Raw genomic sequence first — 60,948 nt, 5'->3', positions numbered from 1 at the left:
CTAAATTTACTGGAACCAGGAGAGTATTTATATATCAACAGCTCATTATAGAAATACAGAGAGACTTATTCATGCCATGGGATCCAGTGCTTTAATTCCCGACTGTTTCTCAGTTATTCTTTATTTATAGTGCCGCCTCTATAGCCTGACAAGCCAGACCCACATCAAGATGTTTGGTCTGGAAACTCACCATTAACAGGGCGCAATCCGAGGGGCGGGATAAATGGTTGTCTTTCAAACTCCCTCTGCACGTGATAGAGCTACCAATGCTACAACCAACCAGAGCAATGAAGGTGAAACAGAGCTTGTTGACAGATTAAACATTCGCCGTATCCGGTCGGCAAAACTCAGAACACATCTTCCCTTTTTAAGAATGACTTCAGTGCCGTTCTTTGTTCTTTTCTCAGAGAAAAGCTTAACTCCAAGTCTTCCAGAGTTGTGGTCAAAGCTGATTCGAAAGACCGCCGCCGTTCGCCAGTTTCTGTGTTTACTAGAAGCACGCAAACGCACCTCGGCCGTCGTCATTATGGCCCCGCCCACCGTCTGTATACATGATGTGATTGACTCGGCAAGAGTTTGGCGATTACAGCTCAGAATCGTATTGAGAGCTGCTAGACGACACTCGGGGGCAGATTAGATTTGCTGCCGCTAGGATGCGTCTAGATTTCTAGGCTTCCGCCTATGTAATCCTAAACCTTTATTTCTATGCAGTTGTTTAATGTTATATCCCAACTTGTTAAAATGTCAAGCTATGAGAAGTTACGTCCTGCCATCGATTACATTTATGTTTGTTAAAGGTGTCATGAACTGGCTTTCTTATTTTTTATACTGTTGTCTGAGGTCAACCAATGACGTCTGTGTGGATTTTACAGCCAAAAACATCATTACTAATAAGTAATAGGCTATTTTCTACAATGGTTTTGAGGCTCTCTTCTGAACGGGTTTTGATGTGTGTGCAGGACTGAATACTTTAAAGTAAACACCCACGGCTAGGATTGGATAAGATTTGCATATTTAATGAGCTTCTGCCCTTCTCAGTCCAGTTCATATGAGGGAAAGATTGAATTGAAAGCAGCAACCAGGAGGATTCTCTCACAGGGCTCGTAAACGTCTTCATCTAACAAACACAATGATTTATTTCTCATCCACCTGTGATTGATTGGGATATTATTTCTGTATTACATGTATTACGTACATACTGGTAGCCCATCTGGAAAGCACACAGCCCCAGGACTAATATTAGCCTACATATAAAAAAGACGTTTTACTCACATAAGTTTGTTGCAACATTCCTGTCGGATTCAATATAGAAGGCACAGCATTGTGTCTGCAAATCCACCGGAGACTTGTTTACAAACAATTCCGCAGTGAAATGAAGCAAACACTTCTTCCCCATGTGAGCTGGAACTTCATTAAAAATAAATTAGTATCACACATTCCTAATATTAAGATCCAAAGGAAGCTTATGCAGCGACTGTTCTTCCACAATATCTTGCTATCTTCTTCGACGTGTTTATTGCTGCTGGCTAGCGTGATCTGATGAGCCGGTGGGCGGGGCTACTAAATTACACGTGCTTATTATTCTCTAGAGGAGGTTTTTCGCCACTAGCTGACGTCAGGATGAAGCACGCGATCATTTTCTGAGCCTGGTGACTATAAAAGCTTTTCTTTGACTAACAATTAAAGTTTCAGCTCGGAAACTTACAGGATAATCGTATATTACCATGATCTTATATCAAAAGCTCAAGGGAAAGCTGATTTCTCAATTCATCACCCCTTAAATCCTTCATTTTAATTAGTTTAATTTACATGTTACCAACTTCTGGCTTGTGTAAAATGTCTGTATGTCATTTACATTACTTTGCTATCTACCAATCAATAAACTAGTGATGTAAAAAAAAAAAAAAATAGCATGATAATGGCACATTGAATAAAAACATAAAAATTTGCTTAGTTTGTGTATTACACAAACAGTAATTTAAACATTAACAAATTCTGTCTATTACAAAAGATTTAGATTAAATATATTTATTTAAAAATATCAGTGATCATCGCTTTCAATCTAATTTTCTTTCCTAAAGTTCTTCTCCCTCTCGTTTACCAAGCGCTCCACAAAACTAGAATCAGAAAACAAGCCAAATGTTCTCCTTCATTCAAAAGTGCATTCAACAGCTGCCAGCTTTTTTCAGCCAGAGAGAAACTTAACTATATCCTTTAAACACGATTTAGGATTTAAATTGCACAGTCTTGTGAATTTCCTGAGGCTCAGCAAGGGAGCCTTAAAAAAGTGAATGCTGAGGAAGAAAATGATACCCCGACACAGAGTGCAAAGCGAGTTCTAACTATTAAAGCGCTACCTCCTGCTGTGGTGTTTATTGAAGTGTATAGGGCTCTCGGCTGCACATGTGATGGTAAAATCGCTGACTCCAACAGTGAGGAAACTTAGCTGTTCCCACAGTACATGCCACAGGAGATGAAAGATTTCTGAAGAGAAAAATCTAGGGCAAACGTATCGAAACAACCTAAGACTGTCAGAAGAAATCTTCTTTAAGGGAAAAGACAAAAACAGAATAGAGAAAGTAAGAAAATATATAATTCTCTTTCCTGCTTGCACATGGTCCCTGACACAGACCTGAGAGGTGCCTCTGGTGTCTCTAGAGGAGGTTCATGTCTGAAAGCATCAATCACCTTCAGCTGACGGGATAGTGCCAACATTCTCTCTCAGCACAGAGAGCACAAACAACGGAACTTTTTTCATCTCACGTCAAGTCTAATAACAAGCGAGACGGCAATATTAATGTTGTTAATTAAGCGGAACAATCTTATGGTACATCAATAGCAGGTAATTGACTTGTTTTGCAGCAAAATAACAGACTGTGAAGGAAATACAGCTTGGAAACACATCACACAAACAGCATCAAAAGGTCTAATTTTACAATAAAAACGAACGGAAATTGTGAGAAAAAAAACATTTCAATTGTCTTGTATTGACTTATGTATAAAAGAGGAAAATACTACAAAGCTTTTTTAGAAATTATGTTTACACTTGCTTTATGTAGCACTGAGACGTGGATGCTGGTTTAAACACCATTTCACATACAACTCGAAATAGAGCTAGAATGAAACAAAAGCTCACTGGTGTAACCTATAACAAAAGACAAACACATAACATCCATTGTAACAGAACTATTTAATCGCAAACTGTTATGAATCGTGTCTGCAAAGTTCAAGGCCAGGTTAATGTGAAACAAGCAATTAAAGGCATGCATCCCTAAACAAACTGCATCGGATTATTACACACTGGCAAAATGAGCAGTACTGATTGAACAACTTCACTAGACAGACAAATTAGGCCAACGGACAAAGGCGAGTAACTCTTAACAAAAGCTGCATCATCTCTCAACCTGTTTTGCCCCCACACAAAAGGTCATGAACTCACTGGCAAACGGAAAATCCAGCACATTAACAAAATAATAAATATCAAGTTCAGAAGTTCACATTCAAAGCGCTGAAGTGTTGGAGGACGGGTTTGCGACCATCGCACAATGATGTGTTTGTGTAGTAGAGGGTGTGCCATTACTTCCCAATTCTCTCCCAGCAGAGCTTCTGTCTCGCCTGCTACCAGTCATTAGACAAAAATAACAACAACAAAAATATCTTAAGAAAGAATCCATAGACAAACAATTATAACTATTCAAGTACCAATTAGAGCCACATTAATTGTAGACAATGCTATTACGGATTGACCTAACCTACTCAAAATACCCGAACACACAACAAACTGCTTTTGTTGGTTTAAACCGTGTCAGAATGTTGTGATCCATCTGCGGTTCTAAAGAACTTTAGACCAACTCATTTTGGGAGTTTAGTTTAGCCCAATGCAAGAATCTCTATTTAAATCAAAATGAACAAAATTGAAATAATGAATTAGAACATCATCAATCCTAACAAATCAATGATAAAACATCATCAGTGTTAAAACATCAATCCTTCTTTTTTTTGTCTTACCGTAATTGCGTGATTTTAACTTGTAAAAAGCTTTCATGCCCTCATAGAGCTCATATTAGAACTTGAAGCTGGGAATTTTCTGAGAGCTAACTCAGTAAATACTTAGTGTTTTTGAACCATACTATAGTAAATACACTGCAGATACACTGCAGTGAATTATAGTAGCCTATATCATAGTAATTTATAGCATTTACTACACTTTGTTAATTTATACTGCAGCATACATTAGTATTAACTATAGTCAATTGTTAAACTATAGTAAATACACAGGGATACTACAATTTACTGTAGTATATGGTTCAAAAACACTATAGAATTTACTACAGTAATTGTACTTCATTTTAATTTTAATAATTTTAAAGGAGTACTTTGTGGGAATATGAATCTGTATTTAAACTGGGTCATTAATGAATGTGTAGAAATGTGAAATTATTTTTTTTAATTTAGTGTTTTCTAGACTGAGAAAAAAGAAAGAAAACTTATTTTTGTCTCATGGGGATGAAAGACAACAATTCCCAGAATGCTTCGCTGCCCTACGAGGCAAATCCCAAAGCCACTGCTACTAGATTACTGGATCACTTTCAATTTCCCACCGCGACCGCGTTCATTTTCATAAAAACAATTCAGTTAGAGAACAGACACTGAACGTGTCTGTTCAGTATGTGATTTAGCCGCTGAGGGAGTCTCACAGCCCAAAACGCTGCAGGAGATATATTGACAGTCATGGATAAGCTCGTGAGGAGGTAAAAGCGTCAGCGGCATAGATTCACAGCACGTTCTGTCTGCCACGTTTTCAGTTCATGCCTTTGAAAGCTTAACTTTCATAGGAATTAGTTTGAGAAGTTGAAAGACTAACTTTGCTCCGCTGGCCGCACGGTTTAAACATGAATGCCTGAGGCTGCTAGCCTAGAAATCTAGAAGAGCGTTATGCGCGCTGCTTATGCGCCCTGGGTGCCTCGCGTTTAAACCGCTTGCTGCGCCTCGCGTTTTTGAAGGAGCGCTCCGAGCGCATGAAGTTGAAAAAAAGTCAACTCTGAGCGGAACGGCGTGCAACATCATCGCGCTTATTTTCTGTTGTCCAATCGAATGAATGAGGCGGCAGGCCTTCCGTTGTGTTGACCGTTACATTGATTTGACTGACAGTACAGGTGATTCGGGGGTTGCAGAAACATTAAAGTGCACTGCTCATTTTTGAATGAGAAAACGCAGACCAAAAAAGGGAGTGCAGTGCGCCTCGCATTTTCGAACCTGAAAAATGCGCTCTGTGTGATCGGACCCTAAAGCTGTTTTCTATAAAGCAGTCTATTGTATAAAGTGCTATTTCAAGTAACGTTACTGAACTGCAGAGCTGGTGCATCCATATCCACATCGCAATTATCTTTCGTTCTCCTGCCACCGCTGTCAGTTTTGGAGTGTGTTTATTTTGTTACTGAGAGGAAAACGTGCAGTACATTCTAGCGAAAGGCTTCTCAGCAGCGCGGGTGACGTCAGGATGTTAAGCGAGCTCTCTGTTTCAATGTGTTTCCTGAGTATTAGATTATAACTTGGCCTATTTTGCAAACAAAATGATTCTTGTCGATTTCCTTAGTGGCTTCTTTTTAGCTGAAGCCAACATGAGTCCACACTTCAGCTCTGTATACTGCAAGAGCGGAATCATTCTATCGTCTTGAGAGCTGGGTTTGCTAATGTAAACACTAGTGATGCATGCACTTTTACCTTGTGCTTCTCCGGCTCCGCGTCAGTTATACGTTCTGAGATAACACTGCCATCTAGCGGTTGGGTGTTATACAGTCTGTGGTTTAAACCGAACACAAAGCCACGAATCTTGGATGTAAATAAATAAATATATAAATATCGATACAGCGTTTTTGAGAATCGATACAGTATCGCCAAACATAATATCGCGATATTCACGTGTATCGATATTTTCTTACACCCCTAATCGCGTGCAGAGGGAGTTTGAAAGACAACCGTTTATCCTGCCCCTCGGATTGCGCCCTGTCTATGGTGAGTTTCCAGACCAAACATCTTGATGTGGGTCTAGCTTGTCAGGCTATGAGGCTGCAGCTGCGAGCTGAGTTCTGTGAGTGCGATCTCCCATCCCCCATGCGCGAGTTGAAAACATGCAGAAATGGCTCCCTCTGCTGGCTGTAGTCTTTAGCCTCTGGCCAACAATTCCTCCGATGGCGCAAATTGACGATATTTGCGTCATGGGAGGGTTTTTTTCAGAAATAAAATGCTTTAATCTCTTGTCTCAGGGGGATATGATGGGGGGGGGGGGGGCACAATTATTCGAATATACTCCAGGGTTTCTACTGATACAAATCCATATGCTAAACGCTGAAGTAACCCTTTAATAAATTTTTACTTAATTTTATCAAAGTGGTTTTTCATGTGACCTCTGGAGATTTCTTTAGATGTTAAAAGGGATGCCATAAATACGCATAATTCCCAGTCTGAGGACGTAAACAGCTTAGAGTAGAATCTCGAAATTACGATAATTACGACATGGCATGAACACAGCATTTTAGTATCTCTCTCAGAGTTCATTGTAAAGCATTACATATTGTTAAAGGTCATTTCATTATGGTTGTTGAAGTCCTGAGCTTAAATTCATTTTTGTTGGTCAATGGCACAGTCATTTTCAGTTGCCTCAAAATAGCAACGCACCAACAATGCACACCTCGTTTTCAGACCAGCACACCCATGGGCGAATAAATGGGCACAAAAGCATTTTCTATGTAAACAACATGGCGCTGGACGTGAAAATGATGAAATTGAATCACAAAAACACTTGTGCCCTGCATGGCGTTACATTGCATCGTGTATGTGATAGGGCCCTATATATATCTTAAGCCTAGTGATGAATGTTTCATGAGCAGTGGGATAATCTCTCTTTTGTTGTTATGAGAATTAACCATTTTCATCTGCATCACGCAGAGGAAAGAAAAAAATTCTTCCACAAAATTAACTTAATATTTTATCTTCTTGGCTATTGCCAATGGCAAGTTGTTTTATTGGTAAAAAAAAAAAAAAACCTATTAAAGTGATAAATGCATTAAGATTAATCTATCTGGACATGTTAATGGCAAATAAAAAGCTGATTAGAACTACACTAAGCAACACTTCTGCAGTGATAATATATTGTGCATTAAGAAAGGACTAATCACTCATGGATTAATGTTGTGTTCTGCTTCATTACAAAGTGAAATGCATATTTGAAAGGGATTTTACCTCATGTAATTGCTCATTTGATAAAAAAATGAGCGTGTTTGCTCATAACTGCATAACACAGGCTCATCTATTCAAGTCAAGTCACCTATATATATAAAACGCTTTATACAATAATACAGATTGTTTCAAAGCAGCTATACAGTGATCAACAGGAAAATTATTAAAGCAGCTAAAATAAAATAGTGTCATGTTCAGCTAAAGTCAGTTCAAGTGTTGTTTCAGTTTCATTGTAAAGATCATCAATTATTGAATTAATTAATTGAATGTATAAAGCAGTTATGCAGACAAAAAGTGATGTCATCGTCCAGCTCAGTTCAGTGTAGAGTCAGTACATTCAAATCTATTGTTGAATATTAATGCCCAGTTATAGGAAATATACTCTCATTCCTGCTTGATAATCAAGCGATCTCTCTTGAAGCCAATACAGAAGTAATGTAAACTGCAATTCATCAACTCCAGAAGGGAGCAGAATCTCATTGAGCCCCATGTTAAAATTCTCAACTTTACAACAGAAAAAAAACATGTTTACTGGTACACATTGTGGTTTTGGTCTATACAGCTAATTTTGACCTACATGACAACTGTGAGGGGGGTGATTTTTTTTAATAACTCATTTGTGTAATATAAAGCCTTAAAGTTCTGCATAATTAAGGGCGTGGTTACAGGTGGATAGCCATTTATCCGCCGTCTATAGTCATTGCGTCACCTAAGCTCTGCCCACATCCCTCATTTTTCCCCATTTTCTGTTATCCGGGAGTGGCATGAGATAAAAATATTGCATGCCACTGTGGGCCAGTTCTCCACACTGTTATTATGATTCAGGTTGCATCACAAGTCAGAAATCAGATTATGAATTGGTAGCATTCAAATATTTCATCCAGTTCCTTTTGCTTAAAGATCGGAATCATCACGCCAGTATAGACAAGGTCTGTGCTGAGGATTTTATTTATTTTCATGCACATCCATCTGCATGCCCATTAAAGCAGTCTGATCCCCAACAGACATTTTTCCTGCCGTATATTTAAAACATTTAAGTAATTGTTTATGCTTGACTAAACTTTGTTTAGGGCAACATATTTTTGGTAGTCATATGTTAAATGCTGGACTGTGACATATTGTGGGCTGAGAAGGAAGCTCTGTCATGAAATTTATTGAATGTCTATAGTTGGTACATTGGTGGAAACTGGTGATGACACATCTGATCACTTATTTAAGTTTTCATATATTCATTTTATCAGCCACATTCGTGTTGAAGGGGTCAGGGGCATTACAAGACTATATCACAGCTTTCCCTTTGTGTTCTGCCATGCCCTCTCTCTTTTTAATGGAGGCAGACAGGCAGTCTGTGGTAAGTTTTTTTTTTTCATTATATGATGAATTGTTTGTGAGAGGTAGAGTACAAACAAAATAAATTGTACATAACAGGTCAGTAGTAACCAGAGCCTGAGGTCATACCTACCTAATGTGGAGCAGCTATGAGAAACCTGAGAGTGTGTTTCATTTCACACCCTGCCAGGATATATGAACACAAGGTCTTGCTACCCATGAGGACAATTGCCCTTCATGGCAAACAATTCTTATATAATCTGATATGTTGGTATGATATTCGACAGAATCATGACTGTAGAAAGAGCTAGTTTCTGCAAAACTTTAAGCATCTGCAAGCATAGTACTTTTTTAAATATCACTTTAAATATTCAGACAAATTATATGCAAAAGTCATACCCTGACTAATAATTTCATATTAATCTAGCAATTTAATAATAGATCAGCATGCTATGTGCATAAATCATATGTGCACGCGCGCGCGTGTGTGTGTGTGTGTGTGTGTGTGTGTGTGTGTGTGTGTGTGTGTGTGTGTGTGTGTGTGTGTGTTTGTGAAATATGAGCAAACAAATGTGTATAATGACATGGTTATGACACAGGTATTACAAGGAGAGGGTGAAAATTGGCCCCATGTCCCCATGTTTTTAGAAAGTAAAAATTCAGAATGTTTCCTGTGATGGGTAGGTTTAGGGGCAGGGGCAGGGTTGGGGCTTGGGGGATAGAAAATATGTTTTTTTTACAGTATAAAAAACATTACGCCTATGGAATGTCCCCATATGTCACAAAAACAAACGTGTGTGTGTGTGTGGATTTTAAATGCAAAAGCCTCTAAATCCGTATGATGTTTTTCTTTAAAATAAGCATTTTTGTCAGGCTTCTGGTACTTCTGAATGGGCTGAGGCTGGGATTTGAAAGTATAAGAAGTGAAAGTATTTTATGAATGTATATGTGCAGAGTATTCACTATATCGTTATCTCATTTTTGACCGAAGTGGCTTTTTAGAGGCTTTTGCATCTGAACTCTTCATGTATAATACCGTAGGTTAAAATATTGAAATGGTTAAAATATTAAAATGTGAATTTTGAATGTGGGTTTGAAAATCTGATTTTCTAGAGCCCATCTGTTAACATACAGTCTTGAGTCACCTCTGAATAATCCCATTCTCTATCATTTATGCATGCATGCTTCATCATCATTCTTTTAAAACTTTTAAAAGCTGCTAGTCAGATTATTCATCTTGGTTTTATGAATAAACTGGAGCTCCTACCCCTCAAATGCTGTACCCCTGGGACACAGAAACTTTTTTCTTTTTTTATGGGGAAGCATACTTTTCTGTCTTTGTTGTAGCAGATGTAATTGTGTCCCCTGTGTGCTGAGGCTGAGCTTTGGAGCAGTCATTCAGCATGATTGTCTCCTGTTGCAAATTAACTCAAATAGATCTTTATAAACAACTTGGCAATGTGTATTTGTACATGTCTTATGAAGGTCACCTTATTTGGAAAGTGGCCAATAACTAGATTAAAGCTAGGGTAGGTAAGAATTATCTAAAACATTTTTGCCCAAATTTGCTTTCTTTACATGTCAATACATAATTAAAATGTAAGTACTCTGAAAAAGACAGTATAAAAATCGAGTGACTCTAGACTTTTTAATCTACAATAAACACCGCTCATTATTTTCGTCCAGGACGAAACAAGTGATTGGCCTGGGCGACCGTCACTCTCTACCATGGCTACCACCGCTTTCGTTACAGGATCTGCCCACATTTTAATTAAACTAAATGTAAGATCATTTAAAGAAGAGAAAGCGACATATTTCTGCTGTACTATATAAGCATGCCCTTCTGTCAGCGAGTCTGTTTTCTATTTTTTGCTACGCTGCTCGCGCTGAATTACTGAAGCCACGGTTCATAGTTCTTGATCAACTTGACCTGATTAACATGAAAGAGAACCGATTTCACCATAAAATCATGTAGTGCAGTGCTCCGTGTGTTTCACAATCACCACATAACACCCAGCGCTGTAAAATAAATAATAAAATAGCCTACACGAAAACACACCACAGCCAGATTTTTGCCCAAACTTCCATGGCCTGTTTAAATGATTAAACTAAGCGTATCTTAATGTTAATGTTACATTTATTAAGTGAACAACGTATAGGCTACAGCACAATATATCCATGCGTGTTTGAGAATGGGGCATTTGAAGCAGATATATGCTGCCCATCATAAATCAAACGGAGAACACCGGCAAATGTGACAGAATGGACGACAATATAGTCTCTTTGCAATACACGGTTCCGCTGCAAGTGATCAGCGAGATAAATGCAGCCAGAATGCACAACGGACGGGTGTCGGTGCGCACGGCTCCCGCTCTCTATATGCACTGCTTCTGCTCTGTGAACCAAAGATATGTAACCATATCTATGCTGTCAACGGACTGCTTGCACGGGTAGTGCGACATTGGAATGATGATGTCACTACTCGCACTCCACTCCTTCTTCTCCGCTCGTCTCAGGTAAATAATGCGTCTTCCAGCTGAGCGGGTGTAGCGCGTTCATGTGTTTTGGGGGCGTGGCTTTGGAAAGAGCCCAGAAGGGAGAAGGTGAAGTGAATGGAAATAATGTCTTTAAACGGGGGGGTGAAACACTCAGTTTCAGTCAATCTCATGTCAATCTTGAGTACCTATAGAGTAGTATTGCATCCTTCATATCTCCAAAAAGTCTTTAGTTTTATTATATTTATTAAAGAAAGCTAGGCTGTACCAAGTCTTTCCGGAAAAAACTGAGCGGCTGGAGGCATATCGTGTTGGGGAGAGCTAAAGAATCACGAGCGCGGAGCTACTCCACGAGAGCGTCTGAAAGCTGACATCGTCAAGCGTGGAAAAGGTTACCCTAAATAAACCATGGCTATCAATCAGATTCAACTAACACATATATGATCCAGAATCGGATACGGAGCCTAAAATAAATTGAACAGGAGAAGCAGCAACATCAGGACGTCCGTCTCTGTGATATATATACTGTATTTAGTGGCTTGTCAACATTTGCGTTTGTTTACTTGTGGATTATGATGACATGATTTGGTTTATGGACTATTGTATGCATCTGAACCTTAGCAATCGCAAGCAAAACGGTTTTGCACGTCAGACTGTGTTATAGTGTTACATAGAAAAACAATGGAGTAGCGCATTTGAATGTGCTTTGTGAGACCGTCCCCTAGGTTTAACGTTATTTTTGGGGTGGCTTTACAATAAACAAACAGATACCTATAGTGGTCAGCTATATGTATTTAAACACACGCCATAAGTTACATTGCATGCTTTATTGATAAATTAACTATACGATCGTGTTGTTCACTGATGTTTACTCACGCGACGATAGCCAACAACATAGACATTTGAAGCAGTTTTACTCACCACCTGCTTCCAAAGCACGATTGTGAACCTTTATAGTCACCGCTCTATTAAAAAACACACTACTTTGGTGACGTTGTTGATTTGGTGAAGTCCTGAGACCGCAGTGAGAGCAGTGTTTATGGGCGCCATGCATTTGCTCTCTCTGGTCGCTCGCACGCGCGTGCGCACCCTTCCGGGAGAAGAGCCCGTACGGCCCGTACAAGGACATTCATTGACATCAAGCGGACCCATACTCGAAAAAAACTCTCCAAAACTTGTGAGAAACCGGAAGGAGTATTTTTGACACAGAAATACTCCATCAAGTGTCCAACTTAGTTTTTGAAACTTTGTCCATGTTTAGGATGGAAATCCAAATCTTTAACAGCAGGGGCTACCAGCAGTCATATCACCCTGTAGCCCAAGACTGGTTTCCCACTGAAGCAAAGCAGGGCTAAGCCTGGTCAGTACCTGGGTCGGAGACCAACTGGGAAAACCAGGTAGCTGCTGCAGAGGTGTTAGTGAGGCCAGGAGGGGCGCTCACCCTGTGGTCTGTGTGGGTCCTAACGCCCCAGTATAGTGAAGGGGACACTATACTGTCAAAGAGCACCGTCATTCGGATGAGACGTTAAACCGAGGTCCTGACTCTCTGTGGTCATTAAAAATCCCAGGATGTCCTTCGATAAAGAGTAGGGGTGTAACCCCTGCATCCTGGCCAAATTTGCCCATTGGCCAGTGTCCATCATGGCCTCCTAATAATTCCCCTCTCCTGATTGGCTTCATCATTCTGTCTCCTCTCCACCATCAGCTGGTGTGTGGTGAGCGTTCTGGCGCAATATGGCTGCTGTCGCATCATCCAGGTGGATGCTGCACATTGGTGGTGTTTGAGGAGATTCTCCATTCTATGTAAAGCGCTTTGAGTGCCTAGAAAAGCACTATATAAATGTAACGAATTATTATTATTAACAGTGTAAAAAGCTCAGTATGCATGAAACAGCATTTCACACTCCCCCCCCCCCCACCGCCTTTAGATGGACCGCCTTTAAAAGTCATGAGAGACACTCAATTTTTATACTTTCTTTTTCAGAGTACTTACATTTTAATTATGTATTCATATATAAAGAAAGTTTAAACAAATTTGGAAAAAAGTTCCTTTAACCAATTTTTACCTACCCTACCTTTAACTGACTGAGAAAACTGAAATCAGTAGTATGGACCACTTTTATGATTTTTCACGAAGCTTTTGCATCCTTTTTTAAAGCGTTTTTATTTATTTATTATAAATTCAATGGAATAGAGTGACCGGTATTCTTCAATATCCTTTTATATTGCAGGGAAGAAAAAATAAATATGGTTTGGAATGACATGATATTGAATTAATGATTGAAATGTAATGTTTGGGTAAACTATCTCTTATGGGCCTGGTTTCACAGACAGGGATTAGACTAAACCAGAATTAGGGCATTAGTAACTTTTATAAACGTGCCCTACATTTTTTTGGGTTAAGCACCATATTTTCAGATTTGTCAGTGCAATTCACTTTTAAATAAAACTTTTTAATTGCAATTCAAACATGCATTTTAGTCAGGGACTAGCTTGTCTGTGAAAGAAGAGGAAAAATAATTTAGAGGAAGGCTAAATACAGCAGAAAATGTAAGAATTAGAAAACATTTGAACATGTGCAAAGATTAATGTACCTTAAAAGATCTTTGTCATAACAAAAACAAAATAATTTGTCTAAAATATATAATTGTCTAGTATTACACACTATAAATAGCCTGACGTGGTCATACTCAATTCTAGTCAGAATATGAACTATCCGACCTAAACATTTTGTGGACGAGGCTGGCATCCAGGCTACACTATAAAACTCTTTTCACTGAAAAGATTTAATCCAAACATATTTCTTTGCAAACTACTTTATTCTTCAAATGAACATCTCATGAGAGTTCTGAACAGAATAGCTACACTGGCTTTATTATATGGTGTGTGGTATATCGGAAAGACTTTGCAGACAAGCATCATTTTTCATATCGAAATCCCAAAAAGTCCCACTGCCTGTATTTTATTAAAAAGTCATGTTCAATAAATCAAACAGAGCCACACAAACCGTTGCCTTTGTTTATGGGAGCATCTTCCAAAGCACTACGAGTGCTCTTTGATTATTAATGTGACTGTTTGTACTTTTAAAAACATGTTCACCGTGATGTTGTACATGTTTAGGTCTGTCCATAACAATTAATGTTGCAAAGTGCAATTCTCTTCACACCGACATGAGAAATGCTCACTTTTAGCATGTGAGAGCTACAACAGAGGTGAGTCCAGGTCTCAAATCCTGTTTGTGCAAAGGAGCAGATAATTCAACATAGCCCCTCTCAACAGGAGGGGTAATCTAGAAAGCAAGTTACCATAACATATACCCTGAACTCTTGGGTGATTAACCCAAACCAAATGTACATACTGAGCATTTAGTCTACTTAAGACTGGACTAAAAGCACCAGCGCACACAAGCGTTCCTTTTTATTAGTTAAATTCATTTAGAAATGTAAACTTGTCATCAGGTATAAAATATGGTCAGTATGAGAAAAACACTGTTAATGAGAGGACGAGCACTAGACTGTTACAGGATAGTGGGGAGATATATTTATTATTGAGAATGCACAAAAAATATATAGAAACATTTCAGGAAAGTGCAAGGTAGTAAGTTAAAGAGTCTAACGTTAGGTCTCTGTTCCATTGCTGCAGGCAGCTCGTATGGATTGATGTTTTTGATATCATCCAGCTCCTCAAAATACCTCTCCCTGGCGATAGTAGCAATTTCTCCCTGTAGTTAACCTCCATTTCTTTTTATTTTCAATTTAAAAATTTCTCAGTTTAAACGAGGTGATAATTCCTTGAGCCGTCTTTCCTGCTTCGATCTCTGTATCGCTCTTACAGAGTTGCCCCTGGCAACCGTTAGCGTCGGATCCCAAAATGGTGGACGGGCCCAAACACCGCCCAATTTGTCACGTGACAGCAAGCTACCATGACGTATGTTCAGCTCATTGAAATGAGCTGGATGACATCACCGTTTTCTCCAGAGTGGCTGTACAGCCGAATCAAATTCTGTTGCATTATTTTCCTGTTAACACTGTGAAGCTTTGAAACAATCGGTATTGTAAAAAGCACTAGTAAATAAAGGTGACTTGACTATTATGAGTTATCTAAAAACAAAACAAATAAACAAAAAACAATAAAATATACAAAGCAATCTGCCTAGCAAAAAGATGCAACATTAATACACTTTTTGTCAACTAAGCCAGTTTCAGCTAGATTAAGTGGGTAAATCAACTTCAGCCAACTACATTTCATTCAAAGTTTACACATTATACAGATTAGCTACATACACAAATCATTGACCGCAAACATTTTGACTTGTTCGGGAAGCAGTTTCACTCGAATATACATCACTAGGAAAGAAAAAAACTATTGCAATATCCGTTTCATTCTGTTGTTACAATAGGCCATATTCGGTTCCTGAAATATTTGGTTCCATTGTATTAGTTTCCTTGTGCTATGGGCACGTCCTTGAGACTACTCCTGTTTCATGGATTATTTCGAAATGGTAAAAAAAGGTTTCAGAGTTAAGCATAAACAACTGTTCATGGTTTCAAAACAAATTGTTTGAAATCGTCAGAAATGTTTTTTTGTTTGTTTTATTGTGAGGATTTAACATTAATTTGAATAGTAACCTAGTGCAACCTATAATTTGGTGATACACAGTAGTGTTGACAATGACTGAAAAGAATCTCCTGTTGCCTAATAATATGCATTTAAGCTGTTTTAGTTATTCTGTCATCCTTAATTTCTTGTAAATTTGTAAATAACCCCATCGGTATGGCTCCTTATGTAACCAAACTACAAATGTTTTCCATTTTTGTCTCACATTATACTGTATGTGTATATCATATTATTATCATTAAAGTCACAAAATGTAAATGCACAATTAAGCTACATACATGAAAAAAAAACATAATTTTTCTTGTATTCAATATAATAAACATTGCAATATTATAGAATACACAAGTGCTTAAACCTCTGATTTGTTCTGATGACACACTTCTTGATCATAGGTAAGCAGCTACTTCAAGAATGTATTTATTTATTTTTATTGAGATGACAGGAAATTACACGTATGTCTTAACTAGTAATGTATCTGCTTTGTTTTTGTAATATTTCCACATAATATTAATTATCATGTAAAGTCAGATTGTCTGTTTCAGATTGGATGTGAGAGTTCTGGCTGTAGGTGATCTGGACATACATGGAGGCTATACTCATTTACCAAAGAGTGACAAAGCCCTGTTTTAATAAAATCTCAGAGACACATTATTCTACATTCCTTCTTTCCACATGCTTTAAAACTTTCCTTGTCTTTTCAATGTGAGTTACATTAATGGACCCGCCTCCTTACTAAATTGTTATTAGTAACATTGCAAACAGGCAAATGTGCTGTTAAACTGAAATATGAACTTAACATGTCAGGAGACTTCGAGTAAATATTTTAGGTCAACCAAGTTAGGCTGGCAAAATAGTTCGGCAATCCCTGCCGTACAAGATTATGGTGCAACATGCCTTTGTTTATCATTGTATGATGTATAGAAAAACACCCCTGAATAAGATGGCACCATAGACCGTGAAAGGTTGGCACCATATTCTCTTACATTCACGTTATAGTGTACTGTCATTGGATAGCAGGTCTAGGCATTACTTTTCTAGGTAAGAATTATAAACGGCAAGCACGCACATCCTGCCATCCATTCTTTCCATTCACTCGTCTATTTGTGCATCATCCCAACTTAAGTCATACGACAGCTACGAACTCTATCGCAATTTTTCACTTGTAGTTCTTACTTTTCCCAAAATAACATTATGATAACTATTGTCAAATAGCCCATGTGTGCAAAACTAATACTTTTTTCATTTGACTGAACTAAGGCCAAGATGAAAAAAACGCTAGCAGCTCAAACAACACTCGAACAGTTAAAGCACATTTGATTGATTGAAGAGGATTGTGGCAAACCTTTGAAATGTACACATATGTCACTCAGGTTTCTTTGTTTTTAAATGTGTGTGTTGAGCCTGTGTTTAATCACTGTACCGTGGAATTGCTATTTTCGTCGTCCCAGGCAGCTGTACAGATGGGCAACGTTGGGTAGTATGTTTCCCTCACAGGTAGGCCTACTGCTGCTGCTCTATGATCAAATCAACACTGCCCCCTGGTGGAGGCTCTTTCAAATAAACCTAACATGCACTGGACGATTTTTGTCTTGGTTTAGTAATTTATTAAATAAATAAAACCTTAAATATACAATTCATAATGCCATTGTCAAATATGACCATGATGTGACTTCCTATCCTGGTTAAGACATTAAAAGATACACACTCCATCAATTAGTGATAAAAATAACTGTTGATAAACATATAACATGCTAGAAACATAGGCCTAATAATCACGGCCAGGGGTATCGCTAGACCCCTTTTACTGTTGGGTAACTAGCTACGATATGAAATTATTGCATTGGTAGAGTAAAAATGACACCACTCCAATGAAGAGTTGCAGTAGTCCAGCCTGGTGGAGACAAAGGCATGGACAAGTGTCTCTGCATCTGGAATAGTTAAAAGGGTCGGAGTTTGAAGATGTTTCGAAGGTGGTTGAAGGAGGTTTTGAAGATGTGTTTAATATGGCCATTGAAGGTCAGCTGGGGGTCAAACTGAACCCCTAGGTTAGTGACTGAGGAGGAGAAAGTGATGACCTGGCCGTCAAAGATGAGCTGGGATAAGTGGTAGGAGTGGATCTGATGAGGGGTGCCAATCAGTAGGGCCTCAGTTTTACAGGAGTTCAGCTGGAGAAAGTTACTTTGCTAAGTTAATAGGCTATTTTCTACAGTGGTTTTGAGGCTCTCTCCTGAACGCTGTGTCTTGATGGATGTGCCGCCCTGTAGACTTCGAAGTAAACGCCCACGGCTAAGATTGGATAAGATTTGCATATTTAATGAGCTTCTGCACCCCTGTCAGTTGTTCACATTAGGGAGGGATTGTTTTGAAAGGTTTTTTTTTTTTTTTTTTTTTTTTTTTTTTTTTTTTTTTTTTTAAAGACTATGGAATGGTCAAACAGCAGGGCAGGAACATGCTGGCCAAGTGAGTTAATTTTTATTTTTATTTTATTTGATAAAACAATTAATAATAAGTTCTGTCATATTATTATTCAATTACTTTTACAGTTTTTTTTGCCATGGTATCGATTCAGTACACTGAAGAAAAAAAACAGTGCTATATAGTACTTAAAGTGGTTTTTTAGCTTGTAATCATAGGGGTACTACTTTAAGTGCTCAATAGCACCAAATCTTGGTGATTCAGTGGTTCTTCAGTGGTTCTTCACCAGTTGTTTGTGATGACTGCGGGCTATATAGCACCGTTACCATATACAGAACCTGTTAAGCCCCTGTAGAGTTCTTCAGCGGTTCTTTAGTGGTGGTTTGGGGTGGGAAAGGTGCTATATAGCACCACTACCGTACAAAGAACTTTTCAAGACCCTTTAAATATTCTTTACATGCCAAATAACTACTGTTGGTGCCGTTTAGCACCTTTATTGAGGAAGAAATGCGATATGGCACCTCTTATGGGTTTGACCATTTGACAAAGGTGCTGTAGAGCACCTTTAAAGATATGGTGCTTTTTGGCACCAAAAGTGGTTCCCCTATGATTACAAGCATGTGATATGATTACTTTCAGTGCCAAATAGAGCCAATTTTTTTGAGTGTATTGGTACCGAGTAGTGTTGTAGTCAAGACCACCTAAACCGAGACCAAGACAAGACCAAGACTTTGAAGGGTCGAGACCAAGACAAGACCAAGACTTTGAAGGGCCGAGACCGAGTCAAGACCAAGACCAAGACAGGCCGAGACCGAGTCAAGACCAAGACCAGTGCATGTCCCAACACTTATGATAAAATGTGGAATATGCATATGATTGGCACTTCTCTCGTATGTGTGGGTGTGTAAGTGTACCATGAGAGAAGTTTTGATCAAATAATCAAAAGGCATTGCAGCTTCAGAATTAATATTTTTCTTCTATAAGCAAATAACACTTAACTTTTCGTCAATGGGAGGCACTGAAGACGACGTGTCCATATTGTTTACAGTCTATGGTGGACACAAACACCAAAATGACACTAACAGAGCTTTGTGTTTTGTTTTGTGAAAAGTGCTCAATCCCATTTTAAAACTCAAAGTTCCCTAAGAATGCTAATCTGGATGAGGTATTAATCTCAGATACAGTCCATTATGCCTTAAATGAATGTGAATAACAGGAGGTGGAAGATGTATCATACAGATATGCATTAGTATGCTGCTTAAGCAAATTATTTTACGTATGTACATATTTTTCATTTACAAATTGAAAATGTTATTGTGCAGCTTTATTGTGCAACAACAAGGAAAAGAAACCCTGTACTTGCATTTTTTGATTAACTACAGTTTGATTTAACAAATATTTCACATGTGCAGGGTTTTGGGTCAAAAATGGTCTTTGGTGGTGGCTGACACACACACACACACACACACACACACACACACACACACACACACACACACACACACACACACACACACACACACCATTTTTTTTTAAAAAAATGCAATGAAACAATCATTTTTTATTATCTTATGTTATATCTCATATTATGTATGATCTCTTATCTTGATGTTTCTTTTGTTCCAACAGGTTGAATTGTTTTGGTATATAATCATATCAATATTAGAAATAGCATTAACAGTTAACAAATAGCCACATTTTCTGCCATATACAATTTAATAAAATGATCCGCTAGCTAACAAACAGTTTTGTTCTGTTTTCACCTCACTCCAGTCTAAACTAAATGATTTTAGACTATTTATTTTACTACACATTCAACATACATAAGCTGAAATACTGTGGATAGTTAAAACTAATAAATCTTACTCTCCACTCTTGCTAAATTGGGTAAGCGCACTTGTGTTCTCATTTCTGAGGTGTTCTGAGTAAATGATTAAACTGATTCGTTCAGTTCAGTGTTGAACAGATCAGTTCTTATTACCGTCGTTAAAATGATTCGGTTCAAATGAGTCATTTGGTCGTGAATCGGACATTAGCAGACCCGTTGTGTGTGAATCACGGCTGTCAGAACATCGCGGAAGGTTTGTCACACAGAAAACACTTCATAACTGGATAGAAATTGTTTCCTATTTATTTAATGTATGATTTATGTCAGCTGTTTAGCTGGTCAAACGTTTTTTGAGCGCAATTCACACCGAGCGGTACTTCAAAACAGTTGTCCGAACGCGCAACGTTCAACATGTATTCGGTTTTCTGAACTTTTGATTTAGCTTAATATGTGAAGTATCAGAGAGAGCTCATGTGCTTATTTTGAAGACAGAGAGAGTGCGCGCAGGGTGGAGTTCTCTGCTCTTTATATGCCTTCAGCTGTGGTCTTGACCGGTCTTGAGACAAAATCCCGAGTCATCTTCGCCCGAGACCGAGACGAGACCGAGTAAAAATGCGGTCGATACCGAGACGAGACCAAGACCTTTAAAAAGTGGTCTCGAGACCGGTCTCGAGACCAAGACCGATCTCGAGTACTACAACACTAGTACCGAGGTCAAGAAGGGTTTTCAGATGACTGGACTACTACAGCCAAAGTGATCAGGGAGACGGGTAGAAAGGTGCTAGGTGTGTCATCTGGAAGGAGGAAAGAAGACAAGGAGACTTGGTGGTAGAATGAGGAAGTCCAGGAGTGTATTCAGAGGAAGAGGTTAGCTAGGAAGAAGTGGGACAGTGAGAGGACGGAGGAAAGTAGACGGGAATATAGGGAAGGGAATAGGATGTGCAGCAGGTTAGAGTGATTAAAAATAGAGATGGAAATGTTTTGACAGGTGACAGGAGGGTGAGGGAAAGATGGAAGGAGTACTTTGAGGAACTGATGAATGAGGAAAATGACAGGGAGAGAAGAGTTTTAGAGGCAAATATTGTTGAGCAGGAAGTATTAGCAAGTGTAAAGTTAGGAGAGCTTTGAAGAGGATGAAGAGAGGAAAGGCAGTTGGTCCTGATGACATACCAGTGGACGAAGTGTCTAGGATAAATGGCAGTAAAGTTTTTAACTAGGTTGTTCAACAAGGTTATAAAGAGTGAGAAGATGCCTGAGGAATGGAGGAGAAGTGTTTTAGTGCCGATTTTTAAGAACAAGGAAGATGTGCAGAGTTGTGGAAACTACAGAGGTATTAAGCTGATGAGCCTAAAAAAGAGTAAGGAAAGAGTAGTGGAAGCAAGGCTAAGGGGAGAAGTGGACATTTGTGAGCAGCAGTATGGTTTCATGCCAAGAAAGAGCACTACAGATGCATTATTTGCTTTGAGAATGTTAATGGAGAAGTACAGAGAGGGTCAGAAAGAGCTGCATTGGGTCTTTGTAGTATTTGAGAACGCATATGACAGAGTGCTAAAAGAGGAGCTGTGGTATTGCATGAGGAGGTCTGGAGTGGCAGAGAAGTATGTAAGAGTGCGGTGGTGATGGACAGGGTGACAGATGAGGTCAGACAGGAATCTCCATGAACTATGATGTTTGTGGATGACATTGTGATATGTAGTGAGAGCAGGGAGCAGGTGGAGGAAAGTCTAGAGAGGTGGAGGTTTGCTCTGGAGAGAAGAGGAATGAAGGTTAGCCGCAGCAAGACAGAATACATGTGTGTGAATGAGAGGGAACCAAGTGGAACAGTAAGGTTACAGGAAGAAGAGGTAAAGAAGGTGCAGGATTTTAAGTGCTTAGGATCAACAGTCAGGAGCAATGGGGAGTGTGGAAAAGAGGTGAAGAAGCGTGGGCAGGCAGGTTGGAATGGGTGGAGAAAAGTGTCAGGTCTGTTGTGTGATAAAAGTGTACCAGAGAGAATGAAAGGAAAGGTGTACAGGACAATAGTGAGGCCAGTGTTGTTGTATGGTTTGGAGACAGTTGCACTGAGGAAAAGACAGGAGGAAGAGCTAGAGGTAGAAGAGCTGAAGATGTTGAGGTTGTCTTTGGGAGTGAAAAGGATGTATAGGATCATAAATGAGTACATCAGAGGGACAGCACATGTGAGATGTTTTGGAGACAAAGTTAGAGAGGCCAGGTTTGGGAGTCACTCGCGGGGAGGAAAGAGGCTGGGGGATGAGGAATGGAGAGAGGGGACCATGTCTATCTTAGGGATGTCTGTTGGTTATGCTCACTGGCAATTGTGTCGTTCCCAGAACTCTAAAATAAAATTAAATAGTGTATATCTACAATAACGTTACTGACTATTCTAAAGTTATTATTATTATTATTACTAATAATATTACTGTTATTATATATTACTAGTACTACCACTACTGCTATTATTATAATCATGAATACTACTATACTTATACTTGTCATTACTACCTCTATCACAACAACTACTATTACTACAACTATTATTATTATTACTAATACTATTATCGTTATTATAATTCACAGATGATACAGCTACTATTACGATTGTTAACATGAATACTATTGCTATTACTACCACTTCTGCTACTAGTATTTTTGTTGTTATATTTATTATTATTATGATTACTACTGCTACTAAAACTCTATTACTATTTTCTTTTTTCTCCTTTTTTCCCTCTCTCTCTCTTTCTCCTCTTCTGTAAGTGTATGTATATCATTGATCCCCTACCTTGTAAAAGTTATTATTTTGTAAATTTGCAATTTTGCTCAATAAAAAAAAAAAAAAAGAGAGAGAGGCCAGGTTGAGATGGTTTGGACATGTTCAGGGGAGGGAGAGTGAATACATCGGTAAAAGGATGCTGAGGTTAGAGCTGCCAAGCAGGAGGTCAAGAGGAAGACCAAAGAGGAGGTTTATGGATGTGGTGAAGAAGGACATGAAGGTAGTCGGACTGAGAGAAGAGGATACAGAGGATAGGACTAGATGGAGGCAGATGATTCACTGTGGCGACCCATGAAGGGAACAGCCAAAAGAAAAAGAAGAAGATCGGTACCGAGGTACTGAAGTCATAATTTTGGTATCATGACAACACTATTCCATATAAAAATTATTTGCTGATTATCTCTTTTTTGTTATGTTGGTTTACAAATTTTTACCTTTTTATATTTGTACACTTTTAGTTTTATATTGTGTCAAGGGCTTGTTTTCAAATTATACTTTTTTATAGTACACTACTGAATGCCAAAGTTGCAAGTAAATGTTTTTAAGGACCAAATATATATATATATATATATATATATATATATATATATATATATATATATATATAGTGATAAATTAGTCGATAGATTAATCAATCAATTAGTCAATAGATTAAGCGATATACAAATAGTTGTTAGTGGCAGCCCTAATCCAAACAGCAACTTTTTTACAGTGCATGTGTATTGAAAGTGTAAAGAAACTACTGGTAACAGTTTGCTTATAGCCTTTATATAATGCATTTTAAAAGGTTTTTTTTTTTTTATGCAATAAATATGCCTTGTAATGCATCACATAATGCATTATATGATCTCATGAACAATTGTAACCACAGTTACAACACATTATTAGCCTGACGTGGTCATACTCAATTCTAGTCAGAATATGAGTCTGAATCTGCTCCATTGGGCTGTGATTATGGGGCGTGTTTCAACCGAACCAGGAAAGACATCAATTGGATAGACCTACAACCAATCAGAGCAACAAAGCGACACATAACGTTAGTTGTCCAATGTCAACAGAACTCAACTGCACTGTGTTGCCAAGTCTGCGTTTTTTCCCATGCGGGTTGTTTTCCATGTCCGGGGGTTGAAGCGACCTCAATTATGTGATATATAGACCCAGGAATGTGAATTTTAGCAGGCAATCTTGCCAAAATAACACACATTTAACCCCCCGAACGCCATTTTTTTATTAGCAGTTAGCAGTTAAATTAGCAGTTAATTGATCACATCAATTAATTAATTAATGAAGATTAAAATTGAATTAATCATTTAAAAATTAATATAAATGAATAACAAGGTCTAATTCTAATCTTTTAAATTAAGGTTTAAAGAAAACATTCATTCTTTTGCAGGCTTGCAGGCTAGAAAATAGAAGTATTTGACTCCCATGATAACTTCCGTGTCCGAGGATGTCACGTCCATTGCACACAACAGTCTTTACAGGAAAAGAGAAAGAAAGAGTGTGATACATACAGAGGAGTATATTACACAGATATGTCATAACTAGCTGTAGAGAACTCTATAGCTAATACCTTTTTTCAATGTCTTGTGAGAGTCGTCTGGCCTCTTCTGGATCCTTTTTTAATAGTGCCTGGAAACTGGAGAAAGACTCCACCATGCCGATGTAACCAGAGAGAGGTACAGGCTTCTTCACCCAAAAAACCTCTTGCCTCGAGACAAAACAGTCAGTCAGTCAGTCAGTCTCTTTTTCTTTCTTTCTTTCTTTCTTATAGACAGACAGACAGGACAGGACAGGACAGGACAGGACAGGACAGGACAGGACAGGACAGACAGACAGACAGACAGACAGACAGACAGACAGACAGACAGACAGACAGACAGACAGATAGATAGATAGATAGATAGATAGATAGATAGATAGATAGATAGATAGATAGATAGATAGATAGATAGATAGATAGATAGATATTTACTTAATGCTTACTTAAAGCTTAATAACATTTACACGAAAAATCGATTCCTTAGTATTTTTATTATGTGACATCCATTTTATAAAAGCAATAAGGCTGTGTGTCTATCATAACTGTGGCTAGTCACAATATAACACTGCTTCTCTTACATTATAGTTTAATAAAACCTCCTCCAGTCTCTGAACCTAAGACTGATTGCACTTTGAACTTACTTTACTAACTACAAAGTTAATATTTCAACAGCTAGTTTGTAGAACTACATTACCATTCTTTGACTGGGTACTGGAGAGAGTCGTAGGTTTTCTTGTAAAGTTCGAGAGAGCTGAGACACAGATAAGGGTTCCGGAATGGGTGTAGGGCCGCATAAAACTGTAATAATAAGACAGTTATGTATGCATAACTCTACAGTTGTGACCCAAAATTATACCATTTTTGATTACGAGTCAAAAACATATCGCACAACAATATTGTGTAGTAGAGCAATGAAACATTTAGCTTAATGTAACAATGAATTCCAACATGAAGCAGGAGATGCTACAGGGCGGGCTGTGAGTCATGACAATGATTCAAAGCTCTGGAATAAACCAGCAGGCTTTTATCTATGTACACTCTTCGAAGAAAAGACTCTACATAGAACCTTAAAGGTTTCTGTCAATTGTTTCATTTTTAAAATCTTTTAGAGGTTCCCATCATTTTAATAACTTATTATTTTAAATTAATTTTGTTTAAATTCATTTTCAATCTTAATGACATGTTATGAATTAATAATAAAGTACAGTGGGGCAAAAAAGTATTTAGTCAGCCTCCAATTGTGCAAGTTCTCCCACTTAAAAAGATGAGAGAGGCTTGTAATTTTCATCATATGTACACTTCAACTATGAGACAGAATGAGAAAAAACAAACAGAAAATCACATTGTCTAATTTTTAAAGAATTTATTTGCAAATTATTGTTGAAAATAAATATTTGGTCACCTACAAAAAATGCAAGATGTATACAGACTTGTAACTTCTTTAAGAGGCTCCTCTGTCCTCCACTTGTTACTTGTATGGCATCTGTTTGAACTCATTATCAGTATAAAAGACACCCGTCAACAACCTCAAACAGTCAGACTCCAAACTCCACTATGGCCAAGACCAAAGAGCTGTCAAAGGACACAAGAAACTAAATTGTACCAGGTTGGGAAGACTGAATCTGCAATAGTTAAGCAGCTTGTTGTGAAGAAATCAACTGTGGGAGCAATTATTAGAAAATGGAAGACATACAAGACCAATGATAATCTCCCTCGATCTAGGGCTCCACGCAAGATCTCACCCCCTAAGGTCAAAATGATCACAAGAACGGTGAGCAAAAATCCAAGAACCACACGGTGGGACCTAGAGAATGACCTGAAAAGAGCTAGGACCAAATTAACAAAAGGCTATTAGGGCTGGGCGATCATATCTCTGTATTTTTTGGTTGAATGGCGATACGCAGTATATGTCCCTGTATTTTCTACGTTTTTCTATTCGGATTAAAACAAATCTGTAAAAAATAATCTTTAATAATAATTGTATTTCACATCCTGCCCAAATGTGCTAAAAACAATGTTGATATTGAAGACTATAAACAAATACAGTGAATTTAATGTAGGCAATATATTACGCGCAAGTTGGGGGTTTACAATCTAAAAACAAAAATAATCATTTTGTTTTTAAATTCACTAAAATAAAAATGAAAATAAAAACAAGCATATTAGCGTATAGTTACAGTGAGGAAAATAAGTATTTGAACACCCTGTTATTTCGCAAGTTCTCCTACTTGGAAATCATGGAGGGGTGTAAAATTGTCATTGTAGGTTCATGTCCACTGTGAGAGACATAATCTAAAAAAAAAATCCAGAAATCACAATATATGATTTTTTTGCTTTTACTTCTAAAGACTATTTAACACTGAAAACTGAAACATTTTAAATATCCACAATAAATGAAATAAAAGCAATGGACTCTCAGTCTGTTGAGAAGTGTCTTTTATAGTAATGCTGTATTTTAGTTTTTTTTAAATATATATATATTTTTTTATTATTGTTATATTTTAAAATTCTGTTTTTAATGTATGTTCCATGTTATGTCTGTGTCTCTGAATGGACCATGAGTCTGAAAATAAAAGTTGATGATGATAATGTTAACAAAAATGCACTTGAATAAATACCAAAAACAATAAATAAAATAGATGAAAATTGCAACGGATGATTGTGTTTTAGGTGCAGATTAGGGGCGGCACGGTTCATAAACTCCCATGGTTGGGCTGGGCTCTTATCACAGTATTAGGGTCACAGTTTTCGGTTCTGTACGGTTCTTGTTGTTGTTTTTTCTTTTAATCGTTAACACTCCAGAAATTTACTTCAGCATGTGATATATAGCTTAATTATCCACAATTTAGTATACCGAATTTAAACAAAACAAAACATCTCTTGACTTGACCATCTCTTATGAAAGCTAGGTGAGATTTTGATACAGCAAGAGAGAAGACATTGATGACATGTTTTTCATTTATTTGGAAAAAAGGAGAATGTGTATTGCTACCTCTACAGTAACTTATGTGCCTTTTTAGCACACAAAGATTGAACTGAAGAGTTAACTTGCATTTATCAAACTGCCAACTTCAGTGTAGGTTTCAGCCTTGTTTATACGCAACACGTCCGCACGAGCGTGAGGGTGTGCACGGCAAAAATAACGACAACGTGGAGTTAATTTTTTTTACTTCGCGCTCCGCAACCGAAGTGCCAAACCGAAGTGCCATGAGTTCCAGGCAAATCTGGCCTAGCATGACTCTCATCACGCCTCAGTCTGTGCATTGAGTTTTAAACACCTCTGCACTCATTAAACAATTCATTGAAATCATTGAGGCCGGAAAAATTATCAAGCTCATTATTTTTATTGTACGATTAATTAATTTATTGACTATAGCTACAGGCCTACTTGAACAAACTCGATATAACGCCCAGCCCTAAAGGCTACCATCAGTAACACACTAATCTGCCAGGGGCTCAAATCCTGCAGTACCAGACGTGTCCCCCTGCTTAAGACAGTACATGTCCGGGCCCATCTGAAGTTTGTTAGAGAGCATTTGGATGATCCAGAAGAGGATTGGGAGAATGTCATATGGTCAGATGAAACCAAAATAGAACTTTTTGGTAAAAACTCAACTAAACAGAATAATTTCACGGTCTTGGAGTGGCCTAGCCAGTCTCCAGATTCTCAACCCCATAAAAAAAACCTTTGGAGGGAGTTGAAAATCGGTTTTGCCCAGTGACAGTCCCAAATCCTCACTGCTCTAGAGGAGATCTGCATGGAGGAATGAGCCAAACTACCAGCAACAGGGTGTAAAAACCTTGTGGAGACTTACAAAAAACGTTTGACCTCTGTCATTTCCAACTAAGGGTATATAACAAAGTTGAGTTTATTGAGATAAACTTTTGTTATTGACCAAATGTTTATTTTCCACAATAATTTGCAAATAAATTCTTTAAAAATCAGACAATGTGATTTTCTGCATTTTTTTTCTCATTCTGTCTCTCATAGTTGAAGTGTACCTATGATGAAAATGACAGGCCTCTCTCATCTTTAAGGCCCCGTCCACACGGAGACGCATTTAGCTGTATACGTATAAATTTTGTACCGTATCAGCGTTTCACCCACACGGATCCGGCGTTTTAGAAGCATGAATCCGATATTTTTCGAAACCGGGTCCCAAAGTGGGTAAATCTGAAAATGATCATCTTCCGTTTTCGTGTGTACAGCGAATCCGTATATTTTCTGAAACGGTGATGTCATCACACTACGTCCAGCACGGTGAAAGAGGTAAGGGATACAACTACAGGCACTGGGCATGCGCACATCAACATCGCATCATTTAATTAACGTATCGGCATTATTGTAAGGGTATGTTTTGGGTTGGGGTAGGTGTAGGCATTAATAAAACACATCTGTTAAGTAGCAAATGTATTTATTGTTATTTTATTGTGATATTTTGCCTCACCTCCAACCACTGCTATACCTTTGCTAGCCACAACTCTTCTTCGCCGTTTTTAGTGTATTTCTGTGGCAGAATTACAGCGCCACACACTGGCCTGGCATGCAAACTACATCGTTTTTAGTCAGTTATCTCGTGTGGATGAAGATATTTCTTGAAACGAGGGGGAAAAAAAGGATTGGGAAAGCGCTGGCTTCGTGTGGACGGGGCCTAAGTGGAAGAACTTGCACAATTGGTGGCTGACTAAATACTTTTTTGCCTCACTATATTTCGTAATCACTTAAGAAATTTCTCATTATAGAACATTTTGGACCTATAGTCTTTCAAACTGAGTCAAGAATCCTATATAGAACTCCACTGCATGAACTTTCTTTTCTATGTAGAATGTACAGAGTAATTCTGAGTTTTGAACCATATTGAAAGTGTTTTACTATTTGGACTTTTCAGTGAAAATACTAGACTTATTTTAATTATATGAACTACTAGTTTAATCAGTCTAGTACCGTAAAATTGTGTGGGCAATGTATGTTAAATACATGATTTATTATTATGACTTAAAGGGATAGTTCACTTTGAAATGTGTTAACCAAACAGTTAACTGGAACCATTGACTTCCATAGCAGGAAAAAAAAAAACTATGGCAGTCTATGGTTCCAGTTAACTGTTTGGTTACTGACATTCTTCAAATTATCTTCCCCTGTGTTCAGCTGAAGAAAGAAATTCATACAGGTTTGAAACAACTTGAGGGTGAGTAAACGATGACAGAATTTTCATTTTAAAGTGAACTATCCCTTGAACTGACGATCAGATGTTTGTTTTTTATTGGCCATATGAACTATATATATTTTCAAAGAGCTTCTAAAATGTTATCATAGTATATTTTAAAATTGAATGTTTAGACATTTGACAAGCATTTATAAGGCTTGAATCTTATGTTTCCTACCTCTCTACAGATGTGGTTTAAAGTCTCTGAGCAGTCTCCATAGCTGAGCTCCATGTCCATGGTGTAGTTGAGAATTGCGAGGCAGCCATGAGGCTTAAGGACTCTGTGAGCCTCCTGAAGAAAACGTGAATGGTCAAACCAATGGAACGCAGACATGGCCGTCACAAGATCTACTGATCCATCTTCAAAAGGCAGTTCTTCAGCTGGACTCTCCCTTTGTGTTTCAAATAATTGAAAAGTTACATGTATACTATGTGTGAAAGTCATGAAGAAAACAAAATCAAGGGCACAATCATGATTTATTTATTATTTTCACCCCTAAATAATAAAAAAAGACAGTTTTTTTTTTTTTGCCATTAAAGATACTTGTAATGTGAATCATCTTATCTGGAAAATATGTATAAATGTTTTATAATTTAAAGATTTTTTTTCCAGAAAGCTCTGCAAAATGAATATATTTATATATCAATTTTGTAAAATATGAAACTTTTGAAGTAATACATAAATGTCCATCCTTCGCGAATTGGTTTATTAAAAATGCATACATTTTATTTGTATTTGTCACTTTGGATAAAATCATCTGCTAAAGGAATACATTTATGTAATGTAATTTAAATGAAGAAAGCTAGTTTGATAACATTGTGCTTGATTATGCCACAGTGGCCCATAATAAATAGACTATAATTCACAGCAAAATTTCTGAGATTTAATTGCACAAATATTCAGATTAACACTCACTCTTGTAGTAAACTAAAAGTTACTAAAGTGTCTGCGTTAATTTTAATGCAAAGTGTTGTATCATATATTTGTATCATGTACTGATTTTAAAATGATGTAAAGGTAAACTGTGACAACTGGTTTATTTACACAAAAAGCTATCATGCACGCAGCAACACTCAGTTCAGAATTGCCTATACCTGTAGGAGACATTTGGAATGTTGAGATATGTCCTCGCTATCTCCAGTTGAGCTGGACTGATGTCTGTTCCCACCACACGAGTAAAATGTGGTGCTAAGAGCAGTGTTCCCTGCCCTGACCCACAACCAACATCTACTGCTAGGTCATTGGATGATTTTTTCTGAGAAAAAAATGTTCAAATGTAAATGAAACAGCATAGATGGCATACCAATGAATGAACAAACAGTCATGACAGAAGTCTTACATTACTCCTGTGGAATTGTAGAACCTTGCTGATGAGCTCTTCAGAAGGAGAAACTCGGTACTTCCAGTATGAGATTGCATGTTCTTTACCCTCAAACAAACGCACAGCCATTTTTGGGCAGCTGTACAGCCTCTCAAATCAGAAAGCGTGAGAGATTTGAACCGTGTTAAGAGATGTTTGGTTTTAGAGCTTTTCGGTTTCAGTGGGCGGAGCTTATAGGAAACAAGGGGTGGGGCCATCTCGGGTTTCAGAATTATTTCTTCACATGCTGACACAATAATATCAACTTTGCCAATAGTGGAAAGCTGTTTAAAACATTCTTTTGGGCTAACCATTATGTGCTCAGTTTGCTAATGAGGACTTTGTGCCTCACACAAAGAGGTTTTTCTCACATTCACTGTGCAGTAGAATAATAAAATTCCCTTCAAGGTTAATAAACATCTTCTATGGAATGAGCAGAAAGGGATCAAAGGTTTCTAGGCCCACCAGATGTCATGCTGGGTGGATGAAGTAAAATATTCACATTGATATAAGAGCAGGGGAAAACCCACGTTTTCACTGCAGTAATTTTAATAGCTACCTCTGGTTTGTTTAAAATCTGTTTAAAAATGTTCAACAATGATAATAATAAATCATCATATCAGAATGTTTCTTAAGGATCGTGACACTGAAGACTGGAGTAATAATGCTCAAAATTCAGCATATGTATATATACCTTCATTGGAGTGGTATTAAACCACATTAAAATAATTGTATTAAACTAATTTAGTAAAAGTATACAATCTATAGATCTAAAAGGGCAACATATCCCCTGAGATACAAACATTTACGAAAAAAATTCTGCATAAAGGAGAATGATTATGATCAATGTTGAAACAGTTGAGTACATTTTTTTTTTAGGATTCTTTGATGAATAAAGTTCAAAAGAACAGGATCTGAAATAAAAAGCTTTTGTAACATTTTACAACCATTTAAATGTTTTGGGTCTGGGTTTTTTTTTTTTGGGGGGGGGGGGGGGAGAACTTACAAAACTTATAAATAAATCAATACATTTATTCAGCAAGGATGATGTTTTATTTTTTAAAGTGACAGTAAAGAAAGATAAATACTGTTCTTTTAAGCTTTCTATTCATCAAATTAAAAAAAAATGTTTTACACAACTGCTTTCAACATTTATAATAATCATAAATGTTTCTTGAGCATCAAATTAGAATGATTTATGAAGGATCATGTGACACTGAAGACTGGAGTAATGATGCTGAAAATACAGTTTTGCATCACAGAAATTAATAAGACTTTCAAATAGAAAATTATTTTACATTTTAATAATATTTCACTTGAGACTTCTAAAAACATTAAAAAGCTTACCGATCAAAAACATCTGAATGGCAGTGTATGAAAAAATAAGAGAGAAAGTAAAACTGATGTTACTTGTAATGTGTTAGGTTCATGGAATAAAGAAAGGCTTAATGTGAAGTGTGGGTGTTATGAAAGATGTATTTACATTTTGGAAAAAACTTAGATGAAGTGACATCCAGGGAATGATTACTGTTCATGTGGAAAAAAAACAAAAAACTTTGATTTTAAACATCATTATATTAATGCATGCATGTTGCAGAGTAAAATCATCATAATACATCATAATACATAGTGCAAACCTAAGTGGTTTATATTTTCAGAATCTTTAATGTGAAATTATACATATAAAACAAAATGTGTTGTTTGTAAGCTCACAAATTTGTTAACTTGATTAACGAAGTACAATTTAAACTTCTGGAGGAGCTACAGTAGCTAAACACCTGGAATGGCAGTACAGGAGTGGTGGGTCATGTGTCACTCAGGTTTACAAGCAAGCACACAGAAGTACTCCATCATGAAGTCCACTTTGGCCTCTGTTGATGACACTTTCATTTCATCTAGAATACTGGAACAAAATAAGTGCAAATATACCATCAATATCAGCTATAAAGGACAAAAAGCATATGAGCATAATTAAATATTTAAAAAAAATAATTAACATTGTTTCCTCAAGGAGAAACTTGCAGTATAATTTTGTGTTGCACACCATAAGTGTTGCATGACGCTAACGTTTTTGAGAAAGAAGTAATTACCGTGATGTTGTTTTCTCCAACAGCGCAGTCGCAGCATTTGGATCGGCTCTAAGATAGGCTTGATACATGGAGAACGTCTGAATGAAACCAATTACATTCTTGATGCTCAGCTGCAGCTTTACTGGAATGATTTCAATCCTTACAAAGACACAACAGAATATTATGGAACAACTGCAACTCATATCATATCAAATACAGCTTTATTTCAAGCTAGAAATATCCTCTGGTAATTTTTTTTTAGTTTTGAATGCTTAGTTTATATGTCTATGTGTTTTTTTTTAATATGCTTTAAAATAAACCATGTGCAAATTCATAAGTCAACACAATTGCTGAGTATTTTCTTAAAAACTCCAGGGAACCAAAGACAGTCTCAAAAACACGATTTGAAATTGCTGGTGTTTCAACGACCTTATAAGTACCTTGACAATTTGCATATTCATGGCTCCACATATACTAAATGAAGCAAGGGCATAGAGTTATACTGACATTCAAATGTTTTTGATCTGTAAGATTTTTAACGTTTTTTAGAAAAAGTCCCTTATATGCTGACCAAGGTTGCGTTTTTTTAATACACAAAAAACATGTCATGTTCCTTCATAAATCTTTCTAATATGATATGATGATTGATGTTCAAGAAACACTTATGATTATTATCAATGTTTATTTCAATAGAATATTTTGTAACGATTAATGTCAAAATGCCTTTACTGTCACTTTTGATCAATTTAGTGCTTTAATGCATCCTTGCCGACTAAATGTATTCATTTCTTTAAGAACACCCCCCCAAAAAAGAAAGAAAAGCATCTTATTGAACTAAACACTTTTGAACGGTAGTACAATGTTGTAAAAGCTTTCTATTTCAGATAAATACTATTCTTTTGAGCTTTCTATTCATCAAAGAATCCTAAAAATGTTTTTCCCAACATTTTTTAAATAGTTTTTAATAGTCATATAAATGTTTCTTGAGCAGCAAATAGGCATATTAGAATGATTTCTGAACAATAATGTGACCATCATTCTAAAGGAAAATATTTATTTTACATTTTAATAACATTTTACAGTATTACTGTTTTTTCTGTGTGCAATTTTTATTTAAATAAGATTTTAATAAAATTAATGTAGCCTTGGTCAGCATAAGAGACTTCTTCTAAAAATCTTACAGATCAAAAACTTTTGAACGGCAGTGAACATTCAAGCTATTTTAAGGCATGAAGACATCTTTCTTAAATATGAGTTTTAAGGGATAAAATATTTGATTACAGGGGGATTTTAAAACAAAATATATACTCAAAATATATGTTATTTAACATAATAATGTATAAACAAAATATGTTTTATTTTAAACACAAATGTAGATATGATAAGCAGCTTTGTGAAGGGGCTCACTGACAGAAGGTTAATTATTCATTGCAGTGCAGTGCTTTGGATTACCTCTCTTTGTCTGGGAAGGGTATGGCTTCAAATAAGGCTTTTAGCTTACTGTTGGCCACAGCTACCCTGGAGCTTGTGTAGGGCAGCAGCGTTTGCTTTACCTTGCAGGATAAATTAATATCAGAGTGCCGTTATCACTATTCTGTGAACACATTGCTACAGTTACATTTCAAATTTGATAAACATACATTCTGTAAGCTTTTGCATTTAAATATTAAACAGTGTCAGTTTATAACATAATTTATTTTTAAACCTGCTCTGTGTACTCATATTCAACTCATTCATACATAGTTATGGTATATGCTTACTTCCTCATATATGTTATTAAGTCGATCCCCACAGGACTCTTGGGGCATTGACTCATTGTCTCCATAGCCAAAGAAAGCAAGGCAGCCACGGGGCTTCAGGACACGTACAGCCTCCTTTATGAAGCGTTCAGTGTCAAACCAATGAGCCGCAGACGCAGCCGTCAGCAGATCCACTGAGCCATCTGGGAATGGCAGCTCCTCTGCTGTGCCTACTCTGTCAATTAATGACAAACATGATGGGGCCAGACAACAGTAATATGTTACCATTGTATTGCACAATGCTGTGTCTCAAAGACCACATTTGGTTCTTTCAAGATTAAACAAAGGGATAAAGGTGCACTGTTACATATCTTTCACAAAATCAATCAAAGTAAAGAGATGGGATAAGAATGGTTTGTTTGTTAAGGAAGAGTAGAAACATGCTTTACTGACCTGTAGCTGAGGTTAGGTAACCCCAGCACTGCTCTTGCTTCCTCCACCTGAGATTCACTGACATCAATGCCCACCACCTGCTGAAAATATGGTGTCAGCGCACGAGAGTTCTGCCCTGTTCCACAGCCTACATCCACAGCCAGCTGATGGGGCTTTCCTTTCTGTGAAGCATGTTTTTGTCATTAAGCTTTAGCACACAATACCGTGGACGAACATATCATATTGTTGCACTCATAACATATATATATATATATATTTAATATTAAAATGACAGAACTAACCTTTTTGTCTAGATACTGGAGAATAAGCTCCTTCACCTCATCAGGTGGATCAAAACGATATTTTTGATATAGGGAGGCATGTTGTTTATCTTCAAACATTCTTTCAGTCATCTTCACTGTGACTTCAGAGCAAATCTTCAGAGGAAGTTTCAACACATCTACAGAGAAGAGTTAATTATTGCTGGACATCCCAAACAAGAGGCGGGACAAACAGTGACCATGATAAAGGTGCAGAGATGACGTCAAAACTCAGAAGACTAATTCGCCACCGGTTCCCTCGAGATTGTCCTACGGGGTTTTTCAATGTATTAGCAGAGTAGAAGATTTATGAGTAAATAAAGCCTGCGGTAAACATAGCTTGACAATACTTTGACATTTTGTACTACAAAGTAAACTGCACAACCCAAATTGTATTATCGTACATATTAGAAACATATGTTTTTATAAATAAACTGAAATAAAAAAATTCAAGCTTTCGTCACCAATCTATGGCTGCATAAACTCTCCTGAATAGGTACTTATTTTGAATAAGTAATCACTTCACGACCACTAAAAAAGTATGTTCTATCTAGTATGCATGGGTGTAGTATGAATGTAATCCAGACATACCACATTCGACATGATATCCTTATTATGTGACCTGCCAGTGTCACCTGTGTTACTTCACTGTCATTCCTAAATCCTCTCCAGTGTCCTCATGGGATAGTGTCTAAAGTGTCTATCGTATGCACACATATGAATTTCGCCGGGAGTAGCCTAGTAGGTCATCCAATCTTTTACGAGTAGCCTACTGTGAATTCAGACATACTATTTTTGTCACATACTGTTTTTCATACTATAGTAGGGAATTATGAAATTTTGGGTGCAGACGATGTATAAGGATGGATCCGTATCATGTTCTGAAAGGTAACCACATTTTTTTTATGTCACTGTTAGTGTTTCGGTCAAGTTCGGATGTAGGAACTGGAAGGTGGTACTGAATAGAATCTACTACCCCTACTACTTCTGCCATATAAGAGCCAATTTTGTGAATACAGTCAACAGATTAATTTACACCAGGGCAGGGGTGTCCAAGTTCCAGGAGATCTGCAAAGTTCAGTTCCAACCCTGATCAAACACAGCTGAATCAGCTAAACTCTTCATGAGCACTTAATTGTGATCAGGGTTGGATCTGAATTCTGCAGGAAGGTAAATCTACAGGACCAGGACAGGGCACCCCTTATTTACACCAGCACTTAAAAGCGATCATAAACCCATTTCACTCATGTGAAAATTTTAAACATTTTGTTTAAAATAATCGATTTCTCATTTACGTCATCACTAAAACGTGATGAAAAAATTTGGTCCAAATGATAAACGGCATATACTATGCTGGGCGGCTAATATTTTTTTGCTGTTAAACCTACATAAATTAAAGAACAGACTATACAGACAATATCTGACATTTTAAACGGTAAAAGGGGACTGTTTAAAAAATGTATAGGCTACTATATTTAACATTTTTAATAACAAATAACATTTCTTAATTAACCTTTCACGTTATAAAGTGCGATATTCACTCGCACACACGTGCGTGTCTTCATGGTAACTTAACGTTAACTTAACTCACAGAGACGGAGATGCGAGCTGTGTGTCACGTACTATCATGCTGTCTTTTTCTGTACGTGGTGATTAAAATATCGCGCTGTAAACTGAAATTCAAAGTTGCAGTCTGTTAATCCTGGTCTGTACTAATTTGGTAAATAAAAAGCACCATGTAAATTGTAATAAGACTTTGCAGTGTAACGAACGGCGCCATTTGATATTTACTTTTTCCAGTGTCTGAGTCAGATTAATTGCGAAATATCGCGAGAGTAGAAAAAACGGGCTCATTGTTCATTCGTGAACTAGGCTAGTTAAAACTGAAGAAATGTTTATATAATATTTTTACGTGTAGTCTTAGTCTGTCACATACAAATTAATATCCTTATCCATTATAGAATATGTATTATCAGAGCTGTTCTCATAAGAGCTGCTACCCTACTTCTAGTAACACAGATGCCCTTTGAAAACGTGTTTGTTTACTAATACATCACCAGTAGAGGGCAGCAACAGTCAATAAACTGTGATCTTGAACAGGGGTTTTCAAACTGGGGTCCAGGGGCCCGCAAATGAGTGACAGGGCATTCTATAAAATAAAAAAATAAACATGAGATATATAAATAAATGAATAATATGTAAACAAATAATTATTTTAATCATTAAATTAATAATTAAATTAACATATGATAAAACATGTAAATAAATAAATAATACAAATTAAAATAAGTAAACAAATAAATTTGTTTTATTATAAATTTAATTAATTTTTTCTTTATAAATTAGTCTCTTAAAATTAGTCTCTTAAAAGACTTTTACTTTTTACTTTTAAGTACTTCTTACAAGTTCTTAAAAATAAATAAATTTGATTAAATAAACAAACAAACAAACAAACAAACAAACAAACAAATAAATAAATAAATAAATGTGTTAAATTACCATATGATAAAAAAGAATGATAAAATTAAAATAAATGAATAAATATATGTAGAAAACTAGAGTAAAAAATAAAAATAAAATAAGTAAATAAATAAAAATAACTTAAACGTGCAAATATTTGAGTTTTGTGTGTGTGTGTCCTTGTTTATATTGTGGGGACCAAATGTCAGGATGTGTCGCCATTACAATCCACAATCCAGTGTTGGATCTGATCCAGCTCCGTCATCCTTTGGTCTTTTACAGTTTTTCTCAATCGATTTGACACATTTCTCCAAATTAATGTAGTTCCTCTCAAAACTATTAACACAGCAAACTAAACACACTCTTATGTTGGCAAAACAGTTCAGTATTCACTGCATAATGAAGCACTGCAGTTTATTCTATTAATACATTTATCAAAAATAAATACTAACATTTAAAAAACAAGTGTTCTCTGTTGATTTAATAAAAAAAATCAGCTGTAGATACACAAATACATGAATGAAAATACACATTTTTCATGTTCTTTAATTGTGTTCCTCAAAGTTCTTTAATTACGAGTTTAGTTGTTAAAAAAAAAAAAAAAAAAATCAGGTCTCCAATTTAAAAATTTTCAAGTGATTGATCACATATACATTTTTCAGTTGGCTAAATTGAATTTCTGTGGATTAAATTGCATCAATTCACAGAGTTTTGTTTGTTGTGTTTTGAAAATAGTACAAAAATGCTTGTGATCTTTGTGAAGACCAATGAAAAAGCTGCAAATATTTTTCCTGATATATTAAAGATTTGTTTGGCTGTATGAACTGCTGTGATAACATTAGGGAATTTTGTGCACAGTATGACGATGGGTTCTGACGTCAACGCGATTTTCATTTTCAACCAAAATACAACGTCTGACCATAGACCGTAAAAAAATTGGGGGGTCCAACGTCAATCTGACGTCATAGCTGTGCCTGCTGGGTTCACACTGAAATTAATGTATATAATTTTACTCCATTGATTTTATTATTAAATGGAAATGAAAACACCAAATTAATCCTGTATTAATACCTTTCTAATCATTATTTTGGTATTAAAAAGTAAGACTTGTGAAGCATTTATATGTTTAAGTGAATTTTAGGTTTGTTTTGTGTAAGCAAAGGGTCTTTAGGTTTCACTTGCAATGGGAAAACAAAAATCTAACACCGACACTATCTCTGAGCGTCAATCAATATGTTTGCATCAAAACCTCATTGTGGTTTCATAACATACAACTTTTAATTATAGTACAGTAGCCTATTTCCTGTAGTGGAAAACTGCAACAAATGTTTAAACTAATCAACAGTCAGATAAAAGAAAAAATATTGAGTTGCAACTATAATAAATGTTAATAAAAAGACGCCTGATGTTGTGTAGGCCTATTTTCTGTGTTTTGGTTATTTGGATTTTGTTTGTTTAAATGTGTTCAGTCCCTAGGTGTTTCTCAATGTCAAGGACTGTGTACTTGGTTGCTATGGTTTCTTATTGATTAATCATCAGTCCCGCTTTACCTTTACCCTTACCGTTCCTTTCAGTCTCCACATTATTTGTTGTAATTATTGATGTGTATTTTGTGTTTTCGTATTTTAATGCTGTTAATTTATTATATTGCAAAGTTATGTGTTTCCTGGAAGAAAAAAATGTTCCAGTGTTACATCTGTCTGTGAATACTGCAGTGAGTAAAAGAGCAGTCATGCTATGCTCATGTGTGTGTCAAGTCTGAGATGATGTATTCTTTGAAAACTATTCCCCTGTTCTTGGTTTGTTCTCATCAGTTTTATATGGTTTAGTTATCTGTTCTCCAGCATGTTCCTAGTGGACCCGAGTGTTTTGCTTTATTGATAAATAAAGTTCTTGCTGTTAGATCCTCAACTCTGCCCTTGTAAACCAAGCGTAACACCAACAAAGTTTGTGCGGTTTGTCTGGTAAAGTTTTTTATTTCTGAAACTGACTCTTTTCACATTTCCTAAACTTCAATAGTGCTGAACGGGAGATGACAGTAAATATAATTTTTGTATTCCTACTTGCTCAATTGCAAAAGTAAAAATCTATGAAAATCTATATATATATTCAACTAAAGGATTATTAGGAACACATACTAGTACTGTGTTTAAACCCCTTTCACCTTCAGAACTGCCTTAATTCTACGTGGCATTGATTCAACAAGGTGCTGAAAGCATTCTTTAGAAATGTTGGCCCATATTGATAGGATAGCATCTTGCAGTTGATGGAGATTTGTGGGATGCACATCCGGGGCATATTCACACCATCGACTTTTTTCCTAGCTTAACCGCTATTCAGGGAGAGCTAGTCTCTCTGCTTCTCACTAATATCTGTTGGATATCAGGCATTGGTCTCTAAAGATAGACATGTATATGATCCCTGGTCATGATGATATCTAAATCTATGATTCGTCTGTGTTTTTTACTCTCATAGTGACTCTGATAGAAACATACCATTGATATGCATTATACGGCAACGGTTGGAGTTTAAAATCTTCATTTGTGTTCTACTGAAGAAACAAACACACCTACATCTTGGGGGTAAGCAGATAAACATCAAATTTCATTTTTGGGTGAACTATCCCTTTCAAATTCATGTGCTGGTTGTTTTCTATGACAGACAGATTTCTAGCTATAGCACCACCCATTATTTATTGGCTAGTTCTTTTTTTTCTTTTTTCAAACTCTTCAGAGTGCATTACTCTGTCCGAGACACAGGAAAGAAGAATAATGCCACTTACACCTTTTAAAATCTTTATTTTGTTGTGTGGATTTTGTTCCCGATTCCACGCTATCGGTGAGTCTTTAACCAAGTGATAATGCAAAAAGAAGAATATTCTGTTATTTTAATTATTTTCTCTTTTTTATTTTACTCTAAGAAACATACATACTAATTAGAAATGTATCAATTATGGTATGATTTAATAATGTTCAAATTATACATTTTAAACATTATCATTTAATCTCCAATCTATAATCAAAATTATATTAAATATCTATTTAAAGATGTATATAACAGTTTAACTTTATATACAGAAACAAATTAACTACTAATAGATTAAAAAAGTTAGCTTGTATACTTGTATAGGTCTCATATACTCACATTTAAACACAGCCAATGCTGACGAAAGTGTTTTACAAAGTAAAAATACAAAGAATAAAACACAAAGAAGTAAAGAGCAAAACAATCAAATAAACAATCACCAGTAAACAAGGAAAACCCTGGATAACACACTTAGGCTATCACTGTAGTGAGATGGGCTTTGTAACGTCTTTAGTGCCTTTATGGGTCTAGAGAGGAAATGACATTGGTTATAATGAAGGCCTGTCTGAGCCATCGGATTTCAACAAAAATATCTTCATTTGTTTTCCGAAAATGAACGGTGGTTTTAGGGGTAAGTAATTATTGACAGAATTTAAATTTTTGAGTGAATTAACCCTTTAACTCTGGCTACTGTAGGCCAAAGTTGCGAGATCTTACATTTCTAGAAGGGATATATGGGGCAATCAGTTATATATCATGCCTTCTGTTTTCTGATTGATAGTTCAATCATTTTTTTCATGTTAATGTAAATGTCAAATATGAAAGATAGAATATTTTAAAAAGACAGCAGATGTTGCTTTTATTATTATTTTACTCCACACAACACATAAACTGAAAAAATTAAAAAATTAAAAAATCAGGTCTCCAATTGAAAGTTTTAGTGACTGATCACATTTAATTAAATTGCATCAATTCACAGACATTCAATTTGGCCAAATGAAAAATATAGATGTGATCAGTCACATACAAAACTTTCAATTGGAGATCATTATTTTTTACAGTGTACTAATTAGATACATTATGGTATGATTTAATAACGCTCAAACTATTCAAAACTAATTTTAAACATTATCATTTAAACTCCAAATTAATCACATTTAAATTCTAAAAATGTATATAACAGTTGAAATAAAAAACAAAAACAAATTAACTAGTAGAACATGTCTCTGTCTATGTCAGTGACTGGACAATCCAAAATAATGGTTCATTTATAGTGTAGATCAGGGGCTTTCAAACTTTACGATGCCAAGGACCCCCAGATATGATGCACCTTTGGGGACTCCCTTAAATCCATCTATATATTTTTATGTATGAAAAAACATTTAAACTATTAGATAAATAGTAAGTGTGACATTTTAAATAGAACATTGCTTCCAAATTTAAATTGGATATACTTAATGGTGGACGTACAGTATTAACCTGAAGAAGGACGGGTTCAATAAAAAATTTATTTTATAAGCAACTTTTACAATAAATGTATGTAAGCAGCCTATACATACCGGATTAAGAATTCTGCTCTACGAACCCCCGAGAGCATGATAAAGGGGATATAGTGAAAAAGACTCACTAGCAAGATACAAAGCAAACAATTCTGAAAGGATTCTGAAAGGTACGAGCAAAGTTTGTGGATTTTGTCCTGCAATGTTTCTTATATGTAATTGTTTTTCATTCTCAGAATATATTCAAATTCCCCAAAAGGAAGATTGGTTGAGTTTCCATAGCACTTTTTTTAAAGTAATAGTAAATTTTGTTATAGTTAGACAGATAATCAACATTTCTAACGATCAGTTCTAATACTCCATCTCCTAAAGTCCGGCGTGGATCTGAAGTGTCTTTGCGATGCGACGTCTCTTTCCTGTCCGAATCCTCAACATTGCAGTGGGAGAAAGATGGAGAACAAACATCTAACACCACTCTACTGTACAACAACTCTGCCTACATCATCTTACACACCGTTGATGAACATAGTGAAGGGAAATATTACTGTAGATTGATGGAAGGTGAAAAAGTAGAAACTGTTAGGAATTTCACTCTTGATGTCAGTTCAAGTAAGTTTATTATTTTACATTAAATATATGTTGTTTGCCTTAATAATAATGATCTATAATATTTTCATTAGGAACACTGTAAAGTAATATACTTAATTTATAATTAAGAATGTGCAGAAAGTCAAATTAAATACATGTTAAAAAGTCAAACTTCAAATGAAAAAAGCTTAAATGTTAACTGTGCTTTTCAGAAATACGTTTAAAACTAAATTGTATGAACTGAGATGTATTCACTAAAATTCACCTGTTGTCTTTCCAGCTTCATATACTGGAAGTATTCAAATGAACAAACAAGTAGATATTTACAGACAAAGCTCTAATAGTGATGTATTACTGATCTGCAAATCTATAAAGGAATACGTGAGCTGGAGGTGGACCTGGGAGCGAAAGCCTAACTCACAGATTGATCTGATAGCAGTTGAAAAAGGAAGAGAAGTTCAAGTAAAAGGACCGATTCAACCAGGAAGACTTTCTTCAACCAAATTTAATAATAAAGGTTTAAACTTTCACATCTCACCTGTGAACTTTAATTATAATGGGACATACAGGTGTATTACAAATACTGGTATCTTCACAACCACAATACTACACACCATCAGAGGTTTGCAAATATCAATCAGTCAATCAATAATAATATTAAACACATTCATTAGACATCCAAAGCAGTAGATTTTAAATAATGTTATTGTTGGTTTCAGTCTCAGTGGAGCCTCCTGACAGTGTGTTGAGGAATCAGTCAGTGATTCTTACCTGTGAGCTTTCTGAAGTGACTGATTCAGTGACGCTGGCCTGGCTCAGGATGGAGGGGAACAGAGGAGTGCTGGGAAAACAGCAAATTATGACTGAGAAAAACAAGAAGTTACAACTCACAGTGAATCTCTCCGGCAATGAAACAGACCTGCTGCGCTGGCAGTGTGCAGTTTTTACTGAGAATACACTCAGAGCTCTGGCCACTATAATCAAATCCTCATCAACTAAAGATCCAAGTACAACAGAATCAACTGTAACAAACCCAGGTAATATATTTTCACCATTAGTATACAGTATTGTTCACCTAAACTCAGAATTAGCTTGTATATTTTAAGCATACAGATAGTGATTTGTCTCTGTGTCGTGATGACACTGGTCAGTGTTGGTGTAATTATCTGGCTCCACATGTTTCTGCAGAAGACAGTCCTCTGATGGTGATCGTTGTGGCATCTGGCTGTGTGCTGATTCTGCTGCTGGGACTTCTGGCTCTTAAACGTCAGCGAAAAACAGGTGAGTTGGTCTCAGAGACAGTACAAGGGGAAGGCGCTCCATAGATAATTAAGTGGGACACAACTTTTACATTCAAAATGTTAGTTAAAAATGGGAGTACTTGTTGTAGACGTTCAGTTATTAATCAGACATTATACTTTTTTTCTAGTACATGCAAGCTTGATCAGCCTGAAAGATATTTGATCAGGTTTTGGTCTGTCTCCATTCAAGTACAAAGAGCATACTTGTAGGCCTATACATTTTTTGCATATAGCAAATAGTTAATAAAGTGACTGCTAAATCAACTGGGTTGCCTTAGAGACACTGGCTTGTCTCTACATTAATATTGCACATTAAGCTCAATGACAAATCAATGCTTAATCTGTGACTATGATTATATATTTCCAGGAGCTGACAGCTTGTTTAAAACCAATTATGCAAGTTCAGAGGTCAGCTGAGAAAAACATTCTTTCATAAACATTTCAGATTTCATTTTGATTTGCATTTCTATCATGCATGATTTGAGATTTCCAGCAAAAGTGCACTCTTTAATCTTGCATATCTCCATCTCTACAGGATATGTTGGACTGCAATACTACAGTCGTCTATTCAGCTAGTACAGCACAGTGAGCCGTCACACTTTGGAATTCACGTACAGAACCTTGTATTTTCCTTTTTTTGCTATTAAATGTAATTAAAAAAAAGAAATTGAATATTTTATTAACAATAGCAGTCATGCATTATTTTGGTATATTAGGAATGAATTAAGATGAATAAATCTTGTTGCTCAAGTGAGATTGTGAGTGTGCTCTATCTGTAAGCAAAGGGTCTTTGGGTTTCACTTGCGTATGAGAAAACAAATGCAAAAAAAATATCACATGCGCATAATCAGACTTGAATCAATATGCTTGCACGAGAATGAAACCTCCATGTGGTTTTACACTCAACTCTTCTAAATGAATTTCCTGGTATGGAAAAAACAAAGATGTGAAATGTTATTTTAAGGTGACATAGTTACACGTTACTACATGTATTTACTATAGTAATAACTGTAAATGATGCATAATTACATGTAACTAACCTTAAACCAAACCCTAATCCTAACCATAACTCTATAGTAACATGAAGTTATTTCATTAATATTACTCAGTACTTTGAGTAAGTACAATATAACTACTGTACGCCACCTTAAAATAATGTGTAACCAATGTTTTAGCTTCGCAAAAATATTTTAACTAATGCAAAAAGAAATATACTTAAATTGCAAGTGATTACTATTGATTTCAATAAATCCAAAATCTGTAAAACTTTAGTTTAGGGTCTAATTCACGCTATTAATAATCATGAATATTTCAAGCATATTGGCTTTTTATTAGTATATATATATATATATATATATATATATATATATATATATATATATATATATATATATATATATATATATATATATATATATATATATATATATATATATATATATATATATATATATATATATATATATATAAAAAAAGCACATTTGAATACCTTATTCTTCATGACCATATTTTACATCCTTAATCCTAACAATATACCAACATTTTTGATAAGCAGTAATTAGGAGTTTTTTCAAGGCAAAAGTCTTAATTAATAGTGAGAATTGGACCATAGTCTAAAGTGTGATCCCTATGATATTTTTGTTTATTTTATATAAATATATAATTTCATAATTTGCCAAATTGTATCTCCTAAAGAAGGCTGTTTAGTGGCAGGTTGTGACAAGGTTTTTGGGGAATGGGGGAATTGTTGGGCCACAAAATGTCAGTTCAGTTCAATTTGTTTGCACAATTTATAATGCTTTTTTACGAAACATTATTTCAATGTAGCTTAACAAAGGCTAGTGCTTATAACCCTCCAGCAATCAAGACTGCATGATATTAATATTAATATTGACATCTATTGTTTAACTAAATTATTATTATAATTACTTTCAATAACAAGATGCAGGTTAAATTAAATTAATAATTCTGAATGGGCAATGACAGTAGAAATTACCAATATTTTGTAGATTAGTATGTGCCTACAAATAAACTGAGTTTCAAAAATAGACCTCCTTAGTAAACTTTGTGAGGTTGATCACACTTTAGATCACAGATGTGTGTGCCTGAGACAAACCTCAAGATAGCTCCGCTTAGAAAAACATTTCCTGCACTGGAAATTAGCCAATCGTGCAAACCAGTCTAAAACATTTTTACTTTTTCATGATAAACTAAAATGGGTTTATTAGAGCTGTTAAAACCATGAACAAACAGAAGATTTCAAAAGCATGATTTATTTCTTATGAGTTAGATTTTTAGACATTTGTTCAAACTTTTGCATTTATCACTGCAAAAAAAAAAAAATAGTGCTAGATAGTACAGCATTTCTCTGCATGGACATTTTGGTTAAAATTCATGTGCTGGTTGTTTTCTATGACAGACAGATTTCTGAATATAGCACCGCCCATTAACATTTACTGGCTAGTTCTTTCATCAAACTCTTCAGCCTGCATTACTCTGTCCGAGACACAGGAAAGAAGAAGAATGCCACTTACACCTTTTAAAATCTTTATTTTGTTGTGTGGATTTTGTTCCCGATTCCACGCTATCGGTAAGTCTCACTTTGTAACCAGTTGATAAAATATTCTGTCAAGATAATTATATTCTTTTGTGCTGTATTTTTTATTTTACTCTACACAATAAACCAATTAGAAATCGATAAAATATGGAATAATTTAATAATGTTTAAACTATTTTAAAATAATTTTAAATATGATAATTTATACAGTACAGTGATCTGTAGATTTTATAACTTCCTTAATAATCAAATCTATCTAAAGATGTATACAACAGTTTAATTAAAAACAAATTAACTAAAGTAAAATATACAACAACAACAACAAAATGTTAGTCCATAAATATCACTCATACAGGCACAGAATCTGTGTTAAACATCAGCAGATACTTCAACATGTCTCTGTCTATGTCAGTGATTAACAACTGGACAATCCAAAATAGTGGTTCATTTATCAATGCTCATTTATCTACATTACTGTAGATAGTAAATAGTGTTTAGCTTCTCTTTGTTTAAATGTTTTGAAAATCCTGCTGAACACATATTGTATTTGTGGAAAGTCCTCGCCTGATGTACGAGCAGAGTTTGTGGATTTTGTACTGCAATGTAATTTTAATTATTTTTCTTTCTCAGAATATATTCAAACTCCCCAAAAGGAAGGTTGGTTGAGTTTCCATACCACTTTTTTTTAAGTAATAGTAAATTTTGTTATAGGCCTAAATGTTAGAAACATAATCAACATTTCTAACAATCGGTTCTAATACTCCATCTCCTAAAGTCCTGCGTGGATCTGAAGTGTCTTTGCGATGTGACGTCTCTTTCCTGTCTGAATCCTCAACATTGCAGTGGGAGAAAGATGGAGAACAAACATCTAACACCACTCTACTGTACAACAACTCTGCCTACATCATCTTACACACCGTTGATGAACATAGTGAAGGGAAATATTACTGTAGATTGATGGAAGGTGAAAAAGTAGAAACTGTTAGGAATTTCACTCTTGATGTCAGTTCAAGTAAGTTTATTATTTTACATTAAATATATGTTGTTTGCCTAAATAATAATGATCTATAATATTTTCATTAAGAACACTATAAAGTAATATACTTAATTTATAATTAAGAATGTGCAGAAAGTCAAATTAAATACATGTTAAAAAGTCAAACTTCAAATGAAAAAAGCTTAAATGTTAACTGTGCTTTTCAGAAATACGTTTAAAACTAAATTGTATGAACTGAGATGTATTCACTGAAATTCACCTGTTGTCTTTCCAGATTCATATACTGGAAATATTCCAATGAACTCCAAACAAGTAGTTATTTACAGACAAAGCTCTAATAGTGATTTATTACTGATCTGCAAATCTATGAAGGAATACGAGAGCAGGAGGTGGACCTGGGAGCAAAGGCCTAACTCACAGATTGATCTGATAGCAGTTGAAAAAGGAAGAGAAGTTCAAGTAAAAGGACCGATTCAACCAGGAAGACTTTCTTCAACCACATTTAATAATAAAGGTTTTATCTTTCACATCTCACCTGTGAACTTTAATTATAATGGGACATACAGGTGTATTACAAATACTGGTATCTTCACAACCACAATACTACACACCATCAGAGGTTTGCAAATATCAATCAGTCAATCAATAATAATATTAAACACATTCATTAGACATCCAAAGCAGTAGATTTTAAATAATGTTATTGTTGGTTTCAGTCTCAGTGGAGCCTCCTGACGGTGTGTTGAGGAATCAGTCAGTGATTCTTACCTGTGAGCTTTCTGAAGTGACTGATTCAGTGACGCTGGCCTGGCTCAGGATGGAGGGGAACAGAGGAGTGCTGGGAAAACAGCAAATTATGACTGAGAAAAACAAGAAGTTACAACTCACAGTGAATCTCTCCGGCAATGAAACAGACCTGCTGCGCTGGCAGTGTGCCGTTTTTACTGAGAATACACTCAGAGCTCTGGCCCCTATAATCAACTCCTCATCAACTAAAGATCCAAGTACAACAGAATCAACAGAAACATCAACTACTCATGATCCAAGTACAACAGTATCATCAGTATCAGGTACATCAACTGTTAAAAACCTAGGTAATCAGAGGCGGAAAGTAAGTATTTTTACTTTCCAAGTAATTTTGTTTTTCCAAGTATATGTACTTTATCAGTGTTCTTTGGACGTTCTTTGGAAAACGTTTATTTCACAACATTCCAAAACATAATATTGTACTTTTTACAGCAACACATTTCATATTGAATATTATTTAATAATATTAAGAATGTTAAAATGTAGTGCTGTATACTACTCAAGTAAAAGTGTTCAAAATTGTAGGCTACTTGAGTACAAGCAAGAAAGTACTAGAACTTTTATTTATGAAATGCAGTAAAAAGTATGACATTATTTATTATGCTTTGGAATGCAGTGAAGCATGGGCGTAGATTACGCGGGGGACGCGGGGGACGTGTCCCCCTCACTTTTAATAAAATGTATTTTCGTCCCCCGCACTTTTACTGGGTCTCACCGATCCTAGTCGACCCGCTCCGAGCGGGATTCGAACCAGCGTTACCCTGCGCGGGGGCGGGCAAGGTAACAGGGACGCTAAAGACAGCCTTCTCTAATATCGGTTGATAGCGCGCTTATTGAGGTCACGGGCAAGTGTATTTACATAGAAACCAATGTGAATAGCCTACATCAAGATTTAAATACAGAGACAAAAAATAATCTATGCATGACATGTAATTTTATTCGAATCTAAATATGAGGAGGGCGCTCTCTCACAAAAAGTCCAAAAGTGTATTCGTAGAGGTAATATCCAGTCACGCTGGAGCTGCAGCTGAAGGAAAACAATCGTTATGATGATGAAACGTGACGACGACAATCAGACGATTGCGAAAATATATGCTTTATGTGTGTTTTTCAAGTCATCTCAATGTAGGCTATTTATTGAAAATAAAGTAGCCTGAATAATGCAGCTTTTAATATTTAGTATCTTCTGCTCACCAAGGCTGCATTTATGTAATCAAAAATAGTTAAACAGTAATATTTTGAAATATTATTACAAATTAAAACAGCTTTTTTTCCTATGTGAATATATAGTAATTTATTCCTGTGATCAAAGCTGAATTTATCATCATTACTCCAGTCTTCAGTGCCACATGATCCTTCACTAATCATTCTCAGATGAGGATTTTATAATCATGAAACATTTATGATTATTATCTGTGTTGAAAACAGTTGTGAAGCTTAAAAATGTTGTGGAAACCATGATAGCCTAAATTATTAACTTTTGTAATATTAAAAATATCACTTGTGATCAATTTAATGCATGTCTGATCAACAAAAGTATTAATTTCTCTCTTTTTTAATTTTACCACAAATGTTTAGATGGTTTCCACAAAAAAATAAGCAGCACTATGAGCAGCACAACTGATAATAATCATAAATGTTTGTTGATCATCAAATCCTCATATGAGAATGATTAGTGAAGGATCATAGGACACTGAAGACTGGAGTAATGATGATAAATTCAGCTTTATCACAGGAATAAATTACACTTTACTATATCTTCACATAGAGAACAGCATGGTGTACCATCAGAATATATATATTTTTTTACATTGCATAAAATCTATGGAGTCTTAATGCACAAGTGTTTGTAGTATATAACCCAATCATAAAATTGGCACAAAAAATAGGAGAATAATGTTATATATAGATATTAATGAGTGGTTATTGTTCAGCAGTGTATTTGATATCTTGCCCAATTAAATGCAAGAGATGCGATAAATTATATTGGTCCAAAACTTAATAAATGGCATTACGACATTTCTGTCCCCCTCACTTCTGAAAAGATGGCTACGCCCCTGCAGTGAAGTAAACGTTTTCTAAAGAAAAACACTCATAATCTCTAATTTAGAGTATAGAGTATTTTTAATTTCTACTCAAGTAAATTTTTAAAAGTAAAACAAGGAGTATAAATATAAGAAAAAGCCAATTTCCCTTAAAGCTGCAGTAGGGAGTTTTTAGAAAACGTTGACTTAGCCTGAAAATTTGAACAAGTAGCTAAAATTCACAGGTCACTTCCCCTTGCTCTCTGCTGCACTACAGCCCTCCCTCCACAGCTCCTCCCCCATTACAACGGCGTGAACGCGCAGGCTAATCAAACAGGGCTACTAGCGGATAAACAGTTATTGGTATTCACTGGTACGGACGAAACAGCAGCAATATGATTTACATTGACTATGGCCTGCCCATACTTTGACTACAAACTTGGTCCTCAAAACATTATGTATTTTGCAATACATGTAATCAGGGCCGCATCAAGACTATAAGGGGCCCCTGGGCTTTTACCTCATGAGGGGCCCTTCATCCATTGGAACTGCATAATTAATCGTTAAAAGTTATGGTCCCACCCCTTTTACCCCACCAGGTGGCAACAAGTGACTGTTAAATATGCATTTGTCATTGAATCATTCTCAATTTTACTCAATCTTTTTAATCACAAAGCCTTTTATTTTACAGGAATAAATGGTATTTAAAAACATCCAAATCTATAGGTCTGTTATATAAAATACACAAATATAAGTGAAAAAAGTGCACTTCCAGGTACTTAAAGACACCATGAATAGGAACTAAAATGTGCTTTTAATATAATATATATATTTTTTAAATACAGAGATAGTATGTTAAAAACACATTTATATTGATGGCGTCTCAAAATGTTCTTAAGATTATCATAGGAAACGTATGATAAGGCCTATTTAATTACATGTAGCCTATGCAGAATTTTTTGTATCAACTTTTTGTATCAAATTTTTTATTACAACTTTTTGTATCAGCTTTTCCACAGCTCTAGTGTGGTGGTGGCTAGCTAACTACTGGGAGTTCAACTAAGTTGTGAAGTTTAAAAGAAGTTAATTATTTTGATAGACTATCATATCTAGGCTGCTAGCCTGCTGTATCACAACCTACCGGTACATGGTGGTGATTCCTTTTCCCCTTCACCATCACTGTTCTGACGTTCTACTTTATCTTGCGCTGTTTTTCTGTTTTGCGCACTACTTTTATATTACGAGACATTGCTGTCACACAGTGACAGAGCCAGGATTTTTTTTTAGGGGTGGCCGGACAGGGGCCAGCCATCTTTTTGCGGTGGCACAGAAATCTTTGTTATTTCAACATAAAAATTAGTTTGACTATTATATACTGGACTGTTTTAGTGACTACAACACAAATAAATACAGTACTTAATTGTAATTGAGATAGTATAGTGAATTAGATCATGGAGTACTGAGTGAATTTGACAATTTCTTAGTGTTATTCCCCACCTCCAGGCAAGGGGCTTACACTATAGCTAAAGTTTAACCTGCTCAGTCAGCTTGGTTCTGGTTCTCAAAAACCCAATCGCTTGTTCTCCATTGTTGCATCTTTCATGGATGAGACATGCAGATAACTACATAGCCTAAATTATTCAATCTTCTTTGAATTTTATATAATCAATTAACTCTTCAACAGTTCTGAGTTAGTCTTTAAGGACTGTTTCTAAACCTTGCAACTGAAAAAGTAAAGACTAAATGTTAGTACAGTAAAGACTTTCTAAATTAGTTGTCAAAATAAATAATTGCAACAGTTCTGTCAAAAATTAAACTCAGTAAAAGAAAAAAGTGTGTTCTCTATTGAATCCCTAAGAATATGAATTTATTTAAATTATATAATCAGGACAGAGGTCAACATTTTATTTGATGCATTTACATATTATACATTGTTGTTTGTATAGGCTACTTTACAAGATGTAATGTAACTATATGATGTTTAATTTCTATAAGTAATAAATAGCTAGTAAGATATAACGGTAACTAACGTTACAGTATTGAAGTAATCAATATGTAATGCTAAATAAGGTTTGCTAGTACAGGTTTCATGACAAGCCAGTGAATTAGTAGGTTTCAATAGTTTTCAATAATACTTTTGCACAGTGTGTGACATTTTATATGTAGGCCTATGATATGCGGCTAGAGACGTTTGATTTAGTGGCATATTTATCAGGGGTGCCAACAATTTTGACCACCACTATACAATGTAAATATTCTAGAAGATCTTATTCAAACAATACTGGAAGAGAAAAGTCAAAAAACTAATTTAATTAATATAAATAAAATCTGTATTTTCTTTTAGCAATCAACAAGGCTGTATCCTCTGTTTTACCTCTTTTTGCTGGGATTCTGCTTGGAGCTCTATTGTATTACTTTTACAGAAAACGAATGTCAGGTAAAAAAAAAAAATCTGTAGGCCTACATTTTATGTTTTTTCTCTTTTCACAGTACATGATGGAATCGTTCCATATCTTTTTTTTTAAAACTGTAACTCTTGGTGTGTTCGCAGCTATTTCAGTGCGCTCCGACCTTCAGGAATCTGAACCAGTCTACATCAACATCAGCCAAATGAGGAATGACAGAGGTATTCAATCGGCTAAATAGATTTCATTTCATATATACATTAGCAGTTTACTATTTTACTGATATAACTTACCATAAAAATGGACAATTACAAATCCAAATCCAAAAAAAAATCAAGTTTTCTTCTTCCTCCATGTAGAGCGCAGTCGCTCACTGGGAAACAGGGGAAAGAGTTCTGCAATGTATCATAATGAAAGATGTGGTAAGATCTTTTTCATTCAAGAATTCCAAAAAGACATCTCAACTCAGCATCATCTCATTATTATTATTATTATTATTATTATTATTATTATTATTATTATTATTATTATTATTATTATTATTATTTTCCTGCAGAAAAAACAAACATTAAAAAAAGAGATGAGGTGAGTGCAGATGTTTATTCATATTGTACATCCGTTACAGCAGCAGCTGTAGGCCTATTATATTGTTAATTTATTGTCATTTCCCCGAAAATGTATTTATTTATTTTGCTGTTAATTTGTCTTGTCTCTCCACAGACACCAGTTACATCAGACAGTGTGACCTACGCAACCGTTTATTTCAACAAATCCAGGTTCCAGACTTAAATATATACCTTTCCCACTCTATCATGAACATCTAAGGGAGATTGAATTTTGCCTTAATGCTGAAGCCTAGTCTCAAACTAAAATGCATGATTGAGCAGCATGCACTGACATATCTTAAAATATGCCACTGTCGTTGTTTTATCTCATGATGCACACAAGTAATGTTTTTTTCTAAGGCACGTTTATTAAAGCTAAATGTCCTAATTGAACTAAGGCCTAAACCTGGCTTAATCTAAGCTCTGTGTGTGAAACCAGGCCAGTGCTTTATTTATGAGAACCAAACTATTGTCTCATGGAGAAAGTATCACTTTCTACATTAAACAGCAGATGGCGCTGTCTTATCACATAAACTACAATCTGAGAATGTTTCGTGGTGTTTTGAGAAACACACACCTAACTACCTTCTGTAAAACTACCACATAATAATCTGACTGGCTGAAACTGCATCCTTGCATTTCTTAATTAATTTTGTGTCGAGTCACATTTTTACAAGTATAAACTCAATAGCCTACTATTATTATGACTTAGCATTTGTTATCATTTTACAGCCCCTTTCATATTAGTGCATGCACGCTGGTAAAATGGCCATTTGATGGCACTGTTTGAAAACATACTTGAAATATAACGATAATAAAAAAGTGTAAGTAAAAAAAAAAAGGAAAATGCAGTTACACATCCTCTTCTCTCTCGCTCTGCCTGTCTGTCACTTTCATCCTCCTGGAATCCACCCAGAACATGCTGCTTCAATGTACTTCAATCTAAAACACAAAAGTGTGGAAAAAAAGTAGTTTGAATAGGATGTCTTTATGGACTACGGATAACGCTCCTCACTAACTCAAGGTTGCTCTGCTTTGTATAAATGCGTGTCTTTATTTAAACGTGGGGGGATTTTTAAACGCTTCTCAAGGTCTGCTAAGTAGAACCATTGAGTGATGAATTAGAGAATGACAGAATCAAAATGTTCATAAACGATGTTCTGCGGGGAGGGAAAGGCAGATGTTGACAGAATAGGCAGCGTATAGAAAAAAACATAACCAAGGTTAACACATGTTTTGACTCACATCTTTGTCACCAAAATGTAGGCGTCAGATAATCCCATTTTATGAAGGTCTGGACCACATCATGCAGTAAAGACGTATTACAAGAAGCCCCATACATACGGTCAAGAGGGGTAGACTCTTATCCAAAGTCTTACTTTCAGCTACTGACAATCACTGTAGCACCTTTTTAGTTAAGCAAAGCTTTTTTCTCTCAGCTTAATCTCCTTCACTTTGAATTAATATGTTTAATTTCATAAAATCGCTTAATTCTGTCCATCACTCCAAACACTTCAGCTGTTTCTGCCCACACACACACACACACACACACACACACACACACACACACACACACACACACACACACACACACACACACACACACACACACACACACACACACACACACACACACACACACACACACACACACACACACACACACACACACACACACAAACGAAATGGTGGCTTTGGTGTCTCTGCATCCATTTTAAGATGTGGTAAACTACACACCATTACCTGTCCTATCTAAAATATTCTGTTTCCGTTGTGCTGAGCAACAAGAAATTCATAGCCATGAAGCAATGCTCACATCAAATGTATTCCTCTGTCCAGTCCATCTGCAAATTCACTGAAAGTACATAAACTACAATATTGTATTTCCGATTATGTTATAATGTTACAAAATGCTCCACCACTTATTCCTGAAGCAGCACTTTAAGGAGTATAAAAATATAAGTAAGTTAACAAACAAAGATAGTTCAGACAGATATTCCATGGCTACATTTTTATGCAAGCCCACATTTTTTATTCATATGATTTTGGATGAAGTAGAACATGTAAATATCAGAACGGAGATTGTGACAATAACCCTCAAAACAGTTATATGTTTAATTGCTTTATAGTCATTAGATCATAAAGCAATTACAGTTTTTTCCCCGACTGCTTACACACAAAATCATTAATTGTCACACAATTTCTGAAACCTGACACTCAGACACCAGAACCCCACACCAAATCTGCAAAACCATACACTAAATCTCAGCCTCCGACATTCATAAAACACTTTTTACAAAACACAACACACAATTCTCTATCCAACACACAAACATCCAGAGGAAGTATCTTGTTTTCCTTTTCCAAACACAACTAATCAAAATGCTGCACTAATTCATCAGTGCCTCACACAAACTCCTCACATGTGCACCAATCATGGCTTTAGAATCGGCCAAATGTCAAGTTATAGGTTTTGAACTATGGATGCAAGCAATGCAGACAGAGTAAGGGGAGTTGGAGACACACACACGTTTGTTTTTGTGAAATGTGGGTACATTCAACCCGATCACACATAAATGCGTATAAATAGTATACGAGTGTGCAATGTCGTGGAATGTATAAGCCAAAACTCATTTTGGCGTGCATATGATACGCTGTTTTTCGCGTGCATATGATACGCACTTTATGGCATATATATCACACGAGCTTGGGTAGGTTTAGGGTAGCACCATACAAACCATATTTTCTATCCCCCTACACTGCCCCTAAACATTCTGCATTTTTATTTTCTCAAAAAACCTGTTATGATTTATACGCATTTTGAAAAGTGGGGACATGGCCAATGTCCTCATATTTCACCCTCTCCTTGTAATACCTGTGTCATGCCCATGTCATTATACACATTGTGTCCTGATATTTCACAAAAAAAAGCACACACACACATCAGATGACTTTCACTAGAACATTGAAAGACCATAGAGCTTTAGATTTAGAACAACAGTGTTTACACGATATATTGAAAAATGTACTAATATGAAAGTGTTTGACATGATGGAAATGCTTCATTCTGACATTTGTTTATGGCATTTTGAATGCAGGGTTACATTTTGAAGGAGATGTGAGGCATTTTGCATTTTGTGTGGGCAGTTTTGGGAATTGTGTGTAGAGTTTTGAAAAAAGGAGACAGTTTTGAAAACGTGTCTAAGCAGTTGGTAGAAACTAATATTTGACAGTATATATAAATATTTAACAGTATATATAACTATAATATGTCACAACGTCTCAAAATTAAACAATATTCATGATTGGATTAAGGTGATTTGAGCCATTTACTTAATTTAAATAATCAAAATCATATCAATCTAAAACTCAATGGGAATTCTGAACATAATGAATGTACGTTTTCTTTTTTATTTACAACCCTGATGAAACCATTTTAGACAAGCATGAATTTACAAGCAGGTTTTTGCTGGTTAGATGCTGGTGTAACTGCTTGACCAGTATAGCCATGCTGTTCACCAACAAAAATGCTGGTCAAACTGTATAAAGCTGGTTGCCAAAGGAAGACTTGCTGGTTAAGCATCAAAAAGTTTTTTTTTTCTTTCTTTTTTTCTTGAGGTCATCCATGCTTTGCATAACAATGTGTGGTAGTCAGAAATGTAATGACAGAATATGAAAAACCGATATTCAGAAACTATCCTCAACAGCCGAAGAGGGATTTAACAGTGCTTTACCGTTTGCATACGGCTGATAAGGTATGCCTTGGGATGTCTATGGCACCAGATGTCTGTTGTCAGGGTTTCTCACGTGCAGATACATTCCTGGGGCATGAATCTTGAGTATGTTGGAGGAAATGTGTCCTTGTGAATCTATTATTCTTTTGTAATGGAACAAGAGCCCTGTCGCTGAACGGCTGTTGTTACGGAGAACAAGCCTTTATCGTCGGAGCTTCGCTAATATGCTAATTAACGAGAGCAAAGAGAGTGGAAAACCAGTAAGAACAGAGAGAACAGAACCTGATCTACGAGTTTAATCAGACGCGTTGCAGCATTTTATTAGTGTAAATAATGTCATGCTGCATTTCAGCTGCTTTTTTACGGCCACATAATATTTGAACATTGGCTATATAAGTGCAGATATAAAATGGTGAGTTTCAGGGGGAAAAAACACATAGTTTGAGCGTGCAGTGAAGCGTAGCTCGCTGGCCGACAGTGAGAGAGTGTGTGAGAGCACAGGGGATGCTGGGATACTGGGACTCAAGGCTGATGGACATGTCGCTGACACTGTCTGCCCCCACTGAAAAGAAACTTCCAGGAACGGCACACTCCTGGAAGAGAATGCTCCTGATAGTACATTCAGGCTTACTTCCTATTCCTTTAAAATAGAAATGAGGGAATTTGGCCAAAATTGTCAAACACTAATGTTAAACAGGGAATGGTAGTTTCGCAGCATTAAAGGGCATGTTTGCACTAATGTCTAGTGTTACTGAACATGGAAAGGTCAAAGAGGCTATTGTGACATTTCATTACCAGTTATTAGAATTCAGGATTTTAGGAACTAGGGTGGCTACACAGTGACGGACTGTTATATAGGAGGGAAATGCTTCATTGTATTACATTTATATTTAGACCAGGCATGTCTTCTTTATTAACCAGTTTCCATTTGACATTATTGAGACTTCACTTCGAGACCAAAAATTACCTTGAGATAATGAGAATGATCACACGGTAACTTGAGGAATACTGAAAACCTGAATACATATTTTAGAGATTTAGATATCATCATGTCCAGGGATCATATACATGTCCATCTTTAGAGACCAATGCCTGATACCCAATAGATTCAATATTTGTGAGAAGCAGACAGACTAGCTCTCCCTGAATAGCGGTTAAGCTAGGACACAGCAGGGTCGATGGCGTGCAGACTCCACTGCAACACATGTGTGAATAGCCTAGTGAGTCTGTTGTGTAACAGGGTCTCTGAGCTGCAGTCTCAAACACAGCAAGATGTACACACACACACACACACACACACACACACGTTTGTTTTTGTGACAAATGGGGACTTTCCATAGGTGTAATGTTTTTTATACTGTACAAACCGTATTTTCTATCCCCTTACACTGCCCCTGTCCCTAAACCTACCCAACACAGGAAACATTCTGCATTTCTACTTTCGGAAAAAATAAATCCTGTATGATTTATAAGCATTTTGCTTATAAATCAACACCCCCCCCCCACAAGCATTTTGCTTATAAGCACCCCTCCCCCCCCACACACACACACGTCTGTTTCGCTATCCTTGTGGGGACTCAAAGATAGACATAATGGTTTTTATACTCTACAAACTGTATAGTATATCCCCTTACAATAACCCTATACCAAACTTTCTACATTTTTACTGTGATGCAAGTCCCTATGAGTGTGCATTCAGATTGAAGTCCCCACCGGGATAGAAAAACATGAACACCCACACATTGGAGGACCAAAAAATGTCCCCACAAGGACAAGGATTTTGAATGTGGCCATTTTTGTGGGACCAGTTTGGCCCCATAACGCGCGCGCACACACACACACGCACACACACACACACACACACACACACACACACACACACACACACACACACACACACACACACACACACACACACACACACACACACACACACACACACACACACACACACACACACACACACACACACATCCTGGCATTCAAATTTTTGCTATGAGAAGTATATGTTGTACTTAAATGTGAAGTATACAACAACGAATGCAACTTCAATGACAAATCAAAAAGTGACATCAGCCCCAAATGTGAACTTCTTCAAATCTATTCCAAATCTATTCAAGATTGGATCAATGAAGCAAAATAACATTTATTTTCATAATAAATTGATAGCATTTGCAATATAATTTAAATGAATACTCTGTAGCTATTTTTCCACTCCCAATACCTTAATTGAAGTTAATTTATTTATTCATTCATTTTAGAAAAGTAAATGCACACTACTAAGTTAAATACCTTGTAAGCCAATGTTACACTATTGACATTGAAAGTTAAAATTAGATATTTGACCAATCATCACAGAGTCATTTTAACTAATTACAGCCAAAATGAGAGGCGTGTGAGACTACGATTATGATGAGCATATATCCTAATCTACTGTTAATATTGCTTTCCTCAATTCTAGTTTGCTCTATTACGAGCTCTCTTGAGCCGACAAAGGTTCATTCATTGCACAGATAAAGCGCTGGACAGAAAATCATGTGCTAATTTTAGAGTCACTCCTCATCTTCCACATTTGCACTTTAATTTTAATTTAATGAGTTCACTTCCCTCCATATCCAGCCTTTATGAAAAATATTTGCATACGGCCATCAGTCATTTCAAACGTGAGTCGGGTCTCATACTCTTTGAGAGTGGTGTTGCATACATGTTACATAAAAAAACTGATCTGACTTCAACACTTGTACCAATTTCTTCTTAAAATGTTTTTCACAGCTACTAGCTTTACTCTCTTTTGGGTTGTTTTACGGCTCAGTGACTGCACAAAATGTTGCCTGCTGGACAGAGCTGCAGTTACGCAAAGGCCGGTGTTCAGATCCTAAAGTGAAAGCGTTCTCCTCATGGCTGCTGTCTCTCCAGTGTCCTGCCGCTGAGGCTGTTATAATGATCAACTGTCAAACTGATGACGCAGCTTACCGGCATCTCAAGAGGTGGAAATGAATATTTAATGCCCTCTGCTATGTGGCCGCATTGTGGAATGGAACTGTTTGCTGTTAAGTGTTACGGGCCTATTATGTGTCATTAGGTGCAAGACTCTCTCTCCTCATTGTGTTCTCGTCTCCCTGGAGAATTTCATTCTTTTCCTCCTCCCATCAATCTGAGCATCCTATCTGTGCCTTCAACATCTCCGAATGTCCCATTCGTCTGGCAGATTTGCGATTGATTGTTCTTTTCTCTGCCCTTCTTTCTTCTCTGTGCGCCATCTTCTTTCTTGGGCTTGCTTGTTGATAAATGCTCAACATTTCATTCTTTCTTTCTCTACCTTCCGTCTCTTCCTTTATCCTCTCATCCCTAGTTTCTTTTCTCTTGTCCTTTTGCCTTGTTTTCTGTGTCTGGACGTGTCTCCTCCTCTCCCTCTCTCTCCGTAATGGATTTTTCTCTGTCGGTAGGGCCTCTGTTACTCCTGAAGAGACTGCAGCAGACATGCTCTGTGGAAATGACTGGAAATTGATTTTTAGTGCAGGCTTGAGCACAGCCAGCTATTAAACGGGAACAGGATCCCTCATTAACATGAAACCTGAGGAAGTTAATGTGGAGCAAACTCTGCGCGAGCAGGCAAAGGCGAGCTGCTCTGCCCGGCGTGATTGCCGAATATTGTGTTTGTGGCGCTGAGAGTGAGTTTAGCACGTCTGCTGGCGTTGAGCGGTTTGTGTCTGAACGAGAGGCTTTTACGCAAACATTTAGCCTCCTTCCGTGCTGTTAACCCTCATGGTCAGTGTGTGATCTGAGAGACCCCCACGGC

The 60,948-nt window shown here is 36.2% G+C and overlaps 2 protein-coding genes and 1 long non-coding RNA gene across 4 annotated transcripts; 1 reads left to right on the top strand and 2 right to left on the bottom strand.

Annotated features, from left to right (window-relative positions):
• Nucleotides 1-23,315: 23,315 nt before the first annotated feature.
• zgc:162780 (uncharacterized protein LOC555377 homolog) lies at nucleotides 23,316-31,046 on the bottom strand. The gene is made up of 6 exons (XM_067443888.1): nucleotides 30,787-31,046; nucleotides 30,542-30,702; nucleotides 29,625-29,838; nucleotides 24,934-25,037; nucleotides 24,270-24,407; nucleotides 23,316-24,172 (listed from the first exon to the last, which is right to left on the bottom strand). Exons 1-6 carry the CDS (start codon nucleotides 30,895-30,897, stop codon nucleotides 24,076-24,078), a joined length of 825 nt encoding a protein of 274 aa, XP_067299989.1. The 5' UTR covers nucleotides 30,898-31,046; the 3' UTR covers nucleotides 23,316-24,075.
• Nucleotides 30,787-37,152, bottom strand: zgc:162396 (uncharacterized protein LOC555292 homolog). Of its 2 annotated transcripts, none has more exons than XM_067443889.1 (7): nucleotides 36,959-37,152; nucleotides 35,350-35,507; nucleotides 35,069-35,229; nucleotides 34,637-34,850; nucleotides 34,329-34,429; nucleotides 32,898-33,035; nucleotides 30,787-32,710 (listed from the first exon to the last, which is right to left on the bottom strand). In XM_067443889.1, exons 2-7 carry the CDS (start codon nucleotides 35,458-35,460, stop codon nucleotides 32,620-32,622), a joined length of 816 nt encoding a protein of 271 aa, XP_067299990.1. In that variant the 5' UTR covers nucleotides 35,461-35,507; nucleotides 36,959-37,152; the 3' UTR covers nucleotides 30,787-32,619. The 2 variants fall into 2 exon arrangements, with proteins under 2 accessions (XP_067299990.1, XP_067299991.1); XM_067443890.1 differs by having other exon boundaries at nucleotides 36,991-37,152.
• Nucleotides 37,153-47,887: 10,735 nt separating this feature from the next.
• On the top strand, nucleotides 47,888-52,845 carry LOC137076090 (uncharacterized). The gene is made up of 3 exons (XR_010905197.1): nucleotides 47,888-48,193; nucleotides 48,291-48,644; nucleotides 52,750-52,845. It is a non-coding gene; the product is annotated as an uncharacterized lncRNA (long non-coding RNA).
• Nucleotides 52,846-60,948: the final 8,103 nt, after the last annotated feature.

Source organism: Pseudorasbora parva, chromosome 5 (genome assembly GCF_024679245.1).
Source record: "Pseudorasbora parva isolate DD20220531a chromosome 5, ASM2467924v1, whole genome shotgun sequence".
NCBI classification, from domain to species: Eukaryota; Metazoa; Chordata; class Actinopteri; order Cypriniformes; family Gobionidae; genus Pseudorasbora; species Pseudorasbora parva.
Note: the sequence above shows the minus strand (reverse complement) of the source record. Positions and strands in the feature narration are given on the sequence as shown.

Bases quoted from the DNA above. Each gene is read 5' to 3' on its own strand.
- zgc:162780 (XM_067443888.1), bottom strand. From the start codon at position 30,897: ATGGCTGTGCGTTTGTTTGAGGGTAAAGAACATGCAATCTCATACTGG. The intron at 30,703-30,786 runs GTAAGACTTCTG...TTTTTTTCTCAG, and splicing joins TACAATTCCACAGGAGTAAT to AAAAAATCATCCAATGACCT. The intron at 24,408-24,933 runs GTAATGTAGTTC...TTTTGTCTCGAG, and splicing joins CAGTACCCAGTCAAAGAATG to GCAAGAGGTTTTTTGGGTGA.
- zgc:162396 (XM_067443889.1), bottom strand. From the start codon at position 35,460: ATGACTGAAAGAATGTTTGAAGATAAACAACATGCCTCCCTATATCAA. The intron at 34,430-34,636 runs GTAAGCATATAC...TTATCCTGCAAG, and splicing joins TTAATAACATATATGAGGAA to GTAAAGCAAACGCTGCTGCC. The intron at 32,711-32,897 runs GTAATTACTTCT...ATTTTGTTCCAG, and splicing joins TTGGAGAAAACAACATCACG to TATTCTAGATGAAATGAAAG.